Raw genomic sequence first — 63,838 nt, 5'->3', positions numbered from 1 at the left:
CCCCCTTTTCTTTCCCCTGCCAAAATAGTTCTCAAAGGCACCTGTGAAAACAATTCATGCCCTTCGCTCTTTATCAGTTTCTGTAAACAAGTTGCAAACCCTTCAGCTACAAAGTCAGTGAAGTCAAAGAAGGAAAGAAAAGAGATACGTTGTTTCAAAAACCCCAGCCTCTGATCTCAAAGTGGCAGTGTGCTACTTTTAACTTTCTGATATTTATCTCAGCTTATAGGAAACAAAGTTCTTTAGATTTCTTTTAGTGAAATTTAGTAACAAGTAATAGGAAGAATTGTTAAAATAAGGTTTTAATCCAGAAGTCAAAAAATAAAGGAACAAAATCAGAAGAAAAAAAATCAATCCGTTCACTTTAAGAGGAGAAATGAGAAACGTTGCGAGCACTTCAATCCACAAAGAATAGTTTACAAAGGAAAAAAAAGCTTTCCACAGCAATCCAATTAGGGTTAATTTTGCAGCTCAATTCTTTTGCTTAATGATCTAATTTGGCTTTAAAGAAAAATTTCTTAGAGCAGTCTTTCACAAAATAGAAAAAATACCTCACCATTCACTTTCCAAAATTTGTGTCTCAGTGCTTCTGCAGGATAGCTCTCCGTACAGTAATTAATATCTGATGCATAAGTTACTAATCTTATCAAACTGAATTTTATAAACTCTGGCATTCATGCACTGTTCATTTCTTCAGCATAGGAAAATAGTCTACATATCTCCTGCTTCTTAAATGGGATTTTCAGTTTTCATGCTTCTGACTATAATCACTTGTGGTAGGATAGAAAATTAAGATAAAATAATGTAAAAAAAAACAGTTGGAAACAAAAGAAATGGAGTTGTGTTTCTGATATATTTCATTTAGTACACTTAGTTTAATACAAGTAATGAATATCAACTTTTCTTAATTTCTTAAATTAGTAAACCCTACTATTATAGAGTACACACATTCCTCCACATTGTAAAATGTTCATAATTTTATGCCTATTTTAAAAAGTTCAAAACTTTGTCTAACCATTTTGTTTCTAGCTTCAAATTTAATGTTTGTTTTAGAGTTACATTTCTGATAGTGATTACTACTTGCTTCTTTACCACAACCAATATTTTGTATACACAATACAAACCTTACTAAAGTCATTACAAACAGCAGGTGCCAAATAATGCCTTCTCTTTAAATTTCTCAACTTGATGAATTTTGTGGTGTATATGTGCATGTTTGGCTGTGTTCAGTCATGAGAAAAATCAGCTTGTACTGTAACCTTAAAGTTGCTTGACCTTTTAGTAATTTGCTTAGAGGAAACAAGAAATCACATATTTCTATTGCTATAAAGTCCTTTGTGATATTACAGAAATTATGCAGAGGTATTTTCCAAGTCAGGCCTCTGAGAAGATGATCATTGGGGGGGCGGGGTGTAACAAAATGCTTGAAATAATCAGCTTCTTCAGGCATGTGAAAGTCTTTTAAGAGCACCTCTAGCCCTCAAACAAATTGGCAGGTAATTTTTATGTACCAAAGCAGAAAAAATATTAAATATATAGAACTATAGTGTGTGCGTATGTGGGTGTGCGTATGAGTAACTGTATGCATGGCGTTAAATTATATGTTAAATATGGAGGTTGTTCTGGCCTCATCTGTTTGGGAAGTTTATCCTCAAAGTGCAGCACTTAATGCAAAAACATTGGTGTATCCCACTTGTAGAGTTTGTTTGTGTATTCATGTCAAAAGCATCACAATTAAAATAAGGCATACTGTATGACAAAAAAATTAAAATAACTTCCCCCTGTACAGTATTAATACATTTAATTGCAATTTAATGGCTATTTCCTAGTTTCTGTAGAAAATTGTGGAATTTAACAGCATTTATACACATACATTCATGTCCTAAGGACAGTTATTCAAATCTAACCAAACGTCTCGTCAAGGGGCTGTCACCATAATTGCGAGTCCTATCTTAATAAGTTTGCAGCATGAACAATGCATTTGATTTCTTTCTTCACCAGTAACAACAGCAGATCCATGAGCTACAGCCCTAACCATTATGCCCTTAAGTATACAGGGGGAGAGTCTGTTTCATTGTAGGAATTTCCAATCTTTTTCAGCGAATGGGCATAGTTGGAATTTTAAGAGGGTTTAGGGATATTGGGAAACTTAAGGGAGCACATATAAATTATCACTTCTGTACAGGTAATTTCAATAAGTTAGCATCTCTTAATATTAAAAACTTCAATATCATCAAGAATGCATTCTTGCCTTGTACCATATGATTGGGTTTGACAAAGTACCTAGCTTATGCTGCAAATCAGAAATATGGCACTGGGATAACCACCACTATGGATATGTGTATCAGTTTCTTGTGCATCTATCTCAATCTTGTGGCTTCCAGTATTCCGAAAGGGACCACTATGAATACTTGGGAGAAATGCCAAGATGGAGAAATGAGAATGAGATTGTTCCAATGAAAACAAGACCTATTGCATATTTAGAAATGGACCTTAAGACTGCATTTAACTTCCTACTCACTTATAATTTTGTTCTGTTGTGCCAGCTTGAAGGGAAGGTTAAGCTCAAAACCAAACAATTTTTACCTTATTCTCCAGAGCCCTAGAGAATGGATGGGCACAGTTGATTCTTAGATTAAACACAATTGTTTTTTTGTGGGGGAAAGGAACAGATTTTTTCCAGGAGTAGTTGACCCATCGAATAAACACAAGCACTACTGCCTGCTGCAGATAACAAAGAACTGGGAATGCTGGGGGGGGGGGGGGGGGTTCTCTCCTTTTCGTTTTACCAAGCTCTGCTTGCAACATCAGTGAGACTTCTGTTTCCAATAGCCGGAGAAACGAATGAAAAGAGGCCAGGGAATATTGGGGTACATCAGACCTGATTGTTTCGTGTCTCTGACCTGTTTTCTCACAGTATTCAGCAACTTATCCTTTAAGCACGGGGGAAACAAGCCTCATGGAAAATATTCTTTATTTATTTGAAAGCGAATACTTCATCGTCTAGGCCAGGGCATTTGGAGGGGCTTCTTCAAGGCCGGTGGTGCCCCAACCATTCTTCCTAGCAAAAAGCCTCCCCATCATCATCGCTCCCAAAAAGGCACGCGCCGGGCTTCGCAAAGCGATCGCTTTCGACGATCCGCTTATGCCGGCGCGCTCCTCTGCAGAAAGCCCGGCGGGTAGCTATAGCAACCCCCGAGAAGCTTAGTCGTGGCTTGTGATTGGATGGTTCAAACCCCTTTCTTGAAAGTGGAAGAAGGAACGGGGAAGTGCTCCTTCGGCATTGACTATCTGAGATGGTCCGGCCCCAAACGAGGAAGCCCGGCAGCGCGGTTAGCCGCAGTTTTGTGTCGGAGCAACAAATTCGGCAGCTGGAACGGAAGCTGCGAGTGAGTGTTGAGATGATGTAAATCGGTATCACCGTGCAGCAAATCTACCCATCTAGGTAGTTACTAAAAATCTACACCAACTTGATGATAACATCCATCAATGGTTAGCTACCAAAGCAGATCTTCTAAGCCTTGAGAGGAGGAAGTGTGACATAAGGTGTCTTTAGATATTTGGGATCAGGAGTTAAAGCTAGGAAAGCTGTGATCTTGTGATGATCTCATCTCAGTTTTCAGACTCCTCCACTAGTATCCTTCAGTTGCATTACTTTACACGGAATTATTAACATCTCTTCGCACAATATTCCTTCTTTTTTATTTTTTATATATTAAAAAAACTTATTTAAATAATGATTTAGTATTTATTAACTATCTGTTTTTAGCTTTGTTGCACATTGCCCAAAGTCATCTATCATGAGATGGCAGTTACATATAAATTTGATAAATAAATAAACCCTTATCATTCAGAGCAAGTGTGGGCAAATACTAATGGGGGCTGTAGACCCAAACTGTGATATGCCTAAAACAAATGGGACTCCAAAGACAGGTGGGTTTCAAACATTTGAAATTTTAAATAATTAGTTCAAAGATCCAGTGGGAGATGAGCACAATAACAAAATGCATATCTATATTTATATAGACAGCATTGCTATCTATATAAAACATAGGCTTTAAGGTTTCTATCATTATGAGACCCGGCTTCTTTGATGGAGTGATTGGTGGGATTTAAGGTATGAAAGGCTGAATGATACAATTGCTGAAGAAGGATTATTATCAGAGGTGGGTTGCTCCCGGTTAGGCCCAGTTCGACCGAACCAGTAGTAATGGCAGCGGGAGGCTCCTGCCCGGATGCTTCTGCGCATGTGCATGAGCAAACTGGTAGTAAACCAGCTAGCAACCTACCACTGATTATAATAAGCTACTTTGGCTTGTTGCCTCGCTGATTGTACTTGTTTAAGTTCAGGTCCCTCTGAACTGTGTTTTGTCAGACAAAAGAAGAAAGAATAATTGTGCTGGAAACAGAAAATGCCCTTCTGCATCTCAAGCTTGCAAAGGTAACAACCATTTCATTTCTTCAACCTATTATTTTGTGCATATTTTTTTCTAGACTTTCCAATTTAAACACTGAGCTGAAGTCCAAAACAGCCTGTCTGTTTTTTAGGTTTCTTTTCTTCACTCAGAGTGGCTATAGTTACCAAAAAGATTTTTTTTAAAAAAAATCCACAAAATGCCTGATTTTGGTTATGGATTTACCTGAAAACTATCAAAACTGATTGTGGTTTGTGTTGTGAACTAACAGGTGATACCTTGGTCAGCAAAGCACTGAATAAAGAGAGATTAGCATCCATTTTGTGATGGCAGTTTGAATGCACATCCTTAACTGTGCAGGTGATTACTGTGAGTTTCAGTAATCTCTGAAAATGCAGTTAAGCATAAGCGGATTTGAAAAACATCGGTCAACCTTCCCTCCCTGACTGAAGCACTAAATGACTGATCCAGTTCTTGGTTTAAAAAATCAGCCAGAATATGTATGCATGTGGATAAAAACAAACTACCATAAATAAACAAGACCTAAGAGCCTTCCCAATATTTAAAGTTATTTTTTCATGCATGGTTAGTTTACCCCAATATTTATTGTCTGATTTAAAAATTCTCAGATCTAGATTATTGATACTCTCTGGGTTGTTTTTCATGCTAGACAACGGCTCCATTCTCATTAATTAAATAATTATATCTAATAAATTTGGGAAAAGTTTGGCCACAAGAAAACAGAAATTTAGTTCAGTGGTACTGAAGTTGAGCCAGATATATGGCCTGAGTCTGAATTACACCAAGGGTCCCATCTGATTCATCATCCTGTTTCCAAAGAAATCCACCAGGACTTAGCTCTCCTCTGTTATTTGTTCCAAAACAACACGTTCAGAATTCTACTGCCTCTGTGACTGGTGTACATGCAATGTGCATATGATCCGGCAGAGATCTTATAGGACAATGGATCGCTGGAATAATTTATTACCACTTTATTTATTTGATTTCTATAACTGTCCATCTCAGCTAAGTGACTCTAGAAACGAAGTGTGTCTGTGAATGCTGATAAAATAGCAAATGTATTCATGGATGATCTGCTCCAAAGTGATTAAAAGTGAAGTTGTCTGGCTCAATTTCCAGCTGTCCTTGGTTAGCTAATTCTGTAGATCAAGGGTGTCAAACTTGTCATGTTGCCATCATGTGAAGTTTCACAATGTTTTTTTCGCGGAGCAGGTGGGCATGGCTTGCTTGTGACGCATCTGGCCCACCGGCTGCCAGTTTGGCACCTCTGCTGTAGATTATAGCACAGCAGAAAGAGAAGTTGCTTACATATGTAATTGGAGAGGTAATGACTTGTGAATAAAAAGATTTTATTTTATCATTCTGAGAAAACGCCATTCATTGAGTAGGGATTTTCTTCTTCCTTTTTTTTTTTTTAAAAAAGATATTTAAGCTATAGTCTTCTCACCTACTTTCCAAGAGCATTACCAGCTCTTATTGCAATGAATTGCCCTCAGTTTCATTCTATTGAAGTTCTGGAATGTGATTGTTAATCAGGGCTCATAGATTAGGAAAAAAATGACAGAAAACACTATCTTTGTTTGCATCCACAGATCACATCAAAAGAATTATGTTATAAAAGTCAGCAAAAAAACCCTGTGGTTTATGGTCATAATATATGACTCCATCTTCTCACTTACTGAGTTCTAACTCGGTGAGTTCCATTGTTTTCTCTACAGGCTTAGGATTCTATTTTAAAAATCCTTTGCTTCTTTCCTTGTCATAGGCATGATGAACTCAGCTTTGTGTAATGGATGCAGGATCAGTTACAGGACAAGAGGATCAGGCTGGGTAGCTGGATTCTCCAATTTTCATGCATAATTGCTATCAACAAAGAATTGGCTTGAAATGTGGTGTTTATATAGCATTCTTTACCCAACCTGCATTTTTTTTTAAGTATGACCTTAAGGTTTAAGAGTCAATTGTTTTTTGTCCTCTGTGCAAACCTTAATGGGTTAATGGACCCAATCTAGTGTGTTTGTACATTCCAGGACAATGAGATTATAGCGAAAATACCCATACAAGGATGTGAATGAATTGCAAATGAAATGTTCTGGATTGGAAAGAAAGAATTACTAGCCATTGGTCACTCCAATTTAAATAGCTCTACCTAGGCTATTTCCTGTTCTTTTGCTGCACTTACTATTGATCACCAGAGTTGAAAGAGACCTTGGAGATCTTCTGGGGGTTATGAATTCTGGGAGTTGAAGTCCACAAATCTTAAAATTGCCAAGATTGGACACCCCTGCTATAGAGGCACAGAAGGCATTGTGGATTCTAGAAAAAATGCTTTGAGTCTTCAATCAAGCTCAGTATGATACAATACACTGTCAGAAAGCTTAACAGTTAGTTTTATAGTGATTATTATTATTACTGCTTTTTATACTGCTGGATTTTTGGAAATTTATAATTCTGAAACTTATCTTCAGTGTTTGTTTTTCTTAAAAGCAGAATCAAGGAATAATTAGGAACAGCTCAGCAGAACATAATTTTACTTATTATAATAATACGAAGAAATTTCATGGAACTACAAGATCCATTGTAATCCAGCTTCACAGAACCATACAGGTAAAGAGGTTTATTAGAACTGGAAAGATCCAGCATGTTTCAAATTGTCAGTCATTTCAGAAAGTCTAGACAAGAACCCCAAACCATGAGTACTAACATTACCTTTATTGTAAAGGTAAAGTTTCCCTTTGCACATCTGTGCTAGTCATTCCCAACTCTAGGTGGTGATGCTCATCTCTGTTTCAAAGCCAAAGAGCCAGCGTTGTCCGAAGACGTCTCCGTGGACATGACTAAATGCCGAAGGCGCACAGACACTTACCTTCCCATCAAAGGTGGTTCCTATTTTTCCTACTTGCATTTTTACATGTTTTCGAACTGCTAGGTTGGCAGAAGCTGGGACAATTAATGGGAGCTCACTCCATTACATGGTGCTAGGGATTTGAACTACCAAACTGCCAACCTTTCTGATCTACAAGCTCAGTGTCTTAACCACTGAGCCACCTCTTACCTTTATTGTACGGTTAAAATAATAGGTTCTTGTATGTTGGAAAGCACATATCTCCCCCATCTTGCCTTTACTTTCTAACAAACTAAAAAAAGTCCCTTCTTTTCCTGTCCTCATTCCTTCTACAGACTAAGATCTCTCTTATCTGACCAGTGCACTGGCTGCACCTCTTTTCCCTTCTTCCTCTCAAGGCTATTCCCACAGACCATTGCATAAACTGTGTACATACATGTAAGAGCTGTGGTGGCACAGTGGTTAAAATGAGTACTGCAGGCTACTTCTGCTGACTGCCAGCTGACTGCAGTTTGGCAGTTCAATTCTCACTGGCTCATGGTTGATTCAGCCTTCCAACCTTCTGAGGTTGATAAAATGAGGGCCCAGATTGTTGGGGGCAATAGGCTGACTCCGTTACCCCCTATAGAGGGCTGTAAAGTGGTATATAATCTAAATGCTATTGCTATTCCTAACGGGAAAAAGAAGGAAAAAACCCAGATCCATAAATAGACCTTGAGTTTCTATGACCTAACATAACACTAGCTCTTTATGTTTGTGATCTAGATACTAAAACAAGACATGCAGAATCTCCGTTTGTCTGTCCTTCAATTTTCAAGGGAGATCCACCATCAGGGTGAGAGCTTTCTCCATCAGGTTCTGCTCATTGTCCAAAAGCTACAATTACAGAAGGAGACTATGGAAAGTAAGAGACATAAGATTCATATAAAATTGATCAAGCAGACATTTAAAGGACTCAGCCGGTTACAACAAGCTTTTAAAACTGTTGGCTGGGAACTATGGAAGCTGTTGTTTCAACCAACCTTGAAGGCATTTGATTTGGGAGGGTTGTACCATAGAAGCTCTATTGATGCTAGGACCTTATCTAATGCAGAATTTGTGGAGCAGATACTCATCAGAATAGCAAAGAAAAATGAGAAGCAGATAGTTTCCCTTTGATTTGGGGTTTCACCTGAGGTGCTTTATCAATGATAAAGCTGTAGAGCTAGTGCAAAAATAAATGATGGGGGAAAGAAATTCCATAAAGCACATGGATGGCGGTGGAAGAATCTACAATTTGACCTGCCTTGCAAGAACATTAATGTTGCAACTTCAGATAAAGATCCATTTTACCTACTGTTCTATTCCCATCAATAGGAACCAGTTGTTCTGGAAGTTCATGATCAAAGTCCAACATACATGGTATACCGATGTGATGTGGTTGTTCCATTTAAACTTATTCTGTTATGAATCCACACTAGAGATTAGCATTATAGTTCAAACCAAATCACTATGGCTTGCTCAAGAAATCATGGTTAAAAATTCTAATTTAGTGTCGTGTGTAAATTCAGCCAGAGGTGTGCAACCAAGTGTTTTACATGCTTTATGAAATATATATATTGTTTGTCTTTGTTTATTGCTTGTAGAACTTTCCATGTAATCATTTCAGCCCCCTTCTCTATTTCACCAAGGAAGACATGTAAATAGTTCATTGAACATTTGTGAAAACTTCTTTCCAGCATTTCAGATTAAAACACTGGAATTTGAACAATCCTTGCATGAGATTAATGAGAGATATATGAAAGAAAAACAAAAAAGAAAAGAATTGCATAACAGCCTACTTGTAAGTATCTTGGCAATTAAGTTAACAATGTTTGAACAGCATTGTATAATTATTTTGGAACTCGCTTTTACTTTATTAACAATTACTTCCCATTGCTCATTAATCTTCATAAGCATCTGGAGCCGAAGGAGGCACAGGTTTTTCCTCTTTTGTACTTCTGTTGTGACATTGCATGCAAGAGTGTAAAAGACTGAGTTTGCCCTGTGACATCACAATGAACGTTTTGTCCTTGTGAAATCCTGGCTTGAATCTTAGAAAGCAATCATTTTGATTTTTTTCAACAAATTATAGTGAAGCAAACTACAGGAAGTCCTCGACTTACAACAGTTCATTTAGTGACTGTTCTAAGTTACCACAGCACTGGAAAAAAAAGACTTATAAAAGTTTTTCACACTTGCGACCATTGCAGCATCCCCATGGTCACGGGATCAAAATCCAGACGCTTGACAAGTGATTCGTCTTTATGATGGTTGCGGTGTCCTGGAATCACGTGGTCCCCTTTTGCAATCTCCTGACAAGCAAAGTCAATGGGGAAGCCAGATTCATTTAACAACCGTATTACTAACTTAACAACAGCAGCAATTCTCTTAACAACTCTGGCAAGAAAAGTCATAAAGTGGAGCAAAACTCACTTAACAAATATTTCACTTCGCAACAGAAATTTTGGGCTCAGTTGTGGTCATAAATTGAGGACTACCTGTATTACCTATACCAGTGATGGCGAACCTATGGCACGCATGCCACAGGTGGCACACAAAGCCATTTGTCAGGGCACCCTGAAGCCTCCAAAGCACAAAAAAACAGCCCTAGGGGCAAACCGGACATTCGGGAACGGACTTCCGGTTTGCTCGGAGGGTCATTTTGACTGCTCCGAAGGCTTCAGGGAAGCCTCCTAAAGGTCCCTGAAACCTCCAGAGGGCTTCCAGTGGGGGGCGGGGAGGCTGTTTTCACCCTCCCGGGCTCCTATAAAGCCTCTGGAGCCTGGGGAGGGCGAAAAAAGCATGCAAAAAATGGGTGTCGCGCCTGTAGTGTGCGCATGCACACTGGGGTGTTCACGCATTGCATTATGGGTATGGCACGCCTGCACATGACCTCCCCCCTGCGCTCCCCCCACTTATGGCACGTGAGCCAAAAAAGGTTTGCCATCGCTGACCTATACAATCTGTAAACTAAGTAAGTCTGTATTTTAGGATAGCCTATAAATGAGTTGGTGCCATCCAGGGTTGGCTTTCACAACATATTTATTTAAATAATCCAGAGGCTAGGATTTGATTAAAACAAAACAAAATTGAGATTTCCAAGATAGTAAACTTTGTGGATATTTCTCCACTTGTCTTGTATGCACTTGTGAACCTCATACAGTTGTGGTTGAATTGAAAGCATATTTTGCTTTCTGCAAACCATAATCTGTAAAAAGCTTCTAACTTTATAATGACATAATTTAACTGGAAAATATGTTCTTCTGGTAGAGGATTGCAGTTCTCTTCTTATCTGTTTGTAATAACAGACTGGATTGAGGAACCTTAACAATAAGCATCTTGCTCTTCTCACATTCCTGAGGTTTACTGCCAAAATAAATGTGTTTAGTGTCAGATCATGAGATGGTCTTATATAGTCTGTCATTTTAGACATCATCTCTCCAGCAATGTGTTTCTGGAAACATATTGCATTTGTATGCTATCGATCAATAATAATAGTAATAATTAGGTTTCTGTGTTGTAACCCTAGGAGTTAAGAGGCAACATCAGAGTACATTGCAGAATCCGTCCATTTTTACCATTTGATGCAGCTCCTGAAAAATCAGCCATGGAAGACAGGTAATTAAATAAATTAGCTTTCTTTGCAAAGAAATTTAAAGGTTGTTATTCTTCATTAAAACTTTTGTTAAGATAGACACTAATACTATAGAGCTACAATTTGAGATTTACCTTCAAGCATTTAAGATCTTCTACAATAAGCCAGGTAGACTATAAATCTAAGCAACCGAAGCATATACTGTTCACAAGCATGAAAATGTTATTTAGTTTCCAAGCTTTTGCAACCTGTAGAAGACCTTTTTAATTTACAGTTAAGGATCAAGTCTCTTTTCAGTTGAGCTGAACTCTTACACGGGCCTAGCCATATACTTCTTGTCCCTTTTAACAAGGGTTCCCTATGAATTCTTGCCTGTTTACCTGCAGATAGTCAGATAGGCAGCAAGGTGAGTGCAAACAGAGAAGGAGGGGAGATCAGCCAAACTGGTAATCTGTCTCCCTCTCTAGTAGAAATATATGATCCTCTATCGTTTTGATATTCCTCTGTTTTATTTTATATTCCATATTGGTCTAGCAGGCTACTTTATATTCCCGCGTAATAAAGAATTCATTCATTTCTATATGAATATCTATCTAAGCAAGTCATGTATTTGTTAAGCAATAGCAGTAGACTTAGCAGTAGACTTATATACCGCTTCATAGGGCTTTCAGCCTTCTCTAAGCGGTTTACAGAGAGTCAGCATATTGCCCCCAACAATCTGGGTCCTCATTTTACCCACCTCGGAAGGATGGAAGGCTGAGTCAACCCTGAGCCGGTGAGATTTGAACCGCTGAACTGCTGATCTAGCAGTAGCCTGCAGTGCTGCATTTAACCACTGCGCCACCTTGGCTCTTAAGCAAATCCAGTATCCATCTATTTGCGTATAGAGAATTCCCTGGGAAGGTTTCAGATGGCGAGCATGTGACTCCAAGACACGACAACTGTCATAAATACATCCTGTTGCCAAGTGCCCAAATATTGGTCACATGACTGCAGGGATGCTGCAATGATTGTAAGTGTGAGCACTGGTCATAAGTTGCTATTTTCATCATTGTCATAACTTTGAATAGTTGCTAAACAAATGGCTATAAATCAAGGACTGCCTGTAGAGAGGGGTACAATACTGAATGAATTGTATCTCTGGGTTTCTCTTTCAATGAACTATAGTAAAAGTAGAAATGTTTCTATATTACACTTCTGGTCAATCTGAATTTTTGCAAAGTCAGAACAAAGGATTGTGTAAATGCCAAAAGGAAACATGGGGTAATCCATCCCATATTCCAGGATTAACAATGTGGGTAGGAGGAGGTTAAGAAAGTCATCTCAAATTTGTTTTCCATTACATCATGGAGATCCGTGATGGCACAGTAGTTAGAATGCAGTATTGCAGGCTAGTTCCGCTGACTGCCAGTAGTTCGATCCTGACCAGCTCAAGATTGATTCAGCCTTCTGAAGTTGGTAAAACAAGGACACAGATTGTTGGGGGCAATAGGCTGGCATTTGAGAGGGCTGTAAAGCACTATGAAATCTAAGTGCTATTGCTAATGTTATCAAAAGGAGTAAGTATGTTGTACATTGTATCCATATAAGAGAGGAAAAGCAGAATTTCACAATATGAAGTATCATGTGTTCATGACATTCAACACAAATGTCTCTTTCTTTCAGTGTTGTATTACAACATTGTGTTACTCATCTTTATGTTATGGCCTATCTCCAAAAATACATGTATCACTTCTTCTATACCAATTCATCTTGTTGTATATATCAGCAGAATAGAACAGCCTCCATTTCATCATGCACTCAGATAAACCCCGGCTTATGTCCTTGAGAAAGATGCACTACTTACATATAATTAACTGATGTTACAATTAGGAAAGTAACTATCATCATGGGGAAAAGTTGTGTGATGCTGACCCTTTGAGTCTCCAAAGAGGATGATTGCCTTCATATAGCAACAGCTGTTAAACTGGAGCATCCAAAGCAGGAAAACCAGACATATCAGTGAAGAGCTGTAGTGGCACAGTGGTTAGAGTGGAGTACTGCAGGTTATTTCTGCTGCCTGCTGACTGGCTGCAACTTAGCTGTTTAAATCTCACCAGACTCAAGGTTGACTCAGCCTTTCATCCTTCCAAGGTTGGTAAAATGAGATTGATTTGCAGATTGTTGGGGGCAATATGCAAATCTGTAAACCACTTAGAGAGGGCTGTAAAGCACTTTTAAGTGGTATAAAAAGTCTTAAGTGCTATTGCTATATTCTAAATATTTATACCTAAATGCTGCAGCTTTTTATTGTATCAGAGAATATAAGGAGACTCTTCCTAATCTAAGTTTCCTGTTTTTCAACTTTACCTCCTAACATTGGTATAGGCTGCATGAAGTTGCACATTACTGCATATCCAATGTGCCAGCAATATTTCGTTTAATTTTAAATACAGGGAATCCTCTATGTATGACCATAGTTGAGACAGTAATTATGATTGTAACTTGTTGCTGTTGTAAATTGAGGTATCAAATGGCCAGGCCCAATTTTTTGTGGCAGTCATTAAGCAAATCTGGCAGTGGTTATGCACATCCACTTTCCACAATAGGCACTTTTTGACAGAAACTGGCAAATAAACTTCACATATCACAGTCATGTGACCATGGCATGCTGCAAATGGTGTAAAGAGCCAGTTGCAATAACGTAAGTGTGTGTGTGTGTGTGGTGTGTTTGCAGTTGACATAACTTCAAAAGTAGGTCATAAAAAGGTTTGGGAATATCTGTTGTAACTTCAAGCAATCATTAAATGACCAGTGTAAATCAAAGACTACCTGTACATAGGCTGGACCTCACCATTTTAAAGTTATAAATAGTAGGAGGAAAATGGCTGTTGATTGTGATCATGGGGAGAGATTTTTTTTTTAAACGTTTTTCTCCCTGCCCCAAACCTAATTCACAGCTCTTCTGAAGTTGCTATTAAATTCTTCTAACAAGCTGCATGTTAAATTGGAGTAATTTCGTTTGTTATTTTGATTTCATTTTAACAGATGAGAGTCTTTATCTACAGGAGGGATTTAAATACCATCTTATTTTTCCCCGATAGGAGTGTGGCCAATCAGTGAGGTACAATGTTCGGAATTGCAGGGGGTGTTAAGGAAGCTCTTGTGTAAGAAGGAACATGGGCTTGAAGCAATCCTGAGAATTTCTACACCTGAGAAGTATGCTCTGCTAGAGCTCAAATTCATTTTTGGAATTTGCTTAGCCTAGGGATTGACGCAACCCTTCCTCCATCCTTCCTTCCAATTCTTCACATACCTTTTATTGTCAAGCAGAAGAAATAACAGCTTAGAATATTTGACCAAAAAAGGTAATTCATTCAAGCTAGGTCAATGTAGGAGTGGCAAGGAGGAACAAAGGATGGAGATGTCCTGTAGTATAGATCAGGGGTCCCTAACCTGTGGCCCACATCCTATTGGGCCATAAGGGATTTGAAACCGGGCCACAGAAACAGCTGCGCTGGCTACCTGTCGATCTCCGGATGCGCTTCAAGGTGCTATTAGTCACCCATAAAGCCCTGCATGGTAGTGGATCCGGATACTTGAGAGACCGCCTCCTGCCAATTACCTCCCTGCGACCAATTAGATCTCACCGATTGGGCCTCCTCCGTATTCCATCGGCCAGCCAATGCCGGCTGGCAACTACAAGGAGGAGGGCCTTCTTGGTAGTAGCCCCGACCCTTTGGAACGAACTCCCTGTGGAGATTCGTACCCTCACCACCGTCCAGGCCTTCCGCACAGCCTTGAAGAACTGGCTAGCCCGTCAGGCCTGGGGACAAGGATAGTTGCCCCTCCCGAATGATGAATGTATGTTGCTTATTACTTTTATTATATGTGTCTATGTCGTTGTTGTGTTTCCCCTCCTTGATTTTATGTGAGCCGCCCTGAGTCCCCTCAGGGAAAAGGGCGGCCTACAAATGTTAATAAAATCACAAAATCACAAAATCGCATGCACATCCTCACTTGCATAAGCAGTGAGCAAGCGCATGTTCAACTTTAGTGAAAGGCAGATGTGCAGACACATTGGTTGTGCAAATAGGGCTGTTTGCATGCATACATGCTTGCTGGCCGTTTGCACGGAACCTTCCCCTCTCCCCCCTTCCCACCGGTCCGCAAACCTGGAAACTCAGGTATAGATGTTGTGAAACATGGCTTCCTTGCAGCATTCCTGTAATTTGGTCTTCATCTTTACTATTTGCAGTGTTAGTTTTCTAATTTAAAAATGAATACTTTTTCTTTTAAAAGGCAGAGAAGTCTTTCAGAAAATGTGATCTGTGCAACAGATGATGTGAGTATTCTCAACTTTACTTACATTCTCAATCCTCCATAGCTAAGCAAAAAAAAAATAAATGCTTAAAGCTCAGATGTAGTCCTTGGGCCACTAGATCATTTCTCTGGATCCTATCACTAACAGATAATCTCATGATCAAGACATCTCTTTAGCCTTCCCATTAAATAACTCCCCTTCGCTTCTCTGATGCTGTGCCATTGCAAATGTATTATCACAAAAATGAAACGTGGCTGCTTACCAAGCCTTGCTTTCAAGAGCATCAGAGCAACCTGGTTTAAATCCAGGAGGCATGAATTCCCAGATGGGAGCTGAACTGCAAATCCATATGGTATTCCAATATTAATTAATCCTGTTACCAAGAAATAACATTTGAAAGGCTCGATGTAGTATGCTAAGAGTTTTAATTTTGGTTTTACTATTTCGGAGCTTTCAGACAGATGCTCCAGCTTATATATTTCATGTAGGGCATAGACAGCTTTTCCTTGTCTGAGAATATTGAAAAGGATGCAGGAAGATGGCCTTTATAAATAGAAGATTTATGCACATCTATTGAGACTGGCCATTAGTACAGTGATTGTAATTCTCATGGAATTAGCCTCATAAATTGCTTCTATTTTTTAAAGAGGACAAGCTGGGGACTGAACCAGGAACTTTCTGTAAACAAAGCAAAGCATAGCGCATTAACTTCTCCCATGTGTAATCTCAAACATATCCAGTGGAGCCATCTTGGAATGTGCTTGGCCCTATTTGTTTTGGCCTATTTGTTTTGGCCTACTAGTTTGGCGATTGAAATCCCTAGCAACGTATAACGGAGTGAGCTCCCATTACTTGTCCCAGTTTCTGCCAATCTAGCAGTTTGAAAGCATGTAAAAATGCAAGTAGAAAAATAGGGACCACCTTTGGTGGGAAGGTAACAGCATTCCGGGTGCCTTTGGCATTTAGTCATGCTGGCCACATGACCATGGAGATATCTTCGGACAGTGCTGGCTCTTCGGCTTTGAAACAGAGATGAGCACCTAGAGTCGGGAACGACTAGCACATATGTGCGAGGGGAACCTTTATCTTTTACTAGATAAAAAAACTAAAAGGGAAGAATAACTGGCTTGCATTTACCTGTCTGTCTGATTCTAGGAATCAAAAAAAGGAATTTGCATAGCTTTCCCTCAAAAGAAGTGATACAGGTACATTTTTTGCAATTCTGCACCCTTGAGGTTCTTTCAATGGGCTGGTATTATTTTATTATCTGTCACTCAAATTTGGCTCCACGCTTATTCACACCTGCTATTTGGCCCAGAAATTAGACAAAAATTGTCTGTGGGCCTATGTCCCTATTTTGAACATTCTGCATGAATAGACAATTCTGTGATTTGGTCTAGGTCACTCATAGAGCTCAGCTCCTAAATGCATTTAGATCAATCTGGCCAATTTTTCTTCAAAATCGTGAGTTTCTCCAAGAAGGGTCAGAAACTACTAACAATGCTAAACCAAATCTGGTATTTTGATATTGTTTTATGTCTGAATTAGCAGAGGATAAATCATTTGACTCTTGATGGGGGGGGAGCACTAATCCTGAAAAGCATTGAGGGGTTTCATCTTCAAAAAAACACAAGCTTCCAAAAAACCCTCCTTCTGCCAACTGATATTGCCTCCACTCAAATATCACAAAAGGATACAGTTTCAATGGGGATTAATTTGCTGTTGAAAACAGGCAGGGTTTATCTCAACAGTAAATTGGCCAGCTCTTCTGCTTTCAGTCGCTCCAAAATTGCAAGCAGAGACTGATTTGAAATAATATAGTTGGCCAAAAATTACTTTGAATCTGGGGAGGCCCAAAGATTTTTGAAAGTCTGTGGTAAATAAAATTAAAAGTCATTTCCACTTTGTTTATTTGCTAGAAGACCAAGCGATTTCCTCTCTTCTAGGGTCTTGTATATTTTGGCTTGATAACCAAGACTTCGGTTCCAGAGGTTTAAAATATGGTTTAGGTTTTTATTGAAAAGTAAAGCAGAGGGCTTCACTGGAGCTCATTCATCCTTGTAAAGCCTTAGAAATCTTATTTTCCTATGGATGATTTTGACTACTGCGCTCAAAAGGAATGAGAGAGCGCTATTGCTGTGGCAATGTCTCACCTTACTAATTCAAAATGAAATATTGATTTAATCACTTTAAAAGAGCAGAGGATTGGCTTGGCTTTCCATTCCTTTCTCTTGTTTTCGTTTGCTTTGCAATGCGGCTTCCTGCTTTGTTAGCGAGATCTAAAATAAGTAATTTAATCAACAGTTTCCCCCAGTTTGAAAGCATGTAGTGTTACCGTCTAATTCACTGTAACAGAACTTGAGCCGAGTTCAAAGAGGAAACGTTGGCAATATACCTGCTTGACCCAGAATATAGAACTATAATGGGTGTGCTTTCTGACGACAGAGTACAGCCAGTTCTCAACTTATGACCACAACTGAGCCCAAAGTTCTGTTGTGAAGCAAGACAGCTAAGTGAGATGTGTTCAATTTTACATCTCTTTTTGCCACAATTTACTAAGCAAATATTGCAGTTATTAAGTGAATCTGACTTCCTCCATTGGCTTGTTGGAAGTCAGCTGGGAAAGTTACCAATGGTGATCACATGACCCCCAGGACAGTGCAACTGTTATAAAGAACCATGGTGCACAGTGGTTAGGGTGCAGTATTGCAGACTAATTCTGCCAACTGTCAGTAGTTCGATCCTCACCAGCTCAAAGTTAGCTCAGCCTTCCATCCTTCCGAGGTCGGTAAAATGAGGGACCAGATTGTTGGCAGCAATATGCTGTCTCTGTAAACCAGGCCTGTCAATTTGGCAACCTGTGGGCCGGATGTGTCATGCACAGGCCACATCCACCCCAGCTCCTCAAAGGCAAAAAATATCATGATACATCACAATACGTGACACGATCAAGTTTGACACCCGTGCTGTAAACTGCTTAGAGAGGGCTGTAAAGCACTGTGAAGCAGTATATAAGTGTAGGCGCTATTGCTATCAATACATACCAGTTGCCAGGCATTCAAATTTTGATCATATGGCATGGGGATGCTTCAGTGTGAAAAACAGTCATAAGACACTTTTTTCAGTCCTGTAAGTTTGAATGGTCACTAAATGAATGCTGGTAAGCCAAGGATTACCTTTATCCTGCTCCTTCCTCTGAAATGTTGTTTTGTCCTCACTCCCAGGTCTCTCTGGGCCTGATCTTGCTGTACATTTAGGAAGATGTTAAAAAATGACTTTTTGAGCAGCCCCTGTAGCAAGGCAATTTGGTGCCTGGCATTTTAATTTTCTGCTGTTGCTGTATTTGGTTCTTTAGTTTTTTGTTTTGATGAAGTTTTTCATCCATTGTGTACCACTTTGAGTCATTTTTTAAATGTGGCTGTATAAATCGACTCTGTAAATCCCTCTGTATGCAGTGAGGTTTAGTTCATGGTAAGTATGTTTACAATTCAACCTGCAGCGAATCTTTACAGCGAAAATGATGACTACTCCTTGGATCAGTGTTTTTTAAAGGGTAATCCTGAAACCCCCAGGGCTTCCCCAAAACCCTCTCAGGAATCCTTGAAATCAAAATTATTTGTCAGCCCGTGTTGAAAAATAACACAATGTTAAAATCCTGTCAAAACAGTTGTGAGCGAACAGTAGCAAATGTGTCAATTTTAATTTTTAATACAGTAAATATCAATCAATGCAACCCATACAATGCAATTTTGGGGTCCTCAAAAATAGGAAGGGGTCCTGAGAGAAAAGGACAAGGGGTCCTTGGAGGAAAAAGGTTTAAGAAAATTAAATGTATTTTTTTTCTAGACAGTAGAGCTTCTATCCATTTAGAATAGAATACAATGGAATTCTTTATTGGCCAAGTGTGATTGGACACACAAGGAATTTGTCTTTGGTGCATATGCTCTCAGTGTACATAAAAGAAAAGGTACATTCATCATGAATCATAGGGTATAACATTTAATGATAGTCCTAGGGTACAAATAAGCAATCAAATCATATTAGGAAACAATATAAATCATAAGGATACAAACAAAAAAGTTACAGTCATGGAGTCATATGTGGGAGGAGATGGATAATAGGAAGGATAAGAAGATTAATAGTAATAGTAATGCAGCCTTAGTGAATAGTTTGACAGTGTTGAGGGATTTATTTGTTTAGAGTGATGGTGTTCGGGAAAAAACTGTTCTAGTGTCTGGTTGTTCTGGTGTGCAGAGCTCTATGGCATCATTTGGAGGGTAGGAGTTGAAACAATTTATGGCCAGGATGCGAGGGATCTGTAAATATTTTCACAGCCCTCTTTTTTACTCGTGCAATGTGCAGGTCCTCAATGGAAGACAGGTTGGTGGCAATTGTTTTTTCTGATTATCCTCTGAAGTCTGTGTCTGTCTTGTTGGGTTGCAGAGCCAAACCAGACTGTTATAGAGGTGCAGATGACAGACTCAATAACTCTCCCGTAGAACTGAATCAGCAGCTCTTTGGGCAGTTTGAGCTTTTTGAGTTGGCGCAGAAATATTTCATGTGGTGCATGAAGTGCCCCACCTCAAATATTCTCTAAATGTCTTCTACAGAGTTCGAGAAAAATGCTTTGAAGCAGATATACATCCAACCCTCCTGTCTTTTTGCAAGGTCTTAAAAGTCGTAGTTCTGTCACTGGGTTTGAGATCCATATATGTGGTAGAGTCCAAGCAGTGGCTCTGTTAATTGCTATTGATGGATTTTCTACCACAGCTGCTGATTCTAGTGATATGATTTTTAAAAAAAAAATATTGTTTCTTGTTTTTGCATACTTTATACTTGTAAGCTGCCCAGAATCATGAAATTGAGATGGGTGGCCATATGAAATGTATTAATAGAGTAATATTTTCATTATTTATTATTATCTTGCCCTTCAAAACTAAAATCTTTTCCATCCTCTGGTTTGGCTCATTCACAAATCTGGCAATGTTTTTTCAGGTTGTTTCCTGTTTATTATTATTTTTTAATGTTGAAAAAGCCTTTAATATGATAGTTTTGGAGACCTAACCAAATGCACTTCTCTGCTGCGGTCTCCCTCAAAAATTAGAGACTTTCCTGGTCTCCAAGAGCTGAGAGCAAAGAGGCAGGTTGGAGGTAACATGGAGTTTATCTTCCCAGGCCTGAGTCATAGCCTTCTATGGAATACAGATGCACTGTATGGTCTTCCCTCTAACTTAAATGTGTAATTGTGGTAAAAATACAGAGAAAGATGAAGGTCAACCTCATACAACTGTGTGTGGCAGCTCAAACTGCAGCAAACAGTACCCACCTCCTCATCTCTCCCTGCTGCGACCCTACCCATCTATGTTTCAGAGACAGGAAATGGCAATGTGGCTTCCACCATTTGGAAGTTCTTAAAATCCTGACTTTGTGGCAAACCTTTAAATATAACCTCCCCCCACCCCTGGGTTTAGATCTTGATGATACACATTCTAATTGCTTCCACCCTTCCTTTCTTTTTGGCTAGGAAACCATCGTAGTGAAGTGCAGCCGTCCTGGTCATGCTCTGATAAACAAGACATACCAGTTTGAAAGGTGGGTGGTCCCAAGAGCAATTTTGGTGTGTGCTATTTTTTTTTTTTTAAGAAAATAGGATTTGCAGTGAGAACTTATAACAGTCTGTTAGTATCCCAAGATTCCTTTGAGGACTTCCCCTTTAATCATCCAGGCTTAAAATTTGGAACAAATAAGAATTCCAAGCTCCCGCTAAATGGAAAAAGCAGATGGCTTTATCCCCATTTCTTTGAATGCTGTAGAATATCAGATTAGGTTGTTTTTTTAAAAAAAAAAATACATAGTTGTGTTACCTCCAAATTAAGCTTCTGATCAAGTGACAACCCCCTTCACGAACAATCTGCTGCAAGTGAACTGTTCCTCTACACCAGGGGTTTCAAACTCGCAGCGTCATGGTGGTGTCACGTGATGTATCGGGACTCCCCCCCCCTTCACTAAACCGGGTGGGGGCAGACCCAGCACATGACACATCCGGCCTGTGGGCCATGAGTTTGACACCCCTGCTCTACACATGCAGTAGTACGTCCACATGATGAATGTTACAACAAATACAACTATATAGGGCATGGTATTCACATAAACAGATTCCTAGAGCCACACAGAAAGCAAAAAGGTACAGGTAGTCTTCTATTTACAACAGTTCATTCAGTGATTTAGTTACAACTGCATTGAAAATATTGACACATCCATTTTTCATACCTATGACCATTGCAGTAGCATCCCTACAGTCACATGATCAAAATTCAGGTACTTGGCAACTGACTCATTTTTATGATAGTTGCAGTGTCCTTGGGTCATGTGATCACCTTTTGAGATCTTCTGACAAGCAAAGTCAATGGGAAAGCCAGATTCACTTAACAATCCAATTGCTACCTTATCAACTGCAGTGATTCACTTAACAACTGTGGCAAGAAAGATCATAAAATGGGGCAAAACTCACTTAACAAATGTCTTGTTTAATAACATAATTTTTGGACTCAATCAGGGTTGTAAGTTGAGGACTATGTGTACTACATTTGGGGAAAAATGTAATTGAGAAAAAAATTTAAAAGGCTTAACTCTTATTCGGGGTGGGTGGGTGTGACTGTCAATATACTATGCACAGCTTGGGGTAATATTTTTTTTTCTTGTCCTAAAAGAACAGGTTTGCAATCTGAATAAAGCTCAATAGCTCCAATAGTTTCTTTAGAGGTTAAAATGACCTTCTTGCTCAAAACATTTTAGCAGCTTCAGCTAATAAACCACTTTTAGGCTTATTTGATGGAGAAAGAGTGGTAAGACTTATCTAGCTTTGACAACTATCATAATGTGTGATGCTAGGGTTGCCATAAAATCATGCCAGTAGTTCTAATTATTGGACTGCGGGCTTGGATTATATTATCCCCACTGTCCATTGCATTGGCTTCTTATATGTGTTCTTGAGTCCTGTCAAAAATACTTGTTTTAATTCGTGATTTCCTATGGTGCTCAATGCCAAGTTACTCAACAGACCATCTCTGTATCTAATTTTAACCTCTTTATGAGCCTGGTCACAGTGTTCCCACCTAAGGCCATACTTATCTCTTCACTTGCATATCTACACACTATTAATATTCTCTTTTTCTTCCTGCCCCCCCCCCTTTACAATTAGAGCTAACTTGACATTTTGTATTCATTATTAATTTTTCTTTTTATGCTTTGATCCTTTTTAGTCTTGAAGAAAAACTGCATGGAACTCAAAGGCTCCAGTTTCTTCCTTTTCTTTTGGCATTTCTATGAACATAAAACATGACTGTCTCTCTAGAAATAGGTTGTAGTTGTCAAGGGCCTTCGGCCTTGGCTCTCCTCAAAACATTTTAAATGACTACCATCTGATTGTTGGAATATAATTGTGGCTCTACTGTTCTTCTATTTTAATTTCCTGATGTCTAACATAGCTTCAGAGTGGACGTAATTCTTTCTTATTCAGGGGCTTCTGAAGAAAATTGGCATTGTTAAACTAACATAAAATTGCATTGAGTAATTTTATTTTTGTTCTTATTCCTTACTCACTGTGATCATTGGTTGAATGAATCTTGTTTTATTTTTCTCAGGGTTTATAGCACACCTGATTCACAAGTGGCAGTATTTGCAGATATTTCTCCTTTGCTAACCTCTTTGCTGGATGGGTAAGTAAAACTGAAAGCAAAAAAACAAGTTCAGAACTATTTCAAGGAAAGAAAGACATGATTATATGTCTGCTATGATGTATGCCTACAATCTTTTCTCCCAGATGGTAGAACACCTAATTAATGTTGTAAATTAAATACCTCACAAAGACTCAGTCCAAAAGAAATTCTAGTGAATCTCTAAAGGCAAAGGTTCCCTTTGCACATATGTGCTAGTTGTTCCCAACTCTAGGGGGTGGTGCTCATCTCCTTTTCAAAGCCGAAGATCCACCGCTGTCCGAAAATATCTCCGTGGTCATGTGGCCGGCATGACTAAACGCTGAAGGTACATGGGACACTGTTATCTTCCCACCAAAGGTGGTTCCTATTTTTCTACTTGCATTTTTGCATGCTTTCGAACTGCTAGGTTGGCAGAAGCTGTGACAAGTAATGGGAGCTCACTCCGTTACCTGGTGCTTAAGATTCAAACCGCTGAACTGCCAACCTTTCTGATCGACAAGCTCAGCGTCTTAACCACTGAGCTAATGTATCCCTTAGTGCAGTGGTCCCCAACCTTTTTATCTCCGCGGACCAGTCAGCCTTTGATAATTTTACCGTGGCCCGCTGAGCGCGCGCAGGGGTGGGGAAGCGTTGTTCGCGACGACACATTGATTGTTTATATATCAGATTGTTTTGATTAAACAACTTTTATTTTATTGTATTTAAACATGCCTTACAAAATAAAATACAATTACATAAATATAAAGTGCTTTAATATGCCCCCCCCACCCGGACAGACTTATGTTCCTCAAAGACCATCCTGAACCCTCAACCCGGACCAACCTTTCTGCCCACCCTCCCCCTCCCCACCACTTTCGGCGGGCAAAGAACAGAGCGCGCGCACGCGAATGCCGTGGAGAGAGAGAAAATAAATATATATATAAATATATAACTGTTTGGGAGTAAAAGCGGGGAGGCGCACCCGGCCGGGGAGGGGGGAGGAGGAGGAAGGAGGGTGGGAAGGAAGCTGGCAAGCGAAGAACAGAAAGTAATTAGCAAGGATTAAAACGACCTGCCGGAAAAAGGAGAGGGGAAAAAAAAAACACCAGATCTGACGACTAGTGCAGCCTCCAACGGAGGGGCTGCAGAAACACACACCGCCAGTCCTGTCCTTCCTTTCCAACCAGTCTCTCTCCGCGCGCGCATACACACACACACACACACCACACAAACACACACCCGCCGGCAGATGTGCACGCACACACACTTTTTTTTTTTGCAATTGGCAGAACTACGGTTTTCTTAAAAAAAAAAAAATTAAATGGAGGTGGGGGGTGTGTGGAGAGAAAGGGAGAGAAGCGGACACATAAAACCGAGCCGCACTCTCGAACCACAGCATGCATCTGGGTGACAGGGAGAAAGCAGGAAAAGCCAAGGAGAGAGCTTTAGGAGCTTTAGCGGAACAAACGGTGGTGGTGGAGGAGGAGGAAGAGGGTGGCGATGATGATTGGGGGAGGTTTGAAAAAGCAGATCCAAGCGCAAAAGTTACTGAGTCATTTCAGCGGCGGCCGGAACAGTTTTCTTGACTCCCTCCCTCTCTCCCTCTCTCTCTCCTCTCTCACTCTCTCACTCTCTCTTTCCCTGGCGATGGATCGGTGCGGGAGGGGGGGAGAGAGAAGGGAGGAGATGGCGAGGGAGGGAGGGAGAGAGAGCCGAGGGTGGGACCAAAGGGGGGGGGAGAGAAATGCATTTAAGAGGAGCGGATTTAAAAGAGCGATCATGGCCCCCGGCCGCTGCGCGGCCCGGTGCCAGGTACTCCACGGCCCGGCACCGGTCCGCGGACCGGGGGTTGGGGACCACTGCCTTAGTGAATCTCTAGGGCACATCGAAATGGCAAGGTTGCTGGATGATTTTTTTTAAAAACTTTTTAAGTGACACTAGATCACAGAGGAAGGATTCCTTCTCCAAATGTTGTTTGTGTACACAAATAATCACATTTTCTGTTAATTGCACTTACCGTAATATACTGATTGGAGAAGGTTTGTCCTCAACTGCAACCAGTTTCTGTTTCAAAATACAGTACCTACTTTGAAACATGTTTTTCCCCACAGTTATTACCATTTGAAATATGTTTGCATTGGATTGCGATTGCTCATTCCATATTTTTGATTAAAGGCTGTATTCTACTCCGAGTGCCTCAAAAATAAGTACAGAAAAAAATACTATTCCAAATAGAACAAATAGACATCTTCTAATTGAATATCTAAGGATTTTTCTTACATATCAGAAATACTGCCCTGAGATCACAGAAGATCCAATGCTATAACCTGCCCCTTTTTCTAATTCTGGTCTTTTTATATAAATAACCATATTTTTTCATTTTCCTTTTTCTCTGCATTATATCTTATTTTACCTATTGATTCATCATAACATTCTTGAGAGTTATATTACTCTAGCAATAGCAAAAGCAGTTAGACTTATATACCGCTTCATAGGGCTTTCAGCCCTCTCTAAGCGGTTTACAGAGTCAGCATATTGCCCCCAACAACAATCCGGCTTCTCATTTTACCCACTTCGGAAGGATGGAAGGCTGAGTCAACCCTGAGCCAGTGAGATTTGAACAGCCGAACTGCAGAACTGCAGTCAGCTGAAGTAGCCTGCAGTGCTGCATTTAACCACTGCGCCACCTCGGCTCTTATCTACTCTAAGGGTAGATCTGGCTGGAAAGCCAGAGTAACATGTTAGAGAATTTACTTCTCCAGTAGAACATGAATTAATGTGCTTTATAACTATGGAACCCTTACCAGTAGGTATCTGTCTTCGTTATAAAGCCTGTCCATCTGGGACACTATTTGGGAATGTTGGGTTCTTGAAAATACTGTCTGGGTGCTACCTGAAGGTTGCGGGGCAAGTCCATGATATTGAAGCAAGAAATGTACCTTCAGATTTGAATTTTTAAAAAAGGTTTCTAAGCCAGGCATTGCAGTCAGATTTTAGTGCATGCTCTGTGCTACACAGTGTAGCAGGAAACAGGATCTTGTGAATGAATCATGCTGGCATTACCATAGTTCTTTCTTATTCAGTCAAATATATGTTCTCAGGGATATTCTAAAGCAGAGACTGGAGCCTTTTTTTGCTTGGGGGCTGACGCCTCAATCCCATTTTATAAAAAAGTGTCCACCATAAAACAAACGATGTGGCCATTGTCACCAAAGTGAACAGGGCTTAGACTCTTAGCCTTTGGAGGAAGAAATTAATGGATGGAAAGAATGTGTTCATTGTGCTCCTTATTTTACTGCACACACCCAAAATCTTGTTTATTGAAAATTGGAAGTATTGCGGTCAGCTTGCCAATGGAACCCAGTCTCTTGCCTCTGTTCCAGCTGTCTGATCCAGGATACAAGCTCCAAGGAATCAATAGCAATAGCTCTTATACTTATATATTGCTTCACAGTGCTTTACAGCCCTCTCTAAGCGATTTACAGAGTCAGTATATTGTCCCCAACAATCTGGCTCCTCATTTTACTGACCTTGGAAGGATGGAAGGCTGAATCAACCTTGAGCCTGGTGAGATTCGATCTGCCAAACTGCTGGCAGCCAGTGATCAGCAGAAGTACCTGTAGTACAGTGGTGCACACAGTAACCACTTCGCCACCACGGCTCATCAAATGGGAAAACATTATCCTAAAAGCAGTGATCTGATTTTGCTTCTGCCCTTCTATCTTTTCTACTCTATAGCATTCCTTGTATCCTGCTAGGAAGAAAGAAACTTCTTTCCTCATTCATAGAAATTTTCAACTGGGGATAGGTAAAAGAGACAGGCAGGTGGGGTATTCTTACATTGATTTTTCCAGCACTAGAAGGAGGGCCCCCTTCTATGCAAAATAGTAAGATTCCTTCCTTCCAAGTTTGTTTTGACCACTTAAAATCTGACTTTAAGAATCACTTCTCTCTCACTACTTTTCAGATTCAATGTGTGTATTATGGCTTATGGGCAGACTGGCAGTGGGAAAACATACACAATGTTGGGCCCACAGCTTGAAAACAGTTTCTGTTTCTCAGTGGAAGATGAGACAGAATTAGGAATCATTCCTAGAGCCAGCAAAGAAGTATTCAGGTATTGATTATATTGAACCTCCGTGACTATGCACGTATGTATTTCAGTTTTCTTTCAGAAAAAATTATCTGCTTATTACCATAAGAGTCTCAAAGTTGCAGTTTCAATCAGAGAGACAAGGGTGGGGGGACGTATCCCAACAATGCATTCTTTAAAAAGCTTAATAAAATCCATGTCTCAAAAGGATACTGTAATAGGTTTTTTTTTTTTACAATCTGTCTAAGAGTGGAAAGTTTCCAGAGTTGTTTGGCAGATTGTTACAGAACATAAAGGCCTTTCTGAGGAAGTTGCTGTGATGTAATCATCAGCCCGATGACAGATGGACATCATTAATACATTTACTGTACTGGATCTTATTTTTCCTCAATCAATCATGAAAAGAGCAAATCATCTGAGTGGAACTTGAATAGTTCCTCTGGCCTATAATTTAAATAATTGTGAACCCCCATTCAGAAAATACGAAAGTGGGCATTTAACACTTATCAGTACACTTAGATAAAATAAATCAGCTGACAGCAAATGGTTGCAGTTTCAGTACAGAATTATTTACACTTTTCATTCATGGTGTTTCTGTACAAGTCTGTCTCTGTTGCAGTGATTGATGCCTTTTCTCCATTATTCTTTGTGATTTTCAATCAGGGCTTTGTATATTTACTGTGCAAATAGGCTTCCTCTTTTTACAATTATCAGATTGTTCTTTCAAATTTGGGGATAGTCTTTTAATAAAGGATAATGGCAGATGTGCACAAGCAACTGGGTGCCCCTTCCACATCTGAATCAGACACTGTATGATCTACAAAATACCCTTGAGCATTTGAATTATTGAGAGATCAAATGAAAAGTGCTATCTGTCAAGGAACCTAGTGAACTTGTAGGCAGATAGGCTGAAATTATGAGGAATTGAATGTAGAACTATGTCAGTGGAAGAAACTTTGCTGGCTATGTTTACTGCAAGTTGTCCTGTTGAAGACAGAACAATCAATAATTTAAACATCAGTCTTGAAACGGTGCAGTTCTTTATGCAAGCTGTTGCAGGATATGACTTGAGTGTTTGTACATAAACTCTGAGATCTTATATGCCAGAGATTGAATATAACACCTTGAATTGTTATATCTATGCTGTTACATTTCAAATCTATTTTCATACAAAGAGATCTATTAGTTCTGGGGTGGGGGAATTGACTTGCTCAAGCAGCCTTCTAGTCAAGGAAGACCTCATTTTGACTCAGCCTGATAGATACTGTACATTAAATGATAATTGTACACTAGGCTTTGAATAATTATCACTGCATCTTCTTGGGTCAAAAATAGAACATCTACATAAAATACCTATAAAATACTCTGTCTATAGTACCCTGAGACCTTCCAACAACTTAATATAGAATATTGGTAATGCATTTGTTAATAAATACATTAATAATTATTATTAAAAGATATTTTGCAATATTTTTTTAATGTAACCTTACAATAAAATAAAATTCATTTATCTAGTCATATCTTCAGTCTACCTGGGTGGGCTAATATGTGCAGTAATAATAGTGCAATAACATCAGTGTTGGAGATCTGCAGGCACAGACCTCCCACCCCCACTTTTAACTGCTTGATCCAATAGGATTTTTCCTAAGTTTCTATCTCTGACTGCTAAGCCACTGGGGTCTCCTGTCTGTTTTATCTGAATGTTTCCTAGGCAGCAAGCATCTCTTCCCCTCCTTCCTTAAGATCATCCACACACATTCCATTAAAACAGCAGAGCTCTACAGTACAATAAGCAGTGAATAAATACTTCGAATCACATTTTAGAAAAACTCAGGTATCTCAGAAAATCAACATATATTAAAGATTATGGACTTTTAATATCCATTCAAGCCGTAATAATCTGCTGGATCACTGACGTAGCTTATTTAGGTTGTTTTTTTTTATTCCAGTGTTTTAAGTCCTTTTTCTTCTTTCAGGCTTCTTTCAGAAAAGTCACCAGGGAGCCATTGGGTTGAGGTTTCTGTTGTAGAAGTGTATAATAATGAAGTTTTTGATCTTCTGGCCAAAGACAACTCTGGAAGGCTGAATGGTATCAAAAGGGGTATAATGACAAATAAAGAAGGAAAGAATGACATTCCACTTCTTACCAATGAGTGAGTATTTCAGGGAGTGTCTTTGAGTAATAACTTGTTGTGCAACATGTGTCATTGGGCATTGTCAAAAAATGTGAGCTTAACATCTATCATAGGGTTCACTGACAAAAGCGCAAAGCCCTTATCCGCGCCGACATAAGCATGGAGGGCAAATCCACACCGTCCGAAGCGCTAAGGAAAAAGGTGACCCTAGCGCGACGACATAAGCGCGGAGGGCAATCCACGCCTTCCAAAGCGCTCAGCACCCTAACCCTAAACCTATCCCTAAACCTAACCCTAACCCTAAACCTAAACCTAAACCTAACCCTAAACCTAAACCTAACCCTAAACCAAACCCCTAAACCTAAACCTAAACCTAACCCTAACCTAACCCTAAACCTAACCCTAAACCAAACCCCTAAACCTAATCCTAACCCTTACCTTAATTTAAATCGGCTTTCTCTCGCCGCGCTATTTTAAAGCGCCCTTCTGTCGCCGCGCTGTTGTCGCGGTGGTGATGACGTCGTGGTGATGATGTCGCGGTTTTAGCGATGCGGTTTTGTCGCCGCTATTTTGACAAGCGTGGTTTTGTCGGGCCATGCTATCATAGTGTCTTCCATTCCATATCTGTTTGTGGCTTACTAGCATTGTAACAGTGTGTTATTTTTTTAACCTCCTGATTGCATGGAAACATATATTCTATTTCCTCTCCAAAAGTTTACATAATTTAAGAATATCCCAATGGGGAAGGATTGATTATAAGGGCACATGCAAATCCCACTGCGATATTTCTATGTGTGCAGATCCTCCTACATTTAGCACAAATATATAAAAAGGAGTAATAAGCAAATATGACCCATTGTGTTTAGAAATCTTTATAGCATTCAGGAGCCAGTTTCCAACTTTAGGGCTCTTGCAAGAACCATGGTGGCACAGTGATTAGACTGCAGTACTACAGGCTACTTCTGCTGACTGCCGGCTGCCAGCAGTTCAGCAGTTTGATTTTCACTGGCTCAAGGTTGACCCATCCTTCCAAGGATGGGAAAATGAGAAAACAGATTGTTGGGGGAAATATGCTGACTCTGTAAACTGCTTAGAGAGTGCTGTAAAGCACTGTGTAGCAATATATTGGTCTAAGTGCTATTGCTATCTGATTAGGACCCATAATTGAGCTACATTAGACTACAAGATTAAAAGCAATAGAATACTATAGTGTGAAATAATAAAGTACAAAGTAGTAATCAAAGAAAATTGCTGATAGGGAGAACTTTTCTGTTCTCAAAATGGTTGCTTCACCTTCACTAAATCCCAATTTGGTAGAAAGCAAATAGGTGAAATTGCTATCTGTTATCCTTTCTTTTTCACCAAGATATTCATAATCAGTCTCAGTTTACCTTTGGCTTTTCTTCTCGGCTGCTGGGCACAGTTTCAAATAAAGGTCTGAGTCTCCTCACACTTAGTCAAAAGCTTAACCACAATGTATGTAAAGCTGCCAGACAGCTGGCCCAGGTAGTTATTGTGGAAACTCTCTACTTAACTTTGCACATGTTGTAGGCAAATACGTAGTATATGGATTTCAAATTATCTCCTTCCATTGAAAGTTTTTCAAGCTATGTGTCTTGAGCTGATGGCGAGGTACATTTTACAATTTTCCTTATGCAGGTTTTATGATGGTCACTTATCCCAAAGGTGTTTTCTCAAGAGGCAACTGAACTTTCTGCTTTTTCTTTGAAGGTGTTTTGCTTCACATCCAAGAAGCTTCTTTAGCTGAAGAAGCTTCTTCAATGAGAAGTGAAACGTCTTCAAAGAAAAACAAGAATGTCCAGTTGCCTCTTGAAAAAGCACCTTTGGGACAACCATGACCTGGATGACTGAGAATCAGTGGTGGGTCGCAGGCGGTATGCCCCGGTACAGGCGTACCGGAGCCTGCCCTGAGCACTGGGTACCGTTGCAGTAGGGTGCTCCGGAGGGCCCACCCGAGCTTCTTACCTGTCCTTTAAAGCCTTTGGCGCTTCTGGGCACGTGCATGGCGCGTACAGCACCTGTGCGACACTCTGCTGAGCAGCTGGGTCATCATGGAGGCTTGCGGAGGCATCTCTGGAACGTAAGATGCATGTGCACGCTCCGTGTGTGTGCATGCATGCTGCGCGCGTTCATGTGGAGGACGCCGGGCCCCATTGCAACCGTACCAGTTGAAACAGGATCCGAAACCCACCACTGCTGAGAATCTACATAGATGGATCACTTAACAACTGTTTGAAGTTATGACGGGTTCCCCCCACCCCAAAATGCTTATGACCAGTTTCAAACTTCCAACATCCTGGGGGGGGGGGGCATCATGAGATCACATTTTGAGTGCTCAGCAACCAACCTACATTTTACAGTTTCTTGTGTTAAATCCCAAAGTAAACTCTGTTTCTGATCTCAGTGGAATTAAGATTTTTTTCAGTGCTCCTTCAGCTTGCAAAGTTGTGTTGCACAGTGCAAGCATTTTGTGTACTGTTTGGCAGAGGAAGGGAGAGAGGGAAATGGAACTCAGACACAACAGTCCTTTTATTTCCTTTATAAACTATAATATACTGCACCCACAAAGGAGATAATTTAAGGCAGTATTTTTGTCTGTGGGTTTTACTAACATAAGCAAACCACTGGAGCTTTGTTTATGTGTTCCTCTGTCATTGCCAAAAAATTCTTGATTTAAAAATATGCCAAACACACTGGGGGTAGGGAAGTCTGAGCAGACATAATTCTCTCCATCTGGTTTTATAATCTGCGTACCCTGATCACAGAACAGGGGGGAAAAAACTGTTGTTTTTTTCACAATCATGGTTGGAACATTTCCTTAAGGCTGATATTTTAGGGGCAGTAAATTTTCTTTTTATATTTAATGGCTAGTGGGAGGGGAGCTGGATTCTGTGTCATTAAAACATTTTTTTTAAAAAATTAAATAATAAGTGCATGATTAATTTGAAAGGGGAATAATATTTTGAGACTTCAAAGGTTGTTGTTTTTTTTTTAAAAAAAATCAACATCTGAGCTCTTAAATTTTAGTAAGAATTAAATAAAACCAGATAACTGTTGGAATTTTGTCATCTTCTAAAGTAAGTTTTAAAAAGTGCAACTTCCCTTTGTTCACAGTACTGCCAGTTTTGGCCCATTTATCCACTTTTACAGGAATGGATGGGAAGGGTTTTAAAGAACAAAGCGAGTATCGTCAACCAGTGTTTCTCAAACTCAGCAACTTTAAGATGTGTTTACTTGAACTCCCATAATTTCCCCACCATTGCAAAGGACTAGGTATAATCTTCCATCTCTTAAAATCTTCCAGTATCTTTACCCTGACTTTGGTGGGCAAAAGTTGGGCTAGCGTTGCTGTGTCATGTGAATGCTTGTGCCCCTGTATCCATTGAACACATGTGCCCCCCCCCCCGTTCACACATGCATGCATGCTTAAAGGCACTTGTCCCTCCCCCCCCCCACCAGGCTGCCAACCCAGAAAGGTTGGGGAGCTCTGTTGTAAACCATTTCATTGTTCTATGCTGGTTGTTTAGAGCCGTGGTGGTGCAGTGGTTAGAATGCAGTATTGCAGGCTAATTCTGCTGACTGCCGACTGCCAACAGTTTGATTCTCACCAGCCCAAGGTTGACTCAGCATTTCATCCTTCTGAAGTAAAATGGGGACCCAGATTGTTGGGGGCAATAGGCTGACTTTGTAAACTGCTTAGGGAGGGCTGGAAACCACTATGAAGCAGTATATACCGGTAAATCTAAGCGCTATCAGTGGTACTATTAGCTTGAAGTGGACATCTGTCTTGTTTGGTGGTTTGCAGTGACTAAATCCTGCTGCACAATGAATTAATTAAAAGTGTGAGGAGAATCTGCCGAGCTAAATAGTCTCCTTCCTTTTGCGTAACTGTAGGAAAGATGGCAAAAGGAAGGACCGCAGAGAGATTGAATTAAAGCAGTTCCTTGCATTACTCATCCTCCTTCTCAACAATACAGCTGGCCTCTGGCCTTGCCCAGGGAATTGATGGCTAATATTTAAAAGCCCAGGATAATTTATAATTTGTATTGGTGCTCCAAAGTTCAAATGAAAGAGAACTGGTTGCAAAAGCTAGAATTTGTGACATGTGATATAAACCCAAAGAGATATCCCCACCTGCAGTTCCAATTTGTAGCAGGTTTTTTTAAAGTATAACTTTGGGGGAAATCCAGAAAATATAGAAAAATATAGTTTTTTTCAAAACATTTTTTGCAGCTGAAACACATGCGGTACGTGTTAAATTCCACACACAAGAAAAAATGTACCAATAAATGCACAAATTTATACAGAAAAATTTAACTCTGAAAACCAATGTAAAACAAAGTAAAACATTCATGATTCTTGACTGCCCTGTCTCTCTGGAGTCTAAAATATGCTGTTAGAAGTTTGAATAGTAGTGAATTTGTGTTGATAAAGCATATAAAACCGTAAGTGCTCTCCCCCAAATATCATCCAAAGCAGTAAAAATAAGTGTTTATTTTGCTTCACTGGGTTAATCAAGAGAACAAAATTTGGTTCTTTCCTCACCAAAAGAGATGTTTACAGGCAGTATGTTAGCCTTCACTTCAGCCATTGTGTCAGTAGCATTTTGATCTGCACAAAATGCAATGATATCATCCATGACAAATAATCTTCCAACCTGGGGTGGGCTGCTACAGGTTCGCCCGAGTTCGGGAGAACCCTTAGCTAACATTATGGCCGGTTTAGAGAACTTCCAAATCCCACTCCTGGCTGGCCCCTCCCACCCTGCCCTACCCAGCCCCTCCCAGGATTCTCCACACAACCCTTTTTGGATGCCAGGAAAGTGCAGAGCCCAGGCGGAGGCTCAGGGAGGGGAAAATGGGCCTCCTAGAAGTTCCAGAAGACCAGAAACAGGCCGATTTCTGGCCTCCAGAAGGCTTCTGGACCGTGGGGGAGGCCCCCACCATGATGTAAGAGGGCAAACTAGGCCATGCCAACCATGGCCATGCCCACCCAGCAACTGGGAAGAGAACCAATTGCTGAAATTTTTGAAGCCCACTCCTGCTTCCAACCTCTATTTGGTTATGGTTAAGGAAGGAAGAATCCTGACTTTATGAAACAGTCTTTCCGCTGTTACACTTCTATTCTATTCTGCTAAGAAGTATGTTTTCATGTTTAGCCAAAATCTGCTTCCTTTGCAAATTCCACACAGTAGTCCTATTTTAACTTTGGGATACATTCCAAAAGATATGTCTACTGTTTGTGATCTGTAACAAAAACCAGAGAGCAGTTAATACATTGGAATGGAGAAGAAAGACAAGAACCTCAGTGGACTGAACAAATGATACCTAACCAAATCTTCTTAGTTTGAAATGGTTCCTGACATGGGCAGCATAGAGAATCATCTATGAATGAACTGATAATTGCTTTAAAAAAAAGCACAGTTACAATTAAGCATCTATTCACAGTATTAATTTCTGTGAACACTGGCTCATGTCGTCTTCTGATAATCACTGAATTTTCTTGCAATTTTATGCTGGTTTGATTTTAAAAAAATGTTGGATGCTGGCAGGAATGTATGCTTTCTTTTCTTTGTGCTAAATAATAGCAAGTAAGATTCCATTTTCCCCAATCCATGATCTAAAATCAAATCTGAGCAGGATGCCTTAGACCAGTTTGGATTATGATAGGTTCTTTCCTCAGCAATTGGCTAACCCTGGTTCTAGCTGAATTTTCTCTTGATGGCCCTTGTTTCATTTCTTGAAAAATTCATTGATTTCCCCAAGACTGCAGTATTCCAGTTTTGTTAAGCATTCTGAAACTGAAAGGACTTCTGAAGTTTTTCTGCAACACTGATTCAAGTACCAGTAAATGGCTTGTTAGATAACAGTGTAATATAATCAAGAATGGTTCATTGTAAATGCATTATTCTATATGCAAGCTCTATTGTTTTCTTATCCCCACTGAGTATTTTGCTGTAAAATAATTCTAAATGCTCTGAATTTTATTTAAAATATCAATATATACATATCAATATATATCAATATGTATATGTATATGTATATGTATGTATATATGTATGTATATATTTAAAGTCACAACCCCTGGTATGCCCAAATATGGGAGGAAGTTCACAGCTTCCATTCTCTGTCCATCGGCTCGTCATAAGAGACCATCCAGATAGAAACTTATCAGCACAAATATAACACATATGTATGTATGTATGTATGTATGTATGTATGTATGTATGTATGTATACATAGATATACACATACACACACACACACACTGTATGTGTGTATGTGTATATGTATATATGTATATGTATATGTATATTTTCTAAGACCGGTTGAAGATGTTGTGGAAGTCTTGGAGCTCGTTTACCAGGGTCTACAGCTGAGGGCCAAACACTCAACGCTTGTACATACTGATTCGTCTCGTTCACACCTGGTGATAACTTTGACTATAACCATCAAGGCTGCCTCCGAGGATGATTTTGGTAAGAAGCTTGTTTACTGTATACATATGTGTGTGTGTATTTGTTTTTGTAGATTTTGATATATATATATATATGTATGTATGTATGTATGTATGTATGTATGTATGTATGTATGTATGTATGTATATATATATAAAGTCTCCCTTTATTTATTTATCAGCACAAATATAACACACACAAACATATATATATATGTGTGTGTGTGTATGTATGTATGTTTTTGTAGATTTTCACGGGTATAGGTATGTAGCCCTATGGCCTCCCCAAGATACACAAAGAAGGAACACCACTCAGACCCATAGTCAGCTCCACAGGCTCACCTCTACAGCATCTTGCCAAATTTCTTGCCAAACAACTTCACCCCTACACAGAATCCCTCACCTCACATGTACAAAACCCACTCCACTTCATAGAAACAATAAAGAAACAAAACCTACAACCCAGCAACCTATTTGTGAGCTTCAATGTCATATCCCTCTTCACCCAAGTGCCTATTAAAGAATATTGACAGATATCCAGAACAAATACAACCCCCCTAAACATATCCTGGACCTGACCAACCACTGCCTAACCAACACATACTTCATCCATAATGGACAAAGATACAAACAGATAGAAGGAGCACCCATGGGATCACCCCTCTCACCCCTCATCGCAAACCTATACATGGAACACTTTGAATCCAACGCCTTAGATAAATCTGAACACAAACACAAACTCTGGCTTAGATATGTTGATGACACTTTTGTAATTTGGCCACATGGGAAAGAAAAACTGGACAACTTCCTCACACATCTCAACAGCCTACACCCCAAAATACCTAATCTACAAAAAACCCAATGGCTCTCTAGGACACACCCTCTACCAGAAAGAAACACACACCAACCACTACTTAAACACACAATCCCATCACCACCCTGCACAGATCAACTCTGTAGCCAAGACCCTCATCTCCAGAACCAAACACCTAGCTGACAAACTGAATTACACACCCTCACAAACGTTTTAATTTCCAACAGATTCCAAAAAAGCACAATTACTAACCTAATCCAAAGGGAGACTCCCCACAAGAACCGAGACACAGAATAGGAAAACAGCATCAGCTTTGGGAGGTTGAGATGTAATTGCAAACCAGTCACCAAGTGCCTGAATAGTGATCATGTGACTGTCAGGACCATCAGGACTTTGCATCCATTGCAACTATGAAGACTGGTCATATGTATCATTCATTCGGCAGCATCGTGACTTTGAATGGTTGCTGAACAAGTAATCATTAAATGAAGACTTCCTGCACTCTGCCTTTCTCTGCATGTCGTGTTGTGATCTTGCCCTATGATGGCATGCAGCTGCTAAAAGCATTTGATTCTGTAGACACTTCTGAAATTTCCTAAACATTGAAACAGTTGTGTGTGTGTTTGCAGGGGGTAGGAGGTGGGCAATATATAATTCCTAAGGAATACTTTCCATACCACAACAATAGTGCAACAAAAGCACTTTAAACTCTGATAGTGGAGTTATCTTAAGATAGTGGAGTTATCTTAAGATAGTGGAGTTATCTAACAACTGGACAGGTCCATAATGAGACAGAAGATCACTTAAATAGACTATTTCAAATGTAAACAATTGGCAACCATCCATATCTTTTGGGCAGGCATCATATTATCCTCTGTCTAGCCTTTCGTTATAAGACCAGCTGTAGCCTTAGGTCTGCAGATCTTTTGAAATAATTCAAATCTATTGTATGTTTAACTTTGCAGGTTCAAAATAATCTTTTTTTCCTTATTATTATCCAGCTCCTCCCTGGACAGGTGACCATTCTAGTCAAAAACTAGGTAAAGAACATTTCTTCACTTCTGCTTGCTCTTCTAGAGCTTGTTCACCAGCACAGCTCTCCAGGGAATCTTTGGAGAGACTGAGGCAAATGAGAAGAACAAAACTTCAGCTGGTGGATTTAGCTGGTAGTGAAAGTGTTGGTAAGTTAATCTTTGGAGCAAAACCATCCTATTCTTGTGAAGAGATAAGCCAAGTTTTCATTTAGGTTCCGAGGGTTCATGCAACATATGGAAGCTCCTAGGATCGTATCAGAAATCCATCAAATTAGACTTTTTATGTCAAGTTGGTGAATGGGAACAGGGAATGCTCGAGCAGCCCCTCAAACCACATTTATTTTTGTATCAGTGGACAGGAAAAGATCAGGGGTGGAAAAAGGCTCTCCTCCCCCTCCATTTGTTCTGAGGTTGGACTTACATTAAATTGCTTTGTTAAATCTCTTGGAAGTTTGACATTTTTCTTCTGTTTCTTATTTTGGTAAGAAACCCACTGAAAATGTCACCACCTTTATTTAATAGTTTGAAGCCAATTTTAGCACCATGCTCATGAGGAAGCCAGGAGGCAGGTAATGGGCTGTTGCCGGCTACTACTGTAGAATATCCTCACTTTGGTTGCTTAATATTTATGGAATACTTATTCTCCTGAAAAAGTCAGAGTTCCAAACTACCCTCCAATTTCTTTTTGGGGGGGACAGGACAAAGCTTCAAAGTGAGTGTACTGATTTTTGTTGTGGTTGTTGCCTTATTAAAAATTGTTATTCTGGTGGTACGCAAATGTTAGAGCCTTGCTAACAATTTGCCTGACCTATGTTTGCTGTCCTCTATGAGCATCCCTGTATTGCTTTACATTACATTTTATGACTTTTGAATTTTTAGTATTCAATCAGATCTAGTGTGATGGAGCTCCACTGCATGATGGTTGGTATAAGTTGGTGTAAAAAGCCTACATGGCTATGTGAAGCTATTGCAGCCTGTTGGCCATCAGCCTCTCCAGCAGCCAAATCAGATGAGGAGGAGGCTATGGAGTCAGGGTCAGCATCAAGGCAACCTGAGAGCTCCAAGGGGGAAGAGGGAATGGAGCTGTCAGAGAGAGACAGAGATAGAGATGGAGCCTGGGCCGTCCATCAGCCATCAGATGGAGAGTCAACAGCCCCCAGGTCTGGAGGTAGCTGATGAGGAAGAGGAGGAACAGCTGGATCCAGTGCCTTATGCGCAGATGTGCAGAAGGCAGTGGAGAGGAGAGCAATGGAAATATGTATTCTTCCTTGGGATGGAAGAGCCACCGCTACTAACAAAGCCCCACCCTAACTCTGGGGATAAAAGGCTGGGGGTGGAGATGAGTAGATGTGGCAGATAACTATTCATCTCCCTGCTGGAGGAGACTTGTTAGCCTGTTGTGTGAGAGAAACTTTTTGCCGGGGCTGCTGGCACTCCCCATTAAGGAATCATTGCTTCAACTACAGAGAGTTTGTTGTGTTTGAGAAGCTGGGTCAGAACAGAAGCTTTCTTAATGCCAGTCCGTAGAATCTCAAACTATCTTCCTATTCTCTTTTCCTACTCTGCAAATCAGTGGTGGGTTTTGGATCCTGTTGCAACTAGTACGGTGCAATGGAGCCTGGTGTCCACCACATGAACACTTGCAGCACACACGCACACATATGCAGCATGTTCATGTGTCCTTACCTCCCACAACACTCCGCGATGCTCCAGTTGCTTGGCAGAGTGTCGCACAGGTGCCATACGCTCCTTGCATGTGCACGTAAGCACCAAAGAGCTCAAATACCGGTAAGGAGCGCAGGCAGGTGGGCTGGCCCTACAGAGCACCATACTGGAACGGTACCTGGTGCTCCCGGCAGGCACCAGTATGCCCATACCAGGGTGTACCGGTCGTAACCCACCACTGCTGCAAATAGCCAGCATTTTGAATTTGTTGAATGATCAACCTCTAATTCCATTTTTGAATGGTATTTTTTACTCAAAATCTTTGGGAAATCTTAGCATTCTTCTAACCCTGCTAATACTTTTCTTGACAGATGGTTAGTTGGCTGTATAAGGACAATCACCCATGAAATCAGTTCATTTTTCATATATACACTAGGCCCAATCTCTTCATTTAGAAATGCAAGGGAGTCCCTTCGATGAACAAATCACCCCAATAATTTAGCTTTCTAATTCCTCAGCCATGATGCCAAGCCAAGGAAGCTATGTTTGTGTTACTGCTGACAGTCCTGCAGTGCAGTGCATTGACTGTGTTAAACCCATTTAGAGAGCTTGTGTGTTAAGATTTTGCTGTTTAAGCAAAAGTATTTGATATAGGATCTCCTGCCATGGACAGGAGCTTGGACGAGAATAACTTCAGTGTCACTTCCCACCCTATTATTCTATGTTCTATGTAAATATGCCACATATTCGTTAAAATACACACTTAATTTGTGAAGACTTAGTGCTTTGGAGAAGACTCAAAGACTGAGCAAGATGGAGGAAAAGAGAAAGAGAACAACCACCAGCAAATTAGATGGATTCACTTCCAGGGTCAATGAGTTTTGGAAGACCCAAAGATCCAGATTAGGGACAGGTTGTCATGGAGAAATCTATCTCTGATCACTGGAGTTGAAAATGACATGATAACACATAATCAATTAGCGGAAATAAAAAAAATTGAGTCTCCTTATGGAAAATAGTAGTAAGAATATTAATGGTTTTTATAAACAATTTTCTGTTTTCTTTGGCTTCTACTTTTCCCAAATATTTTCTTCCTTTTTTAAAAGCACAGGGTTTTTTTTTTCTCCCCACAAATTCTGATCATTTCCTAAAGTTCAAGCTTCTTTACCAGTAAAAGCCACTTAGTTAAATGTAACCTTCCAGAAATAATGTTTTGAAAACTGAACCTAGGTTATAAAAGCACACTTTTTGTGGCTGCCAAGTACTCCCCTCCCCCCAAGGTGGCTGTTTTAAGAGTAAATAGTGAACTTTAAAAATAACTTAAAAGGTTGTTTTTTACACCAAAATGCAGTTGAACCACATTATACATTCCCCACCATTCACTGATGAGAACCATTTGATGGTCTTCCTATGAAAATCCAGATCTTGGTGGGAATCATATGGCATCATTAACTTCAGGGATTAATACCAATTTGCCTATATTAACATTTACATAATAAATAGATTAACATAGTAACCCTAAACACATTTATTCAGAATTAAATCCAGCTGTATTCAGGGGGTTTCTGTCCCAACTCCATGTTAGGATTGCAATTGTGCTCTTAATCAGGATTATAAGAGGGGTTTGCTGAAGTGATAAAGAAAAGGCAAAGAAACATTTTACTTCTCTAACACCGAGAACAATCTTCTCTATCACAGAATTTGTCATATTGTGGATACGCTTTTACCACATGTTGAATTTTAAAGCTGAAGAATTTATTTGAATTGATCATTGAACTGTAAGAATATCACGTCAGAGTAATATTTGTGGTCAGTGATTCCCTCATGTGGTAATGCTGGTTAGGTTCAGTTGGGACAGAGTTTGTTTGGAAGCTGCCCAGAGTTTAACATAACATGGGCAGTTATGTAAATATCTTAAATAAATAAATACTGCCTTAAAAATAATGGGAATTGAACTTCTATGCAAAAAAAAATATTAAATTAAATCTCTGCTTATTTTAGGTGTGTACAAACCCGCACAATTCAATAGTATTACCTTACCAGCAAAGTGGCTTCCTGCCATTGTTTATATTACTTCGTATTTACATTGATATCTATTTATCTGAACCATGTTTTAAAGTGGACTGTCTTCCACATTTTCATCGAAAACAACCCAATTCCAAAGTGAGAACAGTTGTTGCACTTGTAAACTTTGCATGGATCCCTTAAATGAATTCTATATATCTTTTATTATTTAGATTAATCTTTTACTAATCTGGTTCTCTTTAAATATGGTGGCATTACACTTCTCAGACTACAGTTAGCGCATACTAAGCAACATGGTCATTGATGTCTAGGAATTCTGGGAGTTGAAGTCCCATACGAAGGGCATCTGAAACAACTCATTTCACAGATTTTACAATCGCCCTAAAAGTGCTTTTGTGTTCTGATGGTATGGATTATATATCTACTTCTTCAATAAGTTTATTTATAGTTTGTAGTGTTTCCTGCTATATAGTTTCTTCAGTTGTATTCATTTCTTGTTCATTGCCTGTTTATATGACATCATGTCATTATGGGACTTTTAACCATCACAAAGATAAGACTTTCTCCATGATGATCTGTCCGTAACCTGGTCCTTCAGTTCTTTCAATGGTGCATCATCACTACTATAATTGAATTTATCCACCTTGATCACAGTTGTCTTCTCTTTCCTTCCAGTTTTCCCAGCAGTGGAGATCTAGGTCTGTGTTGGCGAACCTATGGCATGCCTGCCACAAGCGGCATGCAGAGCCCTCTCTGTAGGCACATGAGCTGTCACCCCAGCTCAGCTCCAATGCGCATGCGTTTGCACCTCCCACCAGCCAGCTGGGTTTTGGGTCTCTGACACGTATGCACAGGAGGCGGGGTATATGTGGGAGATACACATGCATGTGTGGGGAGTCTGGCACACACATGGGGGTTGCGCACACATGCACAGGGCATGGGGGATGCACAGGGAGGCGTGTGCACATGCATGGGGATGGGGGGAGTGCCAGGAGCATGGATGCATGTGGGGGGGGTTGCCCGTACATGAGTGGGGGGCAGGGCATTCAGGTTAGCCATCACTGATCTAGGTCTTCTCATAATATGTCCAAATTGGGATAGTTTGAACTTGGTTATTTGTACCACGGGGAGAACTCTGACTTGTTTTATTCAATGATAATTATGCTTGTTTTCTTGGCTGTCCACAGCATTCTCAGGAGTCTTCTCCAATCTTTTGTCCAACATAACGCAAATGTGGCAGATGCAGGAATTAAAAGTATGAAGTTATGCAAAACATTTACTTTTGTTTTCAGGTGTGTTCTGTTTTTTTGTGATTATTGTCCCAGGTATGTCTGGTGTAACTGGGTCACTGTTGAGAGAGACCTCCTTCATTAATCGCAGTTTGTCTGCTCTAGCAGATGTACTTGGAGCCCTATCAGAGCAGAATTCCCACATTCCCTATCGAAATAGCAAACTTACACATTTGCTACAGGATGCCATAGGTGAGTATAGCTTGGTACACTATAATATTTATACTTAGTTACATGCCTCTTATTAATACAATTGTATTTCTTCTAGTTGTATTTCTATACCAATATTCAAATGTATAGTTGATATAGAAGTGTGGTTTCAAGAAGCAAAGGTAACTTTAATGATTGGGTGCTAAATCCTTATTTTAAGCAAGGAGAGATACTAGATTTTCTAGTTGTTCATTTTTTTTCTAGCAAGATTCCTACTATTTGAGTATGTCACATGCATATTGTAAAATGAGATGGTTACCAGATGAAAGAATAGCCCTTCTGAATCAGACCAAGGCTCATCTGAATCCATTATTGTGTTTCACACAATGGCCATAGCAGATGTTTCTGGACTGCTCACAAGCAAATGTAGATGAGAGCCAGTTTGGTCTAGTGGTTATGGAACCAGGCTAGGCAGTAGGAGACTATGAGTTCTAGTCCCGCCTTAGCCTAAAAGCCAGCGTGGGCAGTCACTCTCTCTTAGCCCAACTCACCTCACTGGGCTGTTACTGTGGGAAAAACAGGAGAAAGAATATATGTTGGATATGTTTGTTACCAGTGATGGGTTGGTAATATTTTTACTACTGGTTTGGGTGCGCTCCCATGCATGTTCCCATGTGCAACACTTCTGCACATGCACAGAAACAGCCAGGTGGGTGGGTGGAGCCTCCTGCCACCGCTACTACCGGTTTGCCTGATTCGGGCCGAACCGGGAACAACCTACCTCTGTTCGTCACCTTGAGTTCTTGAGTTAAAAAAAAATAAGAAAGGTGGAATATAAATAAATAAATATTCTTTTCTTATTCTCCCCTACAACTGGTATATGGAGGGATACTGCCCTCAATCAAAAAGAATATTAAATTCTTTAGACCAGTGGCCTTTGACAGACCTGTGCCTAAATTTATCCAGTCTGCCAAGTTAGTGGTCATCACAATGTATTGTGGTAATTATCCATGGTGTAAAGAAGTCTAAATCTTCCAAGTAACTTCTTTGGATCATTCCTGGATGTAGAATTTTCAGCAAAGGAAAAAATGTCTCCCTGGCCATTTTCTCTATGTTGTCTGTGATTTTATATACCTCAGTCATCCCCATTTCCTTTTTCTAGATAGAGTTCCAAAGGTTCTACTTGTTTTCCATACTGAGAGTATTTTAATGCCTTAATTATTTTTGTTGCCCTCTTTGAATATTGCCTAGCTAACATTAACATGGAGCTCTTCACAAACATTTTTGGTTTCCCCCACCATTTGTTATTATTTCCACACTTGAGATGCTTGGTGCTTACCGGGGGTCAAGATCATTTATGAACAACTTAAAAACCACTTGTTTCAACATAGGCACTTCAGGGATTCCACATCTTACTCCCTCCCTTGGAAAAAATGTCCCTTTATCCCTAGACTTTGCTTTGCTTTCTAACCAATTCATCATACATAGAGACACAAACCATCCTATCTTATGGCAACTAAATTTATTTAAGAGCAAATTCAGTTTTAAAGTTTCCTTTACAACATTAGATCCTAATAACTTAATATTTGCATTCCTTAGTCAGAAAGGAATGATTCCAACAATGCTTTACTAGAGGTTTTTATTATATAGTATTTATCCCCCTAGCTTTCTGGAGCCAAACTTTGGCATTGGGGCAATTGAATCAGTTAACATGGATATCTTCCCAATTCTTTTTAGGTGGTGATGCAAAGTTGCTGGTAATATTGTGTGTCTCTCCAAGCCAGAAGTACATAACAGAGTCACTTCAAACCCTGGGATTTGGGTCCCGTGCTCGGCAAGTTCAAAGAGGGCATGCCAAGAAAAGAAATGAACTGGTGCTGAACAAATCCAAATAAGACATAAGCCTTCTATGGATTAAAGCTTTATTAATGAGTTCCTCAGACTGAAAAATAATCTTGTTATGAAAAAAATATATAAATTGCCTTTTAAAATAAGTACGCTTTAATGCAGTATTGGCAAGACATAAAAATGTTAAGCTAAATAATTTCATTCCAAAAATAATTGGTGATATTAACAAAAAAAAAAACACAACCTGATAGAATAACTTTTTTTTAGAAAGAGCAGCAAGACACTAATGTTTATAGGAGAAAATCTTTTGACACAGAATTTCTACAATCTAAGGGGGGAAACTTTGGTGTCTACAATCTATGGGCTTTAACTCCCAGAATCCCTAAGCCAACCAGAATTCTGGGAATTGAAGTCCACAGGTCGTAAAGATATGATAGTTGCCAACCTGTGATCTAAGTGGTAGCTATGCAGTTAGTTCCATGGGAGTTGGCTCAATTCTCTGATGAATACATGGAGAAATGGTCATTATCCCAACCTTTCTCTGATACCCACCCATAACTTTCTAATTTGTCATCTTTCAGAACATTTCCGCAAAGTCTTACAATGTAACTATACTTGAGTAACTGGAATATTGACATTGCTATGGTTTGTTGGAAAAAAATATACTGCCTCTGACTAAGTTTATTCTTTTTCTTTATATATGTAAAGCAGGCATTCTCAAAGTTTATGATGCCCTGATTCCCAAATGAATAAATAAATTTGTGTGACTTTCTCCTCCTCCTCCTTTCCATGAATCACAATGACATTGGTTAGACCCAGGGATGAGCCTGGTCTGGCAGTCATCCAACAAGAGAGACTTATGCCCAATTACTTAATTGTCCAACTCTTGGAATTGCAACTCTGGACAATATAACTCAAAACAAAACAGAATAAAATGATCACAATTTTAAAAAACCCATCCAAATATCAAAGAAATGAATTCCATAGCTAACATATCAGACAATATACAGCTGGGGTCCATCAAAATTACACTTCACCTGTCAGAAGATGAGCTTATCTATCTTGCTGGCCCAATGCCTGGAGGGAAAACCATTTTTAAGCTTCCAGAGTGCTAGATATTTACAGACTGCCCTTCCAGTAACTGTCCTCCCCACCACCACACATGGCTCAGAAAATCAAGACTCAGACATAACAATATGAAGGAAGAAAACTGATAATTAAAAACTAGTAATAATAGTTTTAAGTTGCAACGTTCAATTAATAATGTAAGTTGCAACATTCAAATAATGTGCTAAGAATTAGTTTGTTGAGTTTATTTATTTATAGGCCGCCCTTTTCCCTGAGGGGACTCAGGGCGGCTAACAACTTGTATGGAAGGGGAAAACATACAATAACATAAAAACAATATATAATTAAAACCAAGCAACATTCATACAACATTCGGGTGGGGGCGGACTATGGTCTTACCCCCAGGCCTGGCGGGATAGCCAGATCTTAAGGGCTGTGTGGAAGGTCTGAAGGGTGGTGAGGGTACGAATCTCCACGGGGAGATCGTTCCAGAGGGTCGGAGCTGCTACTGAAAAGGCTCTCCTCCGCGTAGTTGCCAGCCGGCACTGGCTGGCAGATGGCACTCGGAGGAGGCCTAATCTATGCGATCTTATGGGTCGAGAGGAGGTAATTGGCAGAATTACAAGATTTTTGCTTGATGACAAAAATGCATTAAGTACTGGACAAGCAGCTTAAGTAGCCTAAGAATTGGACAGAACATAGAGGCACAAGCATGCCCTTGAGAACAAAATAATTAGAAACAAAGGTAGCTAAATATGTAATTTTATTTATTTGATTCATACCTTCTTTTGAAAACATGAGTAAAATAAGAAAATTTGTCAGATAATCAGAAGTCATGGGGTTTTTTTTCCTTTTGGCTCAAAGAAACAATATTTCCCAAGAGAAAAACTAGGATAACTCAAGTTTAGAATGAGAAGGAAGAATCATTCTTCACAAATTTCTGATCATTAGAGTTTAATTTTATTTTTCTTTACCTTCCTAAAATTACCTTTTTCTAATTTTGTTTCAATCAATTTACATAATATAGTTAAGCATTTTATAATACCTCGGGTTTAAGGAAATTAAATGCAAGTTGCCTCTAGGGACAAATTAGGACAAGTTAAATACGTAGTCACTGACCACCTAATGAGAAGGAAGGACTCACTGGAGAGGAGCCTAATGCTGAGAAAGATTGAGAGCAAAAGAAGAAGGGGATGACAGAGAATGAGGTGACTGGATGGAGTCAACGAAGCAGTAGGCATAAGCTTAAATGGACTCCAGAGGATGGTAGAGGAGAGGAAGGCCTGGAGGAATGTTATCCATGGGATCGTGATGGGTTGGACACAACTTCGCAACAAACAACAACAATAACAAAATACATAGTGACTTGCCATGGAATATGATGCTATTCAAAATATGTGATCATTGGTTTGTAAGTTGAATTGGTCAATATGATACTCAAGAAACATGGGAACAATTGCCAAATTACTCTATAGGTTTGCTTCCTCCCCCAAGCAAATATTTATTCATCTGATTAGGACTGGTGATAACTCTTAAATTAGCAAGAAATTTCTTGCTATGCTTTGCAATGGGGAAGTTTAGAAAAATAATGATGGGATGCTCAAATCCCTTCATGCTGTTGTTAACATCTACAGTAAGTACTATCTCGGCAATACATGATTTCATTTCAGAGTGCCCATGATTGATAAAGACGGAACACATGAACTTGCCTTCCCAATTTGTTCCATTTCTACAACTCCTTTTAAGCAAATTAAACTTCAGACCCTCGTTTTGGAGCTTTGTCATTCTGTAAAAAGGAACTGAAAACAAAACATGCTGCAATTGAAATGAAAAAAATAATACACACTTTCTTAAAGAATTTCTACCACCTTTCAAAATTGTGGCAGGTAGGCAGAGTGATGTCAGGAAAGAGGATTCAACAATCTTAAAGATCAAGAATGATCCAATGGCATATGATTAAGCTTTAAAAATATCTTCTTTGTTTGAAGTACTACTCTAATATCCTACATTGGCCCATGATTCACTCTAATTGTCTCTTCTGAACACAACTGTCTCCAGACTTGAAAATGGAGGTCACTGGCAGGTCACAGTGAGGAGACTTCAGTGGCAGCTTGCCCATTAAAAAGATTAGAACTCCTAATACCCCAAGCTTTTTAACCTTCCTGAGCATAAATATTTACTCAGAAATGTTATAGCATGTTCCAATTGGAATTTCACCCTTGAACATGTACCAGCTGCTGCATTATGCAGGGAGCAGTATGTTGTTTGGCTTTTGACCTTCTGGAATGTTTGAATTGCAGTGACTCAACTTGCAAGCCACAGTCATTTAGGAAGGACTGCATATATCCCTTTTTTATTTTTCCTAAGACCACGCACACTCCCCCATCCTACCTGAAATACTGGCAAACACAAATTTCCATTCATTTGTCATATAAAGGTGTGGAGGAGTGTGGAGTTGTGTGTAAAAATAATGGCTCTTCATGTAGAATAGATTTGTGCTTGGTCAACAGGTCTGCCAATTTTCTGAGCAGGTATTTTATTTATTTATTTATTTATTTATTTATTTATTTATTTATTTATTTATTTATTTATTTATTTATTTATTTATTTATTTATTTGGTTTGTCAAACATGTACAAGATAGCAGGTATAAGTATGAACATGGACATTGAACAAGGGAAATGAATACAAATAAATGGGGAAAGTAGGACAGGAATAGTAGGCATGCTGGTGCACTAATGCACACCCCCTTTACGGACCTCTTAGGAATGGCATGAAGTCCACAGTAGATAGTTTAAGGTTGAAGCTCTAAGGGTTTGGAAAGTAACAACAGAGTCAGGTAGAAAATTCCAGGCGTTGACCATTCTGTTGCTGAAGTCGCATTTTCTGCAATCAAGTTTGGAGTGGTTTACCTTGAGTTTGTATCGATCGTTTGCCCATGTATTATTGAAGTTGAAGCTGAAGAAGTTGTTGATAGATAAGACGTTGTAACAGACAATTTTGCGTTCTATGCTTAGATCAGACCACAGGCGGCATAGTTCCAGATTATCCAAGCCTAAAATCCAAGCCACTTATCGTAATTGAGACCAGCAACTCCGTCACTAACCAGTATGGTCATACAGTGAAATTTCACATGACTGTGCTGACTAACAATGACTTCTGGCTGTCATGTAATCACAACTTGCAACTTCCTTTGAGCTTCCTGATTGACTCCATTTGTGGGAAGCCGTTTGTGAAGGTAACTAATAGCTATCTCATGAGCAAGGACACTGCAGCCATTATAAATACGTACCAGTTGCCAAGCCCCCAAATTGTGATTATGTGATCATGGGGATGCTGTAACAGCAGCAACTTTGAGGACCAGTCATATGTCTCAATTTTTAGTGTTGCCATAGCTTTGAATGAGCGCTGAATGAGTGGTTGGTAAGTCAGGACTACTTGCATTGTTGGGAGTTCATCTGTATTTACAATAATAGAATCATAGATTAGGAAGAGATGGACCATTTAAGCTACCAGTTCACTCCTGTTAGGTGCAGTAATCCAATTATGTATAGCATCCCAAACAGGCAGCTATCTAGTCCCTGTCTGAACACTTTCATGAACTGTTTACTCATTAGGATAAATTTCATTCTCTTATGTTAGAAGTATTTAATACTTAATATTTAATCAGAATCAATCTCTCTCTCTCTCTCTCTCTCTCTCTCTCTCTCTCTCACTCACTCTCACTCTCACTCTCACTCTCACTCTCTCTCACTCACTCACTCACTCCCTCCCTCCCTCCCTCCCTCCCTCCCTCCCCCTCTCTCTCTGCAATTTAAATCTATATTTCCTGCATTCTGGAATGAGCGAGAACAGGTCTTGATCTTCTATGGGACATTCTTTTCAATTTTTCAAAAATGTTATATCTCCTCTCAGTCTTTTTTTCAAGGGAAAACATATCTTACTCCTTCGTCTGTCTTCATAGGACTTAATTTCTAGTCTCCTAATTGTCTTTCTCTGATATAGTTAATTTTTTTTCTGAAATCATCTTACAGTGTGGTCCTAGAATTGGATCCAATATACAAAGCAAAATAAAATGTAATATACACTTCCCATGATTTTAAAAAGATATGTTGATCCAGTCTAAAACTCTGTCTCATTTTTGCAGATGCATCACCTCTAATGCAGTAAATCAACTATTATTCCACAATCATTTCCAACTTTGTGTCACTTGCAAATCAGATAAGTGTTCTCTCACTTTTTCATCCAAGTCACTAGTGAAAATACAGTAAAACCTTGATTTCTGGCAGTATTGGTTGAGTGGGTAGTTATATAAATAGACTAAACAAACAGTGGCCTGAAGTCTATCTATAAAATCTGAAAGAGGAAAATTAGGAGAAATATAAGATGAGAGAAGGAGAAGAAAAGAAACAAAATATGGAACTTATTTATGGAACGATGGAACTTATTGTTCCTATGTTGTTTTTAAGTTATGTGTTTGTTTTTGTTGATGTGCTTATGTGTTTAAAATAAAAATTTATAAATACTAAAAAAAATAGTTATTATTATTTTTCTTTTTTGAGGCAAGCTTCAAAGGGGAAAGGCCTTACACTGATTGGAGAACATAACTGATGGAGCTACACACTGGATAAGAATTGTCTATAGAATGGGGTAGGAAAGGAAGTGGACAAAGGCAATAGAGAAAGCAATGGAAGTGTCATTTGTGGGTCTGAGTAGTGATAGGCAAGTAGTGAGAATCAACTTTGGAAAGTGTCATAGAGAAGATGAACAATAATACACCTTAAAAAGATAGACTGCTTTCCAGAAGAGAAAGTGTGAGCAATGATAAAGAGATTAGATTATTTTTCTCTCTTTCTCCCTTCTTCCCTCTTCTAGTGGGCAAGTATGCTAGTATGCTAGTGTGCTAATGAACACACAAAAGGGAAAAAAATGGCAGTGCTTATGGAGAAGTAGTTATCAGTGCAAACTTCATCAACAATAGATTTCCTAAAACAGACTTTAGGGTGATATCCAAATGCATTTTTTTCTATAGTAGCCAAAAACCTTTACATGGGTTCTATTAAATTGAAGTTTCACTTTTTTGAAGAATAGTACTGATCTTTATGGCACAACACTTGTTATCTCTCTCCAACTTGATGAGGAACCATTGATAAGTACTCTCTGTGGGTTCCACCACAAAACTGCGCTCGAATAAACCGTGCTCGACTAAACCGCGTAGCTGACGTCATCAACAGGGCGACAACAGCGCGGAGACAGAAGCACGCTGTAAACGCTAAACCTAAAATTAACCCCTAAACCTAAACCTAACCCCCCTAAACCTAATCCTAAACCTAACCCTAAACCTAACCCTTAACCTAACCCTAAACCTAACCCTTAACCTAACCCTAAACCTAACCCTTAACCTAACCCTAAACCTAACCCTTAACCTAACCCTAACCCTAATCCTAACCCTAACCCTAACCCTAACCCTAACCCTAACCCTAACCCTAACCCTAACCCTAACCCTTAACCTAACCCTAAACCTAACCCTAAACCTAACCCTTACCTTAAGTTGAATTGGCTTGCTTTCAAAGCGCTATTTAAAGCGCCCTTTTTTTCTCTGCGCTGGTTGTTGTTGCCCTGTTGATGATGTTAGTGACGCGGTTTAATCGGGCATGGCTTAGTCAGGCGCGATTTTGATGGGTCACGCTCTCTGTGTATGATTTTTGAGCCAGCAATATGTTTATTTAATTGTTATGGACTTTAATAATCCATTCTCTCTTAACAAGCTTCCTAATCAGCATGTCACTAGTTAAAAAAACTCTGTCTAATGCTTAGCAAAAGTCAGTTAAGGAATTTATCTGAGTCAGGCAAGAGTTGTTCTCAAATCCAGATTGACTCATGGCAATTAGAAAATAGTAATATTTAATGGCGGTGAGTTGCACTTTAAAAAGAGGATTTCCTGTTATGATCTAAGGTGAATGCATTCATAGAATCCTCACCACTGTATCAATGCAGTTATTTCCCCCCCCCTCTGTTTTCCAAAACAATTTTTCCCCTCAGGAAAAATAAGGTATGTTGCCTGCCTGTATCCTGGTGGTTTTGCTACAATCACTGTCAGGATTCCCAAATCACTTGCTGGACTGTGAAGTGTTTGCAATGTTACAAAATGCCTTTGTGTGCTACAGAGCTGTCTTGGTGTGATGTGAACATTAGAGCTGGGTGTGAATGGGTGAATGCTTTCTCAATTGCACCAACCTGTCCTTTTAGCAATGCTGATGGAATACCTATTTTAGTCCCAGGATAAATAGCTTAATCTTTCTTCCACTAGACTAGATCATCACCTCCAGCATCTGATCTGCCTTACTGGCTTCTTAGTATAAAGAGTCTTTGATCATCTACAAGCACACTACCATGTGTTGTAACTGAAGTTTTCTGTGGAGTGACAGAAAATGCTCACGTTCTCTTCTGCCCTTATCTAGTCATTTGACTTCATTGGAACTACGGACTGCATGATTACAGAGTGGAAACCAGGCTGTTATAGAGGTTAGAAATTAAAGGAAAAATCATTTTCAAGGTGGTATGCAGTAGTTCAGTGGCTAAGGCGCTGAGATTGTCGATCAGAAGGTTGGCACTTGGCAGTTCAAAACCGTAGCGCCACGTAAACGGAGTGAGCTACCGTTAGTTGTCTCAGCTTCTGCCAACCTAGCAGTTTGAAAGCATGTAAAAAATGTAAGTAGAAAAATGGGGACCATTTTGGTGGTCTCCGTGTGCCTTTGGTGTTGAGTCATGTTGGCTACATGACCACAGAGACATCTTCAGACAGTGCTGGCTCTTCAGGTTAGAAACGGAGATGAGCACCACCCACTAGAATCAGGAACGACTAGCATGCGTGTGCAGGGAACCTTTACCTAATCACTTTCAGAGTAGTGAAGTGTCAGTCCTGGGGATCATTTAGAACAAAAGTAAACTAAGACTTGAACGAAAAGAGAGCAAAATCTTGGTTCTTTTTTAGGATGGTCAGACCCAGATTTCTTGATGTCCTGTGGAAATGCTAGGGACAAAGCACCATAATAATCAGGGACATTGGAAACTGGTACTGCTGTACAGGATTTAGAAACCCAAATACATGCAATTATACATACAATACATTCTGTCTTGCTTGGCTATAAATACAAATTTGGACCTCAGCATGTAAAGCAGAGAACCTCAAACAAACAAAGTTACATATTCATCACTCAAAATGAGTTCCTTCTCTATTTTGGCTCAATAATACATTAAATAATTTCATTCTGAGGACAGCATAGAAACAGTTTTGATTATGGTGATGGATAATGAATGGGGAGAGAATGGGAGCACTTTAAACCTAGCTTAATATAACTCTTAAAGCAGCTGCATTTTTTTCAGGATAAAGGTAAAGGTTCCCCTCCCCCCCTGCACATATGTGCTAGTTGTTCCTGACTCTAGGGGGCGGTGCTCATCCCCATTTCAAATCTGAAGAGCCAGCGCTGTCCAAAAACATCTCCGTGGTCATGTGGCTGGCATGACTAAATTCCCAAAGTGCACAGAACCCTGTTATCTTCCCACCAGAACTGGTTCCTATTTTTCTACTTTCATTTTTGCATCCTTTCAAACTGCTAGGTTGGCAGAAGCTGGAATAAGTAACGGGAGCTCACTCTGTTACGCAGCACTAGGGATTCGAACCACCAAACTGCTGACCTTACTGATTGACAAGCTGAGCATCTTAGCCACTGAGCCACTCCATCCCTTTTTTCAGGACAAACAAAGCCTTTAAAAAGTAGGCTGCTTTAATGAGTAACAGAGGTGTTATATTTGCAGGAGGCTTGAAGTACTTCTCAACCAAGTTTGAAGTGTGCATTGCCATTCATACATTAATGTCTTTTTCTTCAGCTCAAGGAATTTGGAACGGAAACTAGAATGTGCAATAGACAGATATACTAATGCAATAAAGATAGGAGTATCAGGCATATCTTCTGCTTAAACCAAGAAGGTGACTCCAGGAGAGACTTCAAAGATCAACTAAGGCACTAATCTTATGACCTTAGAAATAAACCACAATTAATCTCACAAAAAGTTATTTCTGATTAGAAATGTATAGCATTGTGCTGCGTATATGGTGATCAGTAAAAAAAACTATACTAGGAACAAAGGGAATTATGACTCAGCAGTTAATTTGTCCCTTGGTGGATTTAGGATGGCTCACCAAAGAACATTTTGCCACAACTATACAATCTGTTATGGAATTCACTATCGTAAAACTTTGGGATAACCAAACCATAAGCATAGATCACTTTAAAATGAAAGGCAGCCAAATTTCAAGTTTCTTTTTTCTCAAAGCCTAACTCCTTTGATGTTTCGTAAAGTTCAACGTACCCACAGCATTTTTCTTATACAGCTATGCTCTTATTTAGCTATTTTTTTCTGTTTCATTTCTTTTTTTAATAAACATTTTCAGAGCAAGGCAAAATTTCCAAAAGCAGTGAGGCTGATCACATCATTATGTTCCTCTACCCCCATGTATGTCCTTTTTTGCCTTTTCCTATTGGATGGTTCTCTTGGATACAAAAGATAGCTGGCACATTCATATTCTAGGAATGAATGGTAACCACCTTATGCATCAAAATAAAGATCACAGCATCTTAAGAACAACAGTGTAAGGAGTCACATTTTCAGAGAAGAAGAATATGGCATGGCAAAAATATGCAATCTCCAAGTCCAATGTGAAAATAGCAGTGTTATCTATATACTATTAAAACTTTCATTGTTATGACTTTTAATTGGACGAAATGCTGCATCATTAGGTAACAATTTTTGAACCAAGGTACCTCCAATGGGCTAATTTACAGAATGTGTCTAAAATCTGAGACCCATGACTCCAGGAATGAAATTTGGGGAAGCCGTGACTGCTTCAGTACTACCGGCTGCTGCTGCAGTTATGTGACCTTTCTTTTTAACATTCTGTGGCCATTTCCCAGCTGGTCTCGCAATTGTATCCTCCACCTAGCCATCACTAACCACTTACCTGCCTGCTGGAAAGGGGAGGGGAGAGAAAGAAAGAAGGCTTCCAATGCTTCCTGCCAGATTCTCTAAGGAAACTTAATGGGGAAGCCAGAAGGAAGTTGGAAGCCACTCCTGCTACCACTGCTTTTTTTTGCCTGCCCTTGGTTATTTTGTTTCTCCATTCAGGCAAGGAAATAACTCTGAATTGATGATCCAACAAGGCATGGTAATAACATTGTCAAGTCTCCTTTAACTTGAGTACTTACTATTCCTGATGATCTGATACCCACATCTATGTAAGGTGTTTTGGGTTTTTGGCCCACACTGATATGGGAGGTACTATGCTATTGTCTTATTCAATGGGAGGGGTGTTTTTTTGTATGTCTAGCCTGTAGCTCTGCCATTCTTCCCATCACAGACCTAACCAGGCATGACCCTTCTTAGCATTTCAACTCAGAGAAGATCAGCTAGCTGGTAGCAGCTGTTAAGGATGTTAAAAATAACCACCATTCAATGAAACTGTAGATACCACCAATCAAGTTTTCAATGAATGACTTGAAGAATTATGCTTTATATCACCATGTAGCTTATGTCCAGTTATGCCAACTGTTCAGTTATATCTGGAAGACTCCAAATTGCATAACACCATCATAATGGTCTAATACATACATAAAGACAAAACACTGGAATTGTTCTAGGACTGTTTGCAGTTGTAGGGATGGTGATTCCAATGCCTGGCGCCTCTGTGCATTAAGGCATAAGATTTGGCCAGCCTCATTGCTTGGAATACAATAGCTGGCCTAGAAATTTGTGCATAGAACTACATTTGTGATTTTTATTTTTATTTTGAGAAAAAGCTGCCTTTCAGAAACCTTTTGGGGAAAAATATTCTCTGCATCATCATTTTTTCCAATCTCAGCAACTTTAAGATATATGGGCTTTAATTCCCAGAATTCTCCAACTAGCATTACAGGCTGAAGAATTCTGGGAATTGAAGTCCATATACCTTAAAGTTGCTGGGATTGAGAAATGATGGTTTACATCAGGTGACATGATGATGTGCCAAACGCATGTCATCATGACAGCGTCAGGTGACACATGGGAGCATTTTTCCCCTTTGCTAAACCGGATGTGGGCATGGCCAGCACGTGAGACATCTGGCCCGTGGCCCAGGAGTTTGATAGCCCTGGTTTATATGAAGAGGCTTAGTATCAGAGGTGGTCTTCAGCAGGTTCTGATTAGTTCTGAAGAACCGGTAGAGGAAATTTTGAGTAATTCAGAGAACTGGTAAATACCACCTCTGACTGGCCCCACCCCCATCTATTCTCTGCCTCCCGAGTCCCAGCTGATCAGGAGGGAATGGAGATTTTGCAGTAACCTTCCCCTGGAGTGTGGCAGGAATGGAGATTTTATAGTATCCTTCCCCTGCCTCGCCCACCAAGCCATGCCACACCCACAGAACCAGTAGTAAAAAAAATTGAATCCCACCACTGGTTAGTATATACATATGAAAGCTCTGATTCAATACATCCTTTGTCAAAGCATCCAGTATTCAAATAATTTTTTTGACATGTATACAGAATGCAATTAATTGGGATGCTTATAAGAGGAATTGCCAATTATCAACATACTAGTATTGGATTTTTTTAAAAAAAAAAACCTGATCTCATTTCTATGCCTTCCAGAGAAACTGTACTAATATTTTATTCTGGAGCATCAAGGGGAGGGAGTGGGTTGCAATTCTAGTTGTCTCCTGTTAAGTTCAAACAGCAGCCTTGTGGCCACCTCCATTGAAAGGATCACAGTTCCATTTGGAGGGCTTCAATTAAGATCAAGACCCGGAAAACAGAGTGATTAGTGTCCAATAAACATGCATCTCTTTTCTTCATGGGCCAATAATAATACTTTATTTTTCAGCACTAATTTAACTTGGGCTGTGGAAATGGTTTGCTTTGAAGTAAATTAGAAAGAGCTGTTTTATGTACTAGGATTATTTGTAGTACAAATACTTTAGGACAGTACAATTAGATCCAGCTGCTGAAGCCATAGTAGATTCTGCTGTTAATCATTGATGGAGACAGATCTGACTCAACCTGAGGACATTGCTGCAAACAGACTCATATACAGATTTCCAGAAGCTCTAAATGCTATTATTCCAGGGGAAGAAAAACAGATAATAACTTTAACACCCAAAAGTTCCAGAGAATTGCCTATTTCTTCCACCTGCAGAGGTAGGACTGGTAAACTTTTCCTTCAACAACTTCCTTCATATCAGGGAAGATTTCATCTGCATATTTTTTGCATACAAAGATACTTTCAATGGCACAAGAGTCAATAATCAGCACTCATCAGAACCACAATTGGTTTGATTTTGATTTAATATGCTGGGCCCTTCTGGTTTGTAAGTTGTATTTTCTGGTTATGCTATGTGATTCAGCCAAACCTGATTTATTCAAAAATCATGATTCATCAGGATGAACAAACTAGTTAAACTTCCATTCACATTTTTGTTTCATAGAATTATTCTTAGAGTTATATCTGGTAACTGTATTATTGTTATATGTAATTGTACAAATCAGTTTAATTGTATGAATCAAGATATTAATTGATTTGGGGGGGGAGAATGAAAAGGTTTGCCTTTTAACTACATTAAAATAATTCTGAACTTCAGCAAGAAAAACAGAATTCTGAACATCAACAAGACAAAAAAGAAGCATCTACTGATGCAATAATTAAACTATGCAATGTTGTAATACTAACCTGGATTCCTCTCCCTTTTCTTCTTATATTGAATGGAGAACTTCAGCACATACAGCTTCTCCATCTGACTCCAAAACCAAAAATGACACACTGAGGTTCTTTTAAGCATTTTCTTTTATTGTTCTTCATCAATTGACAGAAATCTTGCCAAACTAAAGGAAGCTGCTTGTACCATTAAAGATAGATTCCAATGGAGGAGCTATGTCAGTGATGGCTAACCTTCTTGTCTTCACATGCTGAAAGCACACATACCTACATCCATAATGAATGTGTGCATGACACCCCCCGTGCGCCCTGCCCCCTGCGCATGTGTGCGTGACTTCCTACATGCTTCCCTGCCTGCCCAGATATGCACATGACACCACCACCCCGGTGACCTGTTTTTGGCCTGCAGCCTCCTGGGACCAAAAATGGGGTGCAACTATACCCCTCTGAGCCCCCCCCCATGCATGCTGTGTGCGCATCTCCTGCATGTTCCCGTGCATGTACAGCAGGGACCTGAAAATCAGCTGGCTGGCAGGAGACATGCATGCATGCGCGGTGGAGCTGAGCTGGGCCGACGGCTCGCATGCCTGCAGAGAGGGCTTCGCATGCCACAGGTTTGCTATCACAGACCTATCTTATCTATCTGAACTTTACAGTCTTTTGCTCATCTGCAATGAACTTACTCCCTCCTGGGAATCTGGACTACATCCCACCACCTACTCATAATTAAAGCGCCATAGATTGCTTTAATTTTGAAGGGGGAAAAAAAGATTCTTTATGACCATTATTGAAAAACATTACAGAATTTGGTACAGTTACAATCCAATTTTAAACGAAGTGATGCTTTCTTAGGTGTTGATTAGAGCTTTCTAGATTCCATGTCATTTCCATCAGATTTACTCTGTCCCTGTTTATAATTACCTTTTATGACCCAGGTTTGGGAAACTACAAAGTTGTAAAATATTTAGAACACTATAAAATAACTTTTCAAGTACAAAGAGAGGAAAACAGATGTGAATTCTAACTGCAAAGTCAGGAAGAGTATTAGAATTCTGCATTTTCTCACATTATAAATCAAAGCTGCTTGAAAATATCAGCTAGCTTTTTTGTGGACTTGCTCAATTGTTGCAGGTAGACAGACTTTTAGATTGCATTTCCATAAATGACTCATATGTAATGAATGTGCATGTATGCTTGTCCATTTGTCCTGATGTATATAAGAAAGAAGAAACCAGTAACTGATCTGCACCAATTCATCTAATTTCTTGACAATCAAGAACAACAACAAACTGGTTGAAGAGCTGCCTGCTAAAATTGTCTGTGGTGTGTTGTCCCAGTCATGGACACATGTAGACTGTAATTTTACAATTACAGTTTAAATTGGAATCATCTTCACCCAAAGAACTAGATTCCAGCCGTTATCCACTTTTGTTGAACGTCTGCATGAAGCTGCTGGGGAAGGTCATTTGTTGGCATAGGACAAAGTACCCTCCATATGCTGATATTGCTCAGTTGATTATCTCTTAGCTGACCAAGTGATGCTATTGCAATATTTTCCCAATGTCAGGAGGCTATAAGTCCATGATGGCCAACCTATGGCGTGCTTGCCACAGGTGGCACCCGGAGCCATTTCTGAGGGCACACAAGGCGTTGCCTTGTCAGCTCTAGCGCACTGGCAAGCTGATTTTTGGCCTCGATTTTCAGCCATTTTTCGGAAGGAAAAAAACAGCCCAACGGGCAATCCGGAAGTCCATTCCTGAATTTCTAGTTTGTGTGTTGGGGCATTTTTCACCCTCCCCAGGCTTTAGGAGGCTTTCCTAAAGCCTGTGGGGGGCAAAATACAGCTCAATGTGCCTCCCAGAAGTCCCGAGGCTTCAGTGAGACCTGTGCGCATGCGCGGGGGGTTGTGCACACATGCACTGGGGAGGGCATTGCATTATGGGTGTGCACGACCTCCCCACTCTTCCTGCTTTTGGCACACCTTGACAAAAAGGTTAGCTATAAGTGCGTAGATGGGGTTGAACTGAGTTAACCTAGGCAAGGCCACTGTCCATGAGTCTTGGATCCTGATCAGGGGCTTTCCCATCTTTGCTGTAAGTGGGGTTGCAAATTTGGAGACCCTCCTGGACTCATAACTCCTGCTTGAGAAAGTGACAGTTGGGGCCATAAAACCCTTTGCATAAAACTCTTTATGTTGAGTACCAATTGCATCCATTTTTATTAAGCAGAACTTGCTTAATAATATTATTATTAAATTTATATACAGCCCAACTCCTAGTGTTTGCTTTATACTTGTTAAAACATTTACAAAACAAAGGAGAATGCTAAAAATGATATGAGACAAAGGGACAACGATAGCAGAAGGAAACAGAAAGAAAAAAGAAGTGTCAGTTTTTTTCTCAGGGTGAAAGTCGGGGTGAAGAGCCAGACATTTAAGGCAAGGGTGAAATCCAGCAGGTTCTGACAGGTTCTGGAGAACCGATAGCAGAAATTTTGGGTAGTTTAGAGAACCAGCAAATGCCACCTCTGGCTGGCCCCAGAGTGGGGTGGGAATGGAGATTTTGCAGTATCCTTCCCCTGCCACACCCACCAAGCCCCACCCACAGAACCAGTAGTAAAAAAAAATGAATTTCACCACTGCTTTAGGGCCCTTTGAAATCCCAGGAAGATGAGAGCTATTTGAATTGTGGGGACAACCTCATTCCAGAGGGGGGCTGCTAATATGAAGAATGTGTACCTCCAGGCTCCTGATCCATGGCATTGTTTAATTGATGGAAACTAAAGTAGGCCAACCCTACCAGATCAAACAAGTCAGGCATCATATATATGGGAGATGGGTGGTCCCTTGAGTAGCCAAGTCCTATGCTATGCCTTAATTACTTTTTGGTTAGACCTCTGAAGTGGGATGGGTTGCTGCCGGTGTTACTGCCGGTTCGCTGCGTGAGCGTGCCTGACACATGCTCTGCATGCATGCTCAGTTGCATGTAAATAGGTCTGTGCATGCGCAGAACATTAAAAAAATGACAAAAAACTATGCCCTGGCAATCAGGGAACATATTTGAGGTCTCTTTCTTGAGGCAGTGCTATCTTATGGGACCTAAAAATGTGCCTCCTCTATTGCTGTGCCTGCTTGCAGATTTGGAACAACAAAATCAAACAAACAAAAAATTTATTTTTGAATGCCAGATCACAGGTCTGGATTCGGTGAATAAATAATGTCCTGCATGTGTTTCCTTCCCCAGAGATCCTCTGTTTCTTACAACTTTATAAAAAAGAAGTAATGTAGAAGACAGGAGAGAAGGAAAAATAAAGCCAGAGGAAGGGAAGTCGCCAACACTAAAAAATCACAATGAGTCACATTCTCTTGGAAAATAGTCTTTTTTTGTTCAAAATATGGAGAGATAATAGAATACTTGGCTCTGGAAACAAAAAGGAATTCAGAAACTTGACTTAGTAAACTAATTTATTCAACATGCATCTTCTTTTCACAAATTCCACTCAGTTCACTTAATCATTACAAGAGATGAAGAAAACTCACAGAAATGGTATGTACATGCCAATTGCTGATCTCTCCAATGCAATCATTTCTAAAAAGTAAGCCACAAATAAGTTGGGGCTGAAGTGTAAAGTGCTGAAATATTGCTTTTAAGTTAATTGAGTAATGTTTTGTGAATGAAAGGGAATGTATGTGTCCCAGGATAATGTTGCAGGGTCCAATCTGGGTCGGTCACCGGGACCAGAGGTTTTATCTTCTAAGTTTTTGGACTCATACTGGAGCCCATACTCAGGGGACTTCTCTGTATGTTCTGGGTTGTTCTGTCTGTGGTATTTATGTTGTGGCTGGTTCTATGTGTGTTATTTATATGGTGGTCCCAATTTACATCTAAAAATCTATGCACAATAGCCACCTGTTCTGACCCCCCTCTTCATACACCAAAGCACGCTGAGACAAAGATCAAGGATTTATTAACACACAGACTAGACCTTGGCAGCAATCCAGCCTGCCAAGATAGCCACGATAGCTTCCTTCTCAAGCTCTAGTAAATACATTGATTCCTGAGACGAGCATGTGTAAAGTCATTCTTTATATAGTGTTGAGAGGAGCCTAATTACCACCAGCTGAGTTCTATTATCTCCTTTAACTGCGTAATTGTTCTTTACGCCTATTAGCCCTCCTTTGCTGGGCATCCAGGACCAACTCCCATGTCTCCTCTCCACTGCTCCAATGCATGATGTCAGGATCACACTCCCTTGTCTCCTCCTCACTGCTCCAAGGCATGACTTTGGGAGCACGCTCCCTTTGGCTCTCACCGCTGCTCCAGGCCTCAGGCGCCTCCTGGTGGCCAACCAGCCTCTCTGATCCCTGCTCGGAGTCGGAACCCTGTCCAGGGTCCTCCACGTCTTCCAGAGCTGACTCATAGGGCCCCTCGCTGTCGGAGTCTGGTGGCAGCTCCAACGGCTCCTGTTGGGCCACAACAGCCACCATATAAATATTACACACAGAACAGCCCAGAGCACACAAAGAAGTTCCCTGAGGATGGGCTCCAGGACGAGTCCGAAAGCTCAGAAGAGAAAACCTCTGTTCCCGGTGACCGACCAAGGTTGGATCCTGAGTCATGATTCTTTAGTTTCTGTTTCAGGTATGCTGGTAATTTGCTTTAAATCCAAACACAGTTTATTAACAAAGGTGTAAAGCAGAGTTGAAATGCTACCGGTTCAGGACAGTTCACTTGAACCGGTAGTTTTAAAATGCTACCAATTTGGGTGAACCTGTAGTTCCGAAAATCAGTTGGGCAACAATCAGCTGTGCCATGCAATTTACATTTGCTAGCAAGCAGGAAATTCTGCTTTCTAGAGAATCTAAATCACATGGCATAGCTGTTCCCCCCCCCCCGTCCCACTGTTCTACTTACCTTTGCAGGCTCAGAAAAGGCTTCTTAATCCTCCCTTTTCAGTACTGCACAGTAGCACCAGCGGTGCGCAAGTGCGTGAAAAAACCCAGTAGCGAACCGTTAGCAGACTTCAGAGCCTTTCACCCCTGGTGTAAGGTTTATCTGAGCTAGAGTTGTCATATTTTCAGAAGTCACTGCTCTTTGAACTACCCTATAAAGACTTACAAACTCTGAGTCTAAGGCACAACTTCAACTTTTCTTCTCGTCTATTCCATTTCTATCTTACATTTCCCACAAAAAAAGTAAATAAGATGGAGATTGAAAAGCTCCACTCACACACAGAGCAAGGATTCTGACCACTGTCTCAAGTGGATTTAAGAAGAATGAAAGGCACCATATAATGCAGAATTGACAACTTGAAAGTCAAATGGCTTCATTCGCAATTTTGGATGTCTTACAAACTGTAATCTATGACAAGTGAAGGGATTTCTATTTACAAAAAAACATACTTCTCCACCTTAACTTCTGGTACCACTGAGAAATATTTCATTTTTAATGTTATAGATTTGGAGTCAGTGTGCACAATAGTGAGCTAGATGAATCAATAGTTTAATTTAGTATTACCTAGCTCTCCATCTACCAAAGTTCCTAAAAGAAAAACAAATGTATATCAAAACACACACATCCTCGCTTTTAATGCACTTTAATCTTAAACCCTTTCAGTCTTGTTGGGATACAGGTTACAATTCATAGACTCAGAGATGAATCCCACTGAAATCAGTTTAAATTATTCACAATCAAACACAAATGTAAATCAATTAATTTCTATTGGTTTCACTGGGGCTACTTATAATCGGCTTCCAACATGCTGGAGAAAGTCTTGATGTTAGGGAGCAGCTCTAAGCAGAGCTTTCCAGAGCTTCTCTGTCAATTTTGTGAAATTTCACAAGGCAAACGAGAAAACCCCCTTCCTCAGTGGGATCAGGTGGAAGGTAGTATGTTTATGCTACTTCCCAGGGCCAGCAATTGAAAGGTTAGGCCACCACAGCTACCAATAAAGCACAGACGTTTTCAGAAGCTTTCAGAGGTAAGCAGTTGGGTGCTAAAATCCTTAGAAGTTACGAGAAAAAGTTATTGGCAAGGGAAGCAAACAGCATTAAACAGTTTAAAGACATTCTTGGTTCTCTGTGTTCCCTAATAAGGATTGATAACTAATGCCAGAAAGCCAGCTGTCTCTTCATCTCAAGAGAGGGCAAATATTGAAATAAAGCCCAAGTCACAACCTCAAAATTATAAGGAGGCTGGAGTTACCATCCAGAACATATCTGAAGATAAAGATGAAAAGAGAGGGGAGACTCTTTAATGTTAGACAAATAACATTTCCATAGTGTCGTATAATTTTGTTTATATATATATATATTTTAAAAACTCTATTTAGTCCTGCCTCCCCCCCTGCCATTATATTCTCTAGCAGTTCTGTTTTTCTTTTCTCTTCCTACTAAACTTTCACATTAAATATGGGCAGCAATGGGATCTGAACAGTCTTGGATCCTTTTTTCTATCTAAATAGATTTTCACAATTTCTTTGCTTTTGGTGGACCATAAATCTAACCGATAAATCATAGGTTGAATCCCTTAATGAGCTGTAGTGAATACCTAGAGGCTGCACTTTCCCTTCAGGGTTCCCACCAGTGATCGGTATTCAGC

General features: G+C 39.9%; 1 protein-coding gene across 2 annotated transcripts; it reads left to right on the top strand.

Moving 5' to 3' along the window:
• Positions 1 to 7,919: 7,919 nt before the first annotated feature.
• On the top strand, positions 7,920 to 45,195 carry KIF25 (kinesin family member 25). 2 transcript variants are annotated; one of them, XM_087718148.1, is made up of 12 exons: positions 7,920 to 8,185; positions 9,000 to 9,103; positions 10,832 to 10,920; positions 15,179 to 15,221; positions 20,725 to 20,792; positions 22,844 to 22,918; positions 26,865 to 27,014; positions 28,967 to 29,143; positions 35,470 to 35,624; positions 37,418 to 37,597; positions 42,466 to 42,621; positions 44,317 to 45,195. In XM_087718148.1, the coding sequence occupies exons 1-12, from the start codon at positions 8,062 to 8,064 to the stop codon at positions 44,472 to 44,474; spliced, it is 1,479 nt and encodes a 492-aa protein (XP_087574274.1). In that variant the 5' UTR covers positions 7,920 to 8,061; the 3' UTR covers positions 44,475 to 45,195. The 2 variants fall into 2 exon arrangements, with proteins under 2 accessions (XP_087574274.1, XP_087574275.1); XM_087718149.1 differs by having other exon boundaries at positions 7,922 to 8,116.
• Positions 45,196 to 63,838: the final 18,643 nt, after the last annotated feature.

Source organism: Thamnophis sirtalis, unplaced genomic scaffold, assembly GCF_051295495.1.
Source record: "Thamnophis sirtalis isolate CommonGarterSnake01/CBP01778 unplaced genomic scaffold, rThaSir2_p1.2 scaffold_6, whole genome shotgun sequence".
In the NCBI taxonomy this organism is placed as follows: Eukaryota; Metazoa; Chordata; class Lepidosauria; order Squamata; family Natricidae; genus Thamnophis; species Thamnophis sirtalis.
The sequence above is the reverse complement of the archived record's forward strand: the minus strand, read 5'-3'. Positions and strand labels throughout refer to the sequence as shown.

Coding starts and splice junctions, on each gene's coding strand:
- KIF25 (XM_087718148.1), top strand. CDS start 8,062: ATGCAGAATCTCCGTTTGTCTGTCCTTCAATTTTCAAGGGAGATCCAC. Junction 29,144..35,469: donor ATTCCACTTCTTACCAATGA/GTGAGTATTTCA, acceptor ATATTTTCTAAG/ACCGGTTGAAGATGTTGTGG. Junction 42,622..44,316: donor TTTGCTACAGGATGCCATAG/GTGAGTATAGCT, acceptor AATTCTTTTTAG/GTGGTGATGCAAAGTTGCTG.